The sequence below is a fragment of the Thamnophis elegans genome, chromosome 4, assembly GCF_009769535.1.
Source record: "Thamnophis elegans isolate rThaEle1 chromosome 4, rThaEle1.pri, whole genome shotgun sequence".
NCBI classification, from domain to species: domain Eukaryota; kingdom Metazoa; phylum Chordata; class Lepidosauria; order Squamata; family Colubridae; genus Thamnophis; species Thamnophis elegans.
The window spans coordinates 121744171-121816259 of record NC_045544.1 but is presented as its reverse complement, the minus strand read 5'-3'; the positions used below and the strand labels follow the sequence as shown (position 1 = coordinate 121816259).

The window sequence follows — 72089 nt, the reverse complement described above, 5'->3', positions numbered from 1 at the left end:
ACTTTCTGAGAAGGGATGTTATTATGGCTACACATCTCCCAAGCTCCATACCATCCTCCCTCCCAGTTTCCCATAGTAACGATGTTTAAATATGTGGCAGGGTTGAGGCCATATCCTCCGATGGCTTCCAAGCCTGACATCTTGGTTCTCCCCTGCCCCCCCATCTGAAAAATAAACATCCCCTCAAATTAATAAAAGAGTACTCAGTGACCACATGAAAGGGTTGATGACAAAAAAAGGTTTCAGACATTTATGGATGTTTTCTCGGATAGCATTTCGTGTCCAAGACAATTGAGGGTAAAAAGCAGCAAGCAAGAGTTCCTACCCGCATGCTTGTGAGCATCTTGAAAGCAACTGCTTGCCCATAATGGGAATCAGGAATCAGGAAACTGGATTGGACAGAGCTTTAGTCTGATTCTTTATGACAATGTTTCTCAACCTTGGCAACTTGAAGATCTGTGGACTTCAACTCCCAGAATTCTCCAGTCAGCATATTAAAGTCCACAAATCAGGGGTGTGAAACTCAAGGCCTGGGAGCTAGATCCGGCCCACAGGGTGCTTAGATATGGCCCGCAAAGCCGCCCTGGAAACAGTGAAGGACTGGCCCAGAGTGTCTCTGCCATCAAAAATGGAGCTTGTGAGGGCCGTGTGCGGCCTTCCTCAGTTACATTTTCACTGGTGGAGGGTTGCAGGAGGCCGTCGCAGGTGAAAATGGAGCTCAGGAGCCCATTTTTGCTGACAGAGTGCTCGAGCCATCACAGGTGCCCCCAACACGAATGTTGTTGAGCTGGCCATGCCCACCCTGGCCACACGCATCCTTGAGGTTAAATACAACCCTGATGTGGCCCTCAATGAAATCGAGTTTGACACCCCTGTCATAAATCTTCCAGTTGCCAAGGTTAAGAAACACTGTAGTGATCTCATGAGCTCTGGCACTTAGAATGGAATTGAGCTCCATGATTAAAGGTGATCCATCCTCATTCCAAGATAACTAGTTTTCATTGAAGTTATAATTGCAATTAGGTACTGATTAGAAAGGGATAGAATGATGGCTGGGTGGTTAAGATGCTGGGTTTGTTGGCTGGAAAGCTGACAGCCCAGGTTCAAGACCCAAGCACCACATGAGGGAATGAGCTCCCTTCTTTGACCCAGGTCCTACCAACCTAGCACTTTGAAAGGAGGCAAATGCAAGTAGATAAATAGGTACCACTTTGATGGAAAGCTAACAGCTCTCTGTGGTCATGCTGGCCACATGACTTCAGAAATGTCTTAGCGCCATCCTCTATCATCCGCAATGACTAGTGGAGTAAAATCCACAGGGACTCCTTCACTTTTTTTTTACTTATTAGATACATAAAGATAAAACCAGGACTTCCTGGGAGGAGCCTACTGGTGGGGGCAGCAAAAAATCAGCTGCCTCCGAATTCCTGGCTACGTACCTGTTTAGAGGATCTTCCATCTGACGTCTTATCAGGTTTTCTTATCCTTCAGGCAAGAGGGAAAGAAGAAACTGTTTTGCTGGCAAATGCTCTTCGATTTTTGCAGCTTTTGTGCTTGCAAGGAAAGGGGGGCTAGCCCAAGGCAGAACGGCTGTCCGTGCTGGGAACTTCAAACTGCCTTGTGCAGGACAAAGTAGGTCTCTCCCACTCTGCTCTAAGTTTTGTTTGATTTAATCTTATCACGAGCTGAATCCGTTTACTGCGAGGACAATAATTGCTTATCAACATTTTAGCTTCTTTTCTTTTTCTCCTCCGAAAAATTATTTACTCAGAGGCTTTTAAAATGGCGCCGAGCAGGCTGGTTTCTCCGGTAATAACGAACACTTTTTGCTAATTCTCACAAGAATTCAAAAGAATTCAAAACAAAAGAGATTGCTTATCATATGTTTTGGTTTCACAATAGAAGAATTTTACTCCTTCATTAACCTTGCTTATCTGGAAGTTAAATGGTGATGAATCTGTTGAACGGTCTTGTTACAATGTTTACTCACTGAAAGTTTTGCCAAGCTTAAACTTCAAAATAAAAGCCTCTTTACTTAAAGCTGCATATTTAGGCAATAGAGTTTTATTAACTGCAGGCAGACAAATTTTGAAATGGCCTCAAAACCAAATATTAACTTGAAGTCGTCACCCTCTACTTCCAGGGGCACATCCTCAGTGCCTGGCACAAAGCTGCAGCCTCCGCTTCCTACGCCCCCTGCTGGGGATGTGTTAACGAAAGAATTTTTTCTGAGTAATCTAAGCGAGGCTCTTAATGCACAGACAATTAAAATGGAAGATAAATTTAGAGATAATAGAGAGGAGAGAAAAGAGGAAATAAAAGAAATGAAAGAAGAAATTAAAAGTGAAATAAAAGGACTTAAACAGGAGTTGTATGAGAAATTTGAGGCTAAGGTTGATAAAATTAGAGACGACATGCTGAGTCTTGTAACTGTATTAACAGAACATATTTCTGGAGTGGAAGATACTCTAGAGGTTCTTAATGATGCCAATGCTAACTTGACATTGAAAACAGAGGTGGTGGAACAAAAAGTGGAAAATGCTGAAAAAGAAATTATTATGATACAGTACCGACAAATGGAGTTCGCATTAAGAGTAAGGGGGCTGCGTGAGGAGAAACAGGAGAACCTGAAACAGATCCTATCGGAAGCTTTTGACCGCCTGATGGGAAGACCAGGGACCAACCAAGGCTGGCAAATTGACAAAGCTTACCGCGTTAACTCCTGGCTGGCAAAGCAGAAGCAGCTTCCTCGAGACATTGTTATATATTTTACTACAAGAGAGTTTAGAAATATGGTACTGCAAGCGTCTTATAACACTAAGCTTCAAATTGGCGGTCAAGACCTGGCTGTTTTGAAAGAGATACCACCTCAAATGTTAAGAGCCAGGAGAGACTACGCTTTTTTGGTCGAAGAACTCAGAAATCGTCAGATACAGTATAGATGGGATGCACCATTTGGCATCATATTTACATTTGATAAGCAAAGGTACCGCCTCAACTCTGTATGGAAAGCCCGAGATTTTTATTATAATATATTGAAGGCCGGACACCCTGCACCATCTGGACCTAGAGAAAGACCACAAGAAGGACAGGATAGACAGCAAATTACACAACCACCAGACAAGATGGAGCATCTCTCTTCTCTAGAAGTGCAAGGTGCTATGGAACCAAGACCTAGCCGCATGACTACTAGACGTATGGAGAAACAAGCTAAAAAACAACAGCATCAACAATCATCGGCCATCGATCAAGGAACTACAACAACAAATCTGGAAGCAGTGGGAGGAGCTAGACCTAAGGTTAAACAGGCCGTGCAGGAAGCTCTAAAAATGCTTCAACCAACCAAAGATGACAACTAAGATTTTAACATGGAATGTCAATGGACTGAACTCTCCACAGAAGAGGAAGAAAATATTTCATTATCTCAAACAGTTTAAGAACGATGTAATTTGTTTGCAAGAAACTCATATCAAGTCAACTGATCAAAAATATTTGATCAACTCAAAACTTGGTCAACATTTTGCAGCTTCTGCTATGGAAAAGAAGAATGGTATAGTTGTATACTTAAGAAAAGATATGAAAGCTGAATTAATAGAAGCAGATCCCTTCGGAAGATATATTGCTTTAGACTTAATCTTAGAAGGGAAAAAGACATTACTTTTGGGAATTTATGCTCCCAATCAACAGCAAGATAGATTCTATAGAAATCTTCATGCTAAATTAATACAGTGGGACTATAGTTCCTGTATACTATTGGGTGACTGGAATGGAGTGATAGACACTAAGAGAGATAAGAAGATTTCCCGCCTAAATACCAAGATGCGAGCAAAGTTACCCAAATCTTTCTTTGACATTATGGATGATTTTGAATTGAGAGATATTTGGCGAGAAAGAAATGCAGAGGAATATGACTTCACTTTCTTCTCGGACAGGCATCAATCCCTTTCAAGGATTGATTTTATTCTAACCACTAATGATTTGCTTTCTAGGGTCAAGAAAACAAAGATTGCAGCTAGGGTCCTTTCGGACCATAACCCAGTTTGGATGGAGTTGGGAAGGGTAGTGCAGGCAAGAAGGTCTTGGAGATTGAATGAAAATTTATTTAGATATGAAAAGTATATTAATGATTGTAAAAAATTACTATCTGAATATTTTGTTTTGAATATGAATAAGGGTACATCTATGGAATTTGTATGGGATGCAAGCAAAGCGTATATGAGAGGAGTTTTGATGAATATAAATAAAACACATAGAAATAAGCAAGGGTTAAAACGAACAGAACTGGAAGAGGAAATTAAGAGAAAAGAGCTGGAGTTAACAAGGAAACCAGACGATACAAAGGTTAAGGAAGCTATTAACATATTAAAATCTCAATTTGACATGTTGATCTCTGACCAGGTAGCTACTAATTTATTATATGCAAAACACAATACTTTTTGTAATGCAAACAAACCTGGCAGATGGTTAGCTTATCAGATTAGGAAAAAAAGGAAAACTCGAAATATATCTAAACTGATTTACAGAGGGAAGGAGGTGTTCCAACAGGAAGAGATTCAAAAGGCTTTCTGGGAATTTTTTACAGAACTGTATAAAGGGGATAAAATTAATGGTTTAGACATAGACAAATATTTAGACAAAGAGAAAATACCTTCAGTTAGAGAAGAACACAGGCAAAAATTGAATCAACCAATAACCTCGGGGGAAATCCTGCAGGTAATTAAGCAATTAAAGTCAGGGAAAGCACCAGGTACAGATGGCTTGACAGCGGTTTACTATAAAAACTTACAGTTAGAAATGATAGAACCTCTTAGAGAATTATTTAATATGATTCAAACGGAAGGTAAAGTCCCTCCATCTTGGAAGACAGCGTTTATATCTTTGATACCCAAAGAAGATCAAGATACTACTCAACCCAAAAATTATAGACCTATTTCATTACTGAATGTAGATTATAAAATTTTTACTAAAATATTAGCAAATAGATTAATGTTGGTCATTCAACAATTGATACATACGGACCAAACAGGTTTTATACAAGGGAGACAGATGAAAAGTAATGTCAGATTAATTATTAATGCATTAGAATATTTGGGAAAGAACAACCAGATCCCTGCTGCGTTTATATTTTTGGATGCTGAGAAGGCCTTTGATCGAGTTAACTGGCAATTTCTGCTGAAGATATTGCAAAAAATGCAGATAGGAGATAATTTTTTACAGTCAATTAAAGCAATATACCAACAGCAAACAGCACAAATCATAGTCAATGGAAGTTTAACAGACTCTTTTCAAATTGGAAAAGGTACAAGACAGGGCTGTCCTTTGTCCCCATTATTGTTTATTATAACTTTGGAAGTATTGTTGAATAAAATACGGGGCTTGGATGGTTTAAAAGGGATCAAGATTAGGCAGCAAGAATATAGAGTCCGCGCTTTTGCGGATGATTTGGTCATAATATTGGAACAACCGCAGGAATCCAGTATGGTTTTAATGAATACGATTAATCAATATGGTCAAGTGTCTGGCTTTAAAATAAACTTAGGAAAAACCAAAATATTAGCTATAAATATGAATATTAAACAAAAGGAAGAATTAGGAGTGATGCTAGGATGTGAGGTAGTTAAAAAAGTTAAATATCTTGGAGTTAACATTTTAACTTCAAATGGGAAATTATATAAGCATAATTATGAACCACTTTGGCATAGCATACAGACAGAGATGAAAAAATGGGAGAAATTGCACTTATCTTTGCTGGGCAGGATAGCGGCAGTGAAAATGAACATTTTACCAAAATTTTTATTTCTTTTCCAAATGTTACCTATACTTAAAAAAGATGCGAACCTTTTAGAATGGCAGAAGGGTATCAACAAATTTGTGTGGGCAGGAAAGAAGCCGAGGGTAAAGATGAAAATAATGCAAGATGTACGTGAGAGAGGAGGATTGAAACTACCTAATTTAAAACTATATTATGATGCAGTGGCATTATCTGTAATTAGTGATTGGATTCATTTAACCAATGATAGAATATTGAACATTGAGGGACACGATCTGGTATTTGGATGGCATGCTTACCTGTTATTCAACAAAAAATTGGATAAGAACTTTAAAAGTCATATTTTAAGAAATGCTTTATTGCGGGTTTGGAAGAAATACCAATATAAATTAAATGACAAGATACCCATGTGGGCAATTCCTAGACATGCAATTGAAAATATGAATACAGCACAAAAACAGGACAGAATTACTTACAGACAGCTTCTTACCTCGGAAAGGGGGGTATTACAATTAAAATCTTTAGAGGTATTAAAAGAGGAGAAGGTAGTTCAAACATGGTTCCAGTATGGGCAATTACAGGCTAGGTGGAAAATAGATCAAAAAATTGGTTTTATTCAAGTTGAGGATAATCTGTTTAAACAAATAAGAGATCAAAGCTTAATGCATATAAAGAGGATATATAATGTATTAATACAGATGGATTCGGAAACAGAATTAGTTAAAGATTGTATGATAAAATGGGCTCAAAATATTGAGGAACCAATAATGTTGGATACATGGGAAAGAATCTGGGTAAGAAATGTGAAATTTACACAAGCTCAAAATCTGAGAGAAAATTTTTACAAGATGTTCTATAGATGGCATTTAGATCCTAAAAAGTTGGCTTCTATGTATCCGAATGTACAGCCTAAATGTTGGAGGTGTGGCTCTCTCGATGCTACATATTATCATATATGGTGGACCTGCCAAAAGGTTAAGGCATTTTGGATAAAAATATGGTGGGTCATGCAAAATGTTTTTAAAAGAAGGATAAAGTTTAGTCCTCAGTTATTTTTACTAGGTATATGTACTGACTTTACAGTGGTAGAGACCAATTTGATTCTGCACCTGATAACTGCAGCAAGACTGTTGGTGGCGCAATATTGGAAGAAGGAAGACTTGCCTACAATCCAAGAATGGACATTGAAAGTAACAAACTTAGCTGAAATGGCTAAAATATCGGCATATCTCAAAGATCATTCAAATGAGATATATAAACGAGACTGGAAAAAATGGATTGACTATATACAAAATAAATACGGGACTAAGAAATTCCAGTTAGCCTATGCTTAAGATCAGAAATGATTTAAACTGTTAAAAGTCAGTTCAGTAAGAAGAAGCTAAGGTCAATCTAGAATGTCATTAATTTCTTTATTTCTTTTTTCTCAATAGATTTTAGACTGTGTTAGTTAAAAATCCATACCGTGTACGGGTTCTGGGAAGTCGGGGGGGGGGAAGGAGGAGGGGGGGTGGGGGGGGTGGAGGGAGGGAGGGGTACACACAACAAAAAAAATTGTACTTCAATGTCTTAATGATTGACAAATGATGACATATTTGTGTTTTTTTTTAAAAGAAAAATAAAAAAGTTCTCTTCCGAAAAAAAAAGATAAAACCAGAAACACTCTTATATCTCTCCTTCAAATTCAGATTTAGTTTTCTCCTTAAAGGCTAAATAGGACAAGGATTTGCCAAGGACGAGTTCCTAAATATTTATTTTTCCATTTATTTATAACAATGTTTAGCTTGTTTTCATTAGACTAAATCCCAAAGCGGGATACTGTATAATAAACATAGAACAGAGACCACCCCAGCAGATAAGGACAAGTGGAGCAGATGACCTGGGAACAATATTATAGTAAGGGTAAAGATAGTGGATCGTTAGAAGCTAAGAGTCATGTGCCCACTCTTTGAAGAAATGCTGTATCTCAAGCCCAATTTAAAGGTGAAGCACACTCAGCTAGGAGAGCATTGGGGGCTGGAAAAATAGCCACCTGTAGTTAGCATCTAAATTTGGATCATACTAATCAGATTTGGCAGGGGTTCATTGACTTAAAGGAATACCCCAAGATCATATTTTTGATAGTCCTCTATCAGACTTAGCACATCTATTAATATTAAAAACAACTTCCTCCATCTCATCTAAAAAAATAGGTCAACTATTCCATCCTTGTGAATAACAACATCAAGTCATTATCATACCTTCTGCTGCTTTGGGACATTGTATTTGTCTGTATTATGTGCAGATGGATGCATCCATATGGTTTCTAATTGCAAACAGTTCATCTGTTCATGGCTGGGACAATGATTCCAAATTTTTCCCTTTACATGTCCATTAATATAGAGGGATTTAATGGATATTGGCGGGTTAGGGTTCTCCAAAGAACTGAAAAGAGAAGAAATGTCCATTCCACAGTTGCCAAAATCCAGAGTGCTACTAGATGGCAGCAAAGAACTCCAAGATGTTTGTGGAAAGGGGAGAATGTTGAAAAAAAAATCAGGTTATGCAAATTATGAGGCAGAAGCTCCACCTCTAGTTATAGACTAATAGCAATAGCAGATAGACTTATATACCGCTTCACAGTGCTTTACAGCCCTTTCTAAGTGGTTTACAGAGTCAGCATATGGCCCCAACAATTTGGATCCTCAATTTACTGACCTCAGAAGCGTGGAAGGCTGAGTCAACCTTGAGCCTGGTGAGATGTATTACAATTTTTCTTTTTTTTTCCCCACTCTCTCCCCTTGCAGACTCACATTTTCGGGGAACCGGTTGTTAAATGGCTGAATCCCACCACTGATCTTGTAGTTTAACCTGGGGGATTATGCGAACCCATCCCCTAGTTACTCCATGTATAATATATTCACAGATATGGAAAAGATGTTGAGAGCAATAACTCAAAGGCTGAAGAGTTGGTGTAGATTCTACTGATGAAAGAGAAATATTTTTTTATGGCAAAGTACGTGATAAAACATTGAATTGTAAAAAATTCTGTAAGATAAAACATTTGGAAAAACTGAACCATTTCTTTGATCCTGCACAAATCATTTAATTTATTTAATAGTGTAAGTCAGAACATATATACATACATACATACATACATACCAGAAGTGGGTTGCTACTGGTTCGTACCGGTTTGGGCTAACTGGTAGTGGAAATAGAGACAGGGTCGCCAAACGGTAGGGATGGCAGGCTGGCTACGTCAGAGGTGAGTTACTGCTGGTTTGACCCGGATCAGCTGAACCAGTAGTGATGGCGGTGGGAGGCTCTGCCCCCCACCCCCGGCCAGATACTTCTGTGCAGAAGTGTTGCGTGCATGCGCGAGCATGAGTGGGAGCGCACCCAAACCGGTAGTAAAAATATTGGCAACCCACCTCTGGGTCACATCCCCGAACCGGTTTCCCGGTTGCCCATTTCGTTGCCAGCATGTTTTTTAGTCATTTTACAGGCAACTGCGCATGTGCACACAATGCATGGCATGCATGCGTTCGTATATGTGATGCGAACTGGCAGTAACACCGGTAGCAACCCACCCCGATACATACATACAAACTGTACATACCAGTGGTGGGTTTAAAAAAAAATTATAACCTCTTCTGTAGGTGTGGCCTGCTTTGTGGGAGTGGCTTGCTGGCCATGTGATCGGGTAGGAGTGGCTTGCCGGCCATGTGACCAGGTGGGAGTGGCTTGCCAGCCATGTGACTGAGTGGGAGTGGCTTGGCATTCATGTGACTGGGTGGGCATGGCCAACTTGTAAAATGTGGTGAAACTCACTTAACAACGTTCTTGCTTAGCAACCAAAATGTTGGCTCAGAAACTCTGGCATTTAAAGCATGCAAATCTTAAAGCTGTCAAGTTACAAGACCCTTGCACCCCAACCCATTAGAAAAAACCCCCAGGGGTGTTCAAATTTTAAGACTTGTGGACTTCAACTCCCAGAATTCCTCCTCTCGCTCTTCATCTTGATGATGTGTGGACGGGCGGGGGGAGGCAGCTGGAACTGGTTCTAAACGGCACTGTATATTTGTGGAACCTCTTCTATAGAAGAGGTTAGAACTGGCAGGAACCCACCCCTGGTACGTACGTACATACATACATACATACATACATGCAAACATACATACTGTACATACATGCATGCATGCACACACACACACACACACACACACACACATACTGTTACAGATGGGACAAACTGAATCTGGAAAATATATTTCTTCTTTAAGGTCATACTTAGGAAAATATCCCAAAGATACCTTTCTGATTTGTAGGTCAGACTCTTACAATGTGATTGTATAAATGCTTACTGAAAAGTCAGAACCATTCAATGCATGGGGCTTAAATTTAGTTGCATCAGATTTGATTGCTAGCTGCTAATGCAGTAGCTATACACTCAGCATTTTAGCTAGCTCTCTAATGGAAAATGGCTCCATGAATAGCTTACAGAATAAATAATAAAAACATTTCCTACCTTATGCCCTCAGTCTTAAAGTCAAGCAGGCACCACAACATTAAAAAAAAAGCTGTTGGAATGGAAGAGAGAGAAAATGAGCTCAAGTTCCAGTTTTTGGATATGTTCTGACACCTTACTTGTTGTCGTTGTTTTTTTGTGCACCATTGGATACGGGCAGATCGGGGCCTCTTTAAGAAGAGTCTCTCTTTCTATGGTGTCTACTTTCTTTTCTTATTCTTCTTGAAAGCGTATGTTGGGGTTCACCTGATTTTGCAATGTCAAGCAAATGATTTGTCCATCACTAGCATCACTGCTATTTCACAATGTTCAAGGTGCTCTTATTCCGCTCTGTTTTCCTTATTTCTAAGCTTCCTCCTCCTCCTCCTCCTGCGACTGTTGATGGGAGGCCTGTGAACTTGGAGGATAAAACGGTTCACTGAGTGGGAACACGCTCTTTCATTGTGGCGTGAAAGGACAAACCAATTACCTCCACTAGGCCGATATGATCGCATAGATTAGGCCTCCTCCGAATTCCATCAGCCGGCCAATGTCGGCTGGCAACTACCCGGAGGAGAGCCTTCTCGGTGGCTGCTCTGACACTCTGGAACGAACTCCCCGTGGAGATTCGTACCCTCACCACCCTCCAGACCTTCCGCGTAGCCCTTAAGTCCTGGCTGTCCCAACAGACCTGGGGCTAAAGATATCAACCCCACTCGAATTGTATGACTGTTGTGTTTTTAATGATGTATCGTTTTTATGTCTGTGACTTGTTTGTCCTCCCTCCCCTTGAGTTGTGAGCCGCCCTGAGTCCCCCCAGGGAAAAGGGCGGCATACAAATAAAGCATCTCAATCTCAATCTCAATCTCAAACTATGTCAGGAGGAAACACGGTGTCAAACAGGTCAATCAAGATGGCGATTGACTTGGTGACATGACTCATCAGCTTCCATCAGGAGCAGACCTTGACAGAAAGACCCTGGCATCATCCTCAGCGGCCCATCTGGAAAGGATAGAAGATGTTGTGGTCTTCTAAATCCAGTGAAACTGAAGCTGCCAGTGATCAGAAGTTGAGAGAAGCAGCTAATGATCCTCAGTCATCATTTGATCACTCTCAGTTGTCCCTGGATTTCTCGGGTGCTCTCCCTGCTGTAGGCAGGCTTGACTTATTCACTTGGTTGGCCCCAGGCAATCAATGGACCCAGTAGGATCTAGAGAGCTCAGAATTGGCATGGAAGTTCTGGTGTATGGTCTGACTAAGGACTTGGTCACTGTATGAAACAAGAGAGCAGTGGGAGCTATTTGGATTGTGCCTGTCTTTGCCTGTAGATCCTGAAACTCCCCTTGATTTACCAAGGAGTTGAGGGAGATGAAATGATGGAAGAGATGCCTGGAATTCCACTGGAGGACAATGAGGAATGAACTTGACTGAACAGAAGCTATGGCGGCCATTAAGTGCTACCTTACCATGGTAAGGATGGTGAAAGGCCAGTACTTCTCTACTTTTGTTGCTGCTGCGAATAGGCACCCGGCTGCCCTATTTAAAATAATCTGGCCCCACCTAGGGAGGACTGATTTGTAGGTTTATGTACTTGTGGGGCTGCCATGGGGAATATGCTTGGCATCTGTTGGATACAGTGCTGAGATTCACTTCAGGATTGGACTGTAAACTTGAAGCAGGTTTCCTGCAGGGGACAGTTCAGCCTGGCTTAATTATCTGAGAAGCATTTCCTCTAGCTATTTCTGATGAAGTAGATAGAGATAGAGTTCTATGAAATAGATAGGGTTCTTCTTGTTTGATGAAAAGAAGGACTAGGGGAGACATGATAGCAGTGCTCTGATATCTCAGGGGCTGCCACAAAGAAGAGGGAGTCAAGCTATTCCCCAAAGCACCTGAGGGCAGGACAAGAAGCAATGGGTAGAAACTCATCAAGGAGAGAAGCAACCTAGAACTAAGGAGAAATTTCCTGACAGTTAGAACAATTAACCAGTGGAACAACTTGCCTCCAGAAGTTGTGGGTGCTCCAACACTGGAAGTCTTTAAGAAGATGTTGGATAGCCATTTGTCTGAAATGGTATAAGGTTTCCTGCCTAAGCAGGGGGTTGGACTAGAAGGCCTCTAAGGCCCCTTCCAACTCCATTATTCGATTCTATTCTCTACTACCTTGGCTGCTTGCATATTGGACTCATGTCCCTCCTGGCTGGCTAAATCACACTGGGAAGTGACAGGTGGTTGGATTCTGGCAATGGTCAATTGTTCCTTGAAGGAAAGGGTAGCCCCTCTTTAGGAAGACTTCTCTGGACCCAACCATGCTGGACACGTTTTGTCCAGTATCTAATTTTTCCTTTTTAGGGAACAAAGTTGAGATCGTGGTTATAGAGCAATTCCAAAGAAATCCCAGCCCTGTTGCTTCCCCACCCCTCCTTTGAAACAACAAGCTTCATGATCAGATTGGTTCCAAATTTGATGGCTTTTTACAAGGTGCTGAAGACATGGTTGCGTTCCTGAGCTTGGAGATCAGAGGATCTGTTGGAGTCTCTGTGTTAATTTTGTTGAAATAGTTGTATTGATCGGTATACAGTATCTACAGTGTACTGGCTTTAAAAAAAAATCTCAGCTGTGGATTGTTGTATTTTTGTTGGGTATTTTTTGCTGTTTTTGAAAAAAAAAGTTAATTGCCCAGAATCACTTATTTATAATGGGGAGGAGGGACTATATAAATGTAACAAGTATAAATGAATAAAATTCCTAATACCATCTGAGGGAAGTGCAAGGAACAGACAAAATTACTCTGTCTAGCTTTAGCTGTTCCTGGAACAACCAGATAATATGCTTTGGACCCTAGACCTCTGCTGGAGAGTTGGTACCTTTATGACCCAATGTACAACTTCCTGCAATTACGTACCTGTGACCAAGATTTGAGCCATAGAGCAGTGGTGATAGAAAGAACATTTTAGGGGCTGCCACAGAGAGGAGGGGGTCAAGCTATTTTCCAAGGCACTTCAAGGCCAGACAAGGAATAATGGATGGAAACTGACCAAGGAGAGATTCAACCTAGAAATAAGGCGAAATTTCCTGACAATGAGAACAATCAACCAATGGAACAGAAGTTTCCTTCGGAGGTTCTGGGAGCTTCATTACTGGAGGCTTTCAAGAAGAGATAGGACTGCCATTTGTAGAGTCTCCTGCTTGAGTAGTGGGTTGGACTAGATGACCCATAAGGTCCCTTCCAACTCTGTTAAACTGTTATATGTTAACCTTTAGCCAATAAATGAGGAATCTGTCTTGTTGCATGTCCAGTCTTCTCCCTTCTCCGCAAATGCCCTCCATCTTTTTATTTCAGCTTTGCTTCTGGTGTGGCTCATTGGGCACCTGCTTTCCCACCCTTGGAGACTGGTGCCATGTATTTTTAAAGCCCATTGAGGATGATGAGTGAGTTGGAGTTAATGTCCTGAGGACAGGTGGCTGTCGCTTTCTCAGTATGGTTCCCCACCTGCAATCTTACCACTCAAGCAGCTGCCAGATAGTCCAATTATCCTTATTTTCTCCTCCCCACTTGGGCCCTGCTTTATCAGTGCTCAGTCAACTGCAGAATAATTCCATCCAGTTTAACATGGGATATATATGCATGTGCATTTAAACCTGTAACTAAGCATCTGTGGATGGAATGAGATTATTCACAAGACAAATTGGAAGGGGCCAGGATCTAAGGAAGCTATTTTCAACACCCCTTGTTTGCTCTTCTGTTTGTTTCTGTTGTTTGGTAAACATTCCCATCAGCAAAATTATTAACCACTTATTTTCTCCAGTAAGCAAGCAATTCCTCTGCACATGCATATTTCAACGTGTACTTTTTCCTTTTCCTGGGTGCCTCAGTCTGTTCTGGTTCATGTACAGGTCAGGGAAATGAAAATTGCATAATTTCATTGGAAGCAAATAAACTTTTCAGTACCTGCCCTGCTTGGTAGAAATGTAGGTGAAGCTTTTTTCTTGGACAGGATAACATGGTGGAGCAATTAAACTCCCAAGGGTGGCAAAATCCACACCAGTTGCTAATTTGGAAGAAGGTATGTAAGAAACTCACTCTTGAGGACATTATAGCAGGAGAAGAGCTATCTTAATCTACAGTGGCAAAAAAAAATCAGGATGTATATGATGACATGAGCTGCAGCTCATGGAAAGCTTATGTCTTTTAATAAAATGTGTTGACTGGAAAACATGCCCCCAAATTCCTGATTTCTTCTCCCATGCTGCTGGATTAAACTCCTTAGTCCGATGATGGCAAACCTGTTAGGAATATAATCTAACGGTTGGGTTGGCAATATATAAATCATGTAACAATGCTATACCTGTGTGCCACAGGTGGCATGCAGAGCCCTCTCTGAAGGCACGCGAGCCATCACCCCAGCTCAACTCCATTGCGTGTGTGTGCGTGCCTCCCACTGGCCAACTGGTTTTTGGGTCTCTGATGCACATGCACGGGGGAGCGTGTGCGTGGAAATCGTATGTACATGCACAGGGGGTGGGGGAGCATGGGGGGTCACATGTGCATGCGTGGGGTGGGATGCATGCGGGGGGGTTATGTGTGCATGCGCAGGAATGGGTGGAGCACACGTGCATGCTCCAGGGCAGGACACACATTGGGGGGGTCATGCGTGCATGCACAGGGGGCATGGGGCATGGGAGAGGTCGCATATGCATTGCATTATGGGTGTGAACGCTGGTTCCACCACAAATCCGCGAAGCCCTTATCCGCGGAGACATAAGCGCGAAGACTAATTCGCGCCGTTCTAAGCGCTAAGGAAAAACGCGACCCTACCGCGATGACATAATCGCGGAGGGCAAATTTGCGCATTCCCAAGCACTCAGTACCCTAAACCTAACCCTAAACCTAACCCTAACCCTAACCCTAAACCTAACGCTAAACCTAACCCTAAACCTAACCCTAACCCTAACCCTAAACCTAACCCTAAACCTAACCCTAAACCTAACCCTAAACCTAACCCTAAACCTAATCCTAAAACAAACCCCTAAACCTAATCCTAACCCTTACCTTAATTGAAGTGGGCTTTCTGCCGCGGCGCCCTTCTGTTGCCGTGCTGTTGTCGCGGCGGTGATGACGTGCGGTGATGACGTCGCGGCTTTAGCACTGCGATTTTATCACCGTGATTTTGACGAGCGCGGTTTTGTCGTGCCACGGTGCACGCTCTTTTGGCATGTGATGACAAAAAGATTAGCCATCCCTGTCTTAGTCTTCTATTACTGTTCTTAAGTCTTTAGTTGCCTCTTTCTTTCTCTCTATCCCTGCCAAGGCCAGGAAGAAAGGGCTTCTTCTCATTTCCTCGGAGGAAGCAAGTTAATAGTCACGGACAACAAAGAGCTTTCAGAGATTTAAAACAATTTGGACCTGGCAGGTAACTTCGATGTTAGCATTAAAAGGCAAGGAGACTCTTAAGGCTGGGCAATAGGAAGATGGTGTCTTCTCAGCTTACAGTGTGTTGCTTGTGATTCAGGAGGTAACCCAGAACCACCAAGTAGAATTATCCATGAATTTCTTTGCTCCTCAACAGAAGTGGCTGAGCCACGTACTGGATAACAAAATGCTTGCTTTTATTAGGCCTGAATTTCTAGTCATTCACTTTAATGGGATGAGCCAAATCCCAACATTATTTATTTATGCCATTTATCCTCCACCTCAATCCAGATGGACTTTAGGCAGTTTATGCAAATAATAATAATACATAGAGCATCAATAAAACATTATGAAAAAGTAGGGGGGGGGATTATCCCAATTTTTCCATACCATGCATGGTTTTATCACATTTTCACCTACCGATCTTTCAAGCTAAGCAACTCTAGACAATATACTGTGTTTCCCTGAACAGAGTTGCTGTAACTTATCTAATTTTATGGACCCTGTTTTCCAGATTTCTAGTTCTATGTTTGTGAAGTACAATGATAGAATTACACATTTCTAATGCAGATCAGAGGTGGTATTCAGCAGGTTCTGACCGGTTCTGGAGAACGGTAGTGGAAATGTTGAGTAGTTTGGAGAACTGGTAAATACTATCTCTGACTGGCCCCGCACCCATTTATTCTCGGCCTCCCGAGTCCCAGCTGATCGGGAGGGAATGGGTATATCTTCCCCTGGAGTGGGAGGGAATGGAGATTTTAAAGTATCGTTCTCATAGAGTGGGAGGGAATGGAGATTTTACAATATCCTTCCCCTGGAGTGGGAGGGAATGGAGATTTTACAGTATCCTTCCCCTGAAGTGGGAGGGAATAGAGATTTTACAGAATCCTTCCCCTGGAGTGGGAGGGAATGGAGATTTTACAGAATCCTTCCCCTGGAGTGAGAGGGAATGGAGATTTTACAGAATCCTTCCCCTGGAGTGAGAGGGAATGGAGATTTTACAGTATCCTTCCCCTGAAGTGGGAGGGAATAGAGATTTTACAGAATCCTTCCCCTGGAGTTGGAGGGAATGGAGATTTTACAGTATCCTTCCCCTGAAGTGGGAGCTAGTGGATATTTTACAGAATCCTTCCCCTGGAGTTGGAGGGAATGGAGATTTTACAGTATCCTTCCCCTGAAGTGGTAGCTAATGGATATTTTACAGAATCCTTCCCCTGAAGTGGGAGCTAGTCTAGTGGATATTTTACAGAATCCTTCCCCTGGAGTGGGAGGGAATGGAGATTTTACAGTATCCTTCCCCTGAAGTGGGAGCTAATGGATATTTTACAGAATCCTTCCCCTGGAGTTGGAGGGAATGGAGATTTTACAGTATCCTTCCCCTGAAGTGGGAGCTAGTGGATATTTTACAGAATCCTTCCCCTGGAGTGGGAGGGAATGGAGATTTTACAGTATCCTTCCCCTGAAGTGGGAGCTAATGGATATTTTACAGAATCCTTCCCCTGGAGTGGGAGGGAATGGAGATTTTACAGTATCCTTCCCCTGGAGTGGGAGGGAATGGAGATTTTTACGCCCACCAAGCCAAGCCCACAGAACCGGTAGTAAAATTTTTAAAATCCCACTACTGCTGCAGATGTTGCAAATGGAAGTGGGGGGGGGATATAAAAGGAAGGGACATAAGCAATTATTTGTAAGGGTTGCCTTTTTGGGTGGAGGGGCAGATTTGAGCGAGCAATCCAATTTCTTGGGATTTTTCCTTCATTTTAAAAGCCATTGGCAAATCCGATGTTGAGACTTCTAGAAACAAAGTGTTCCTCTCAGGACCATGTTGGTCGGTAAGAAGGGATGGGCAGGGGAATAGAGAAAGAGGAGATGCATACACTCTTCTTGACCACTCTTCTCTTTGAGCCTCGGTCGGTAGGTTAAAAATAAAGCCTCTCGTGAATCAAGTTCAAGTGCTGGTGAGCTTTGTGGATTCATCCATGTCATTCTTCTGGCATCAGTACAGAAGAGGATTGCCCAGGCCATCTTCACGGATCTTGTTTCAATTTCCCTTCAGTGCTGAGATTTCCTGATAATCTCCCCTTCGAGTGTTAGGCGGATCTGACCTGCCTTTGCTTTTTCAAAATCAGTCAAGGTTGACAGAGGGATAGAATCAACAATGAGGTGTTAATACCACTTTATAATGCGTTGGTAAGGCCACACTTGCATTCAGGTTTGGACACCATGATGTAAAAAAGATGTGGAGACTCTAGAAAGAGTGCAGAGAAGAGCAACAAAGATGATTAAGGGACTAGAGGCTAAAACATATGAAGAACAGTTGCTGGAACTGAGTATGTCTAGTTTAGTGAAAAGAAGGACTAGGGGAGACATGATAGCAGTGTTCCAATATTTCAGAGGCTGCCACAAAGAAGTGGAAGTCAAGCTATTCTCCAAAGCTCCTGAGTGTAGAACAAGAAGCAATGGGTGGAAACTCATCAAGGAGATAAGCAACTTAGAACTAAGGAGAAATTTCCTGACAGTTAGAACAATTAATCAGTGGAACAGCTTGCCTCCAGAAGTTGTGAATGCTCCAACATGGAAGTTTCAGAGAAGATGTTGGATAACCATTTGTCTGAAGTGGTGTAGGGTTTCCTGCCTAAGTAGGGGGTTGGACTAGAAGGCCACCAAGGTCCCTTCCAACTCTGTTATTCTATTCTATTCTATTCTATTCTATTCTATATGCTGCTATTTTGGTAACCCTTCCACAAATGTATCCCCTTCCTGTCACCACAGGTAGTTGTGGAGATCTATCTCTGCAATAAAACCATCTATTAAAGAAGAATAAAACAATGCAAAGCACATGTCATGTGTGGCTGGTAGACTAATGGGTACCCATAGCTTCAGGAACTGAATATTGCAAATAACAACAAGAATAAGCTATAAATATAGAATCAGAATTTTTTCCCCAAAAAGCTGTAATGTTGAGTGTAGACTTAAAATCTTTTTTTTTTAAAAAAGAGCAAAACGATAATTAGATATGTATGGTATTTGCTGTTGTTCACTGATATGCAAGAATAGCAATAATGGCTGCAGTTGAAATATACATAAACTAAACATATTTTAAAAGGGTAATTTATATCCAGGTGATTTATATCATTGCTTGGTTTGCTGAATAATTGGTAATCATTGATGGGCAAAATCAAAATTGTTGTTCTTTCATAGGCGGAGCCAGACAATGATGTTAAAAGTGCTATCCTCCATGCTTTGAGATACAGAAAAGTATGCCAGCAAAACATTTACTGCCCTGATTACCAAGCATTATTCTGCCAACATATTAAAGCCAGAAACCTTTCCTGAAGTTATTGTTTTAAAAGAGAACAGGTCGACAAGGTTTTTCCCCCTGTTTTAAAGTGGAAGAAGAAAGAGATTGATAGATTTCCCCAATTTTGCTTTCCCTCCCATCATTAATTTTACAGTGTGGAGAACAACACTTGGCTTAATGTGGGGTGGACTGCAGTCAAGCAATTGTATGCTTGGGTAGCATGTTTCAGCACCTGTCAAATTGCCTAACAGGTCATAGATACAGAGATAGATCTGTGACTTGTCATTTGGATTATTTCTGAACCTGGGTGTCAGCCTCTGTTTTGCCGCTTGCTTTTCGACTGCCATTGAAATGGGGAGGGGCATGGTAATTGGGTGAGGGAAGTGTTCTGTGCAGGAGTGACTGTAAGAAGGGAGTTGTTCTCACCATCTACTGCGCATGTGGCAGGGAGAGGAGTTCCCGCCAAGGCCAACTGTCTGGCATACCAACCTGATGATGATTTTTGAAGATGTCTCCCACAGGACACCTGTGGAGTGTTTGGATTGGACTATGGGATAGGGTTACCAAGGGGAGGGGAATGGGCCACATATTGATATCTATGATTACGTGCGCTTTTGCCTCAGATCCTGCTTTGCCTAACTACTATCTACTCATGACCAGTAAAAGTACTCTTAATTCTGCAAAATGGAATTGAGTGGTTTCTTTCTTGGTTACTGAGTGAAGCAGCCCTGACACTGGGTTTAGCACATTTCAGAAGAGCCCTGTCTATCTGTCTGAAAGGTTGCAAGAGGAGGTGGAGTGAAGCAGGACATGGGCTCCATCCTAGACCTAGGGAATTGGGTTCCACCACAAATGCGCGCACAACAAAAGCGCGCCTGACTAAACCGTGGTGTCTAAAGCGCGGTGACAAAACCGCGCGACGAATGAGCGACTAATTAGCCCTAAAGCGCGCTGACAAAAGCGCGCCAACAGAAGCGCGCTGTAACGTAACCCTCAACCTAACCCTAACCCTAAACCTAACCCTAAACCTAACTGTAAATCTTACCTTAAATGAAATCGCGCTTCTGTTGGCGCGCTGTAACGTAACCCTCAACCTAACCCTAACCCTAAACCTAACCCTAAACCTAACCCTAAACCTAACCCTAAACCTAACCCTAAACCTAACTGTAAATCTTACCTTAAATGAAATCGCGCTTCTGTCGGCGCGCTGTTGTCGGCGCGCTGTTGTCGGCGCGCTTTTGAAATTGCGGTTTTAGCGCTGCGGTGTTGTCGGCGCGCTTATGACGTTTGCGCTTTTGACGGGTCACGGGGAATTGCAATGCTGATTTCTAGTCTAGTTCTGTCCTTGTAGTTGACAGCATCCAGAAGTAGCGTGTTGATAGCTATGGAAACATAATGAAGCAGACAAAATGCCACACACACACACACACAGACACACACACACACACACACACCACAGGAATAAAAACAGCAAAAAGTACAGCCACGCAAAGCACCTTGTAAGTAGCAGAAAACGTAATGCATCCAATGATGACAGAACCGCAACCCACAGTTGGCAAAACCCACAGTATCTCTCTTTCCCACTTTAAATCCACCATCTGTGCAGCATAGGACTAACACGCTCTCAAGGCTGTTAAACCCATATAAGACTTGATAAGTGCTTCAGAAAGTGCCAGTCCGACATTAGGGGCACTTCACTGCAGATGTCCAGACGCGTTTCTAGCCCTAATCAAAATGGCTATGTGTGGAAGTGTGGGTTGGGGAGTGTCCAGCCACAAGACTAGAGGCCATGTGCCAACTTTAGCCTAAAGTAGCTGAATGGAGCTAAGTAGAACCCAATCTTGACTGTCCTCAGCCACATTATCAATGAAGCATCCGGGATTGTATCTGCAGTAGAAATTGTGTCAGAAGGAGAGGGAAAGCACTGCTAAATTACGGTACTACTGGGACTTTATGCTCTTTTGGCTTTGGGCAGAGGATAAACAAGAGCAACCCCAGGAAGATATATCATATGGCTGTACTGCACTCTTTTTCTTCCTAAGGAACTTCTATATTCAAGCAGAGCTTGTCCGCACAATTAGGTTCGTGATCTGTCTAAGTCTAGAATCACATTTTACATTCAATTATGTTTGGGGTTTATTCATTTTGACTTCGTTTCTCGTATGAAACAAGATACTGTGGTTTGCAATCCATAAGCTTCGTCACAGCAATGTGTGCTCTTAACCACTTGTGCCTATTTTAGAAACCATAATTAAGCGAACTATGGTTTAGAGCAGTGATGGTGAACCTTTTGGGCCCTGAGTGCCCAAACTGGAACATGCATGCATGCGTGTGCATGCGTGCACACTGGAGCACCAGAAACTCGAAGACCAGCTGGCCGGCGCACACATACCTGTTTTCAGGCCAATTTCAGGCCATTTTTCAAGCCAAAAACGCCCCCCAAAATAGTGTAAAAATCCTGTTTTTTGCCCATTTTGGGGCCGTTTTCCAGCACTCGGGCGCCTGCAAAGACCAGCTGACATGCGTGCTGGAAACCAGAAGAGCAGCGGGTGACCGTGTCCGTGTCCACAGAGAGGGCTCTCTGGCAAGTGTGCCATAGGTTTGCCATCACAGATTTAGAGTATAGGTCATTTTCTTGGGATATTTGATCTTATGAGTTGCAGGAGGTTTAGGTTTAGGTTTAGGTTTTGTTTTATTTATATGCCGCCCTATTCCCAACGGGACTCAGGGCGGCTCACAAACCCAAGGGGGGGGAAGGGAAACACAAAAACTACAAATACAAGCATTTAAAAGTAAGCAACAGACACACAAATCGAGAGGGGAAGGGAACTCATCAACCCCAGGCTTGCTGACACAGCCAGATTTTAACGGCTTTTCGGAAGGCCTGGAGAGAGGTGAGGGTCCGAATCTCTGCGGGGAGTTTGTTCCAGAGGGCCGGGGCTGCCACAGAGAAGGCCCTCCCCCGGGTAGTAGCCAGATGGCATTGGCTGGTAGACGGAACCCGGAGGAGGCCAACCCTGTGTGATCTAATGGGTCTTTGGGAGGTAATTGGCAGCAGGCGGTCTCTCAAGTACCCAGGTCCAATACCATGAAGGGCTTTATAAGTGACGACTAACACCTTGAAGCGTATCCGGAGACCAATCGGTAACCAGTGCAGCTCGCGGAGGATAGGTGTAACGTGGGTGTACCGAGGTGCACCCACAATCGCTCGCGCGGCTGCATTCTGGACGAGCTGAAGTCTCCGAATGCTCTTCAAGGGCTGCCCCATGTAGAGCGCATTGCAGTAGTGTAGTCAACAATAGCACAATGTCATCCGAATTGGCAGGACAAACATTTTAGGCTTGGTTTTTGTTTTCGGCCTGCAAATGAGAAAAAAAACATGCCCTATTTTGGTTTATTTGGAGCGGGTGTAGGGAGCGAAATGGCAGTCTTAAACAAGGGCACCTGTGATTTTTTTTTTTTAAATCAAGATAGTAGCCTTGACAGTGTGATCAAAGTGCTAGCTTGATCATTCTGACACCCCCCTCCCCACTTGCAGACAATCCTGACATTAGGTCTGGGTAAGACTCAAAGCCAGTTTGGACCCTTTAAAACATTTTTTTAACAGAAAAAGGATCCCCAAAACATGGGCCTCGCTTACTTCAAGGAAGATCTGGGAAAGGGCAAAATGGATGATAAAAAGCCTAGGGTTGTCTGCCCCTGGGAGAAAAGGTGGCCAATGATGCAGTGCAATTCCATCACTGCATACTTGCTACCATTTTGGCATCAATGTGGTTTATGGGAAACATCACCGATTGCTGGAGACCTAGGAAATGAGGCTCTGAATCATTTTTTTCTCTCTAATTGTGCTCCTTTAAGAGGCAGTGGCTTTTAAGAAGAATGCTTTCTTGGCCCTTTTCGCTGAGAAGCTTTTAGCTGAAGATGCCGGAGATTGAACCAGTGACTTGCAGACAAGGCAGGCATTTTTCAAAGCCCCTGTATAAAAGAATTAAAAAATAGATCCAGTTTGAAGTCCCATAGAATGTGTATGTTTTAGTGTATCTTTGCCAACATTTGTGTCCCAAGATGATTGATTGTTTTAATGCATAATTGTTACAGTCAGGAGACAGTGGGATAAGAAGTAAATTTGGTAAGCCTGGAGTAGCAGGTGGCCACCCCTACTTTGCAGGTACTATAGAAAATATAAATGGTAGCTCCAAACCACCATAGAATTTATGAGATTACATCTGTTCACGGTTACCAAGAGCTGTCAGGCCTGTCAAATTCTAGATATGCCCCAGAACTCTGAAAAGTAAAGCACTGTTGTAGATCCTTCATCACTTTTAGCTGCAATACTAGAGACCATCACATTTTAACATGGAATTTTAATGAAATTTGGGAATCCCTTGCTTCATTACTGAAAGCCATTAACAAGTACAGTTGGCTAGATGAAGCCAGTACTGTCATGAGGGTACCAAGGATCAGAAGACACATCCATTCTTAATCTAGACTAAGTAGAGAGGCAGGAAGGGGCTAATTCCTTGATAATTCTCCTATGAACAGGCTTGAAGCTACCCCTCGTACCAAGTGTGTTTATTGTATATTGGCTTTTTATGACTCTACATCTCTGAGGGCAGTTGGTATATTCAGAGGAGAAGAATTACTTGAGGTTTCCTTGGGATTAATCTTGACCTTCCTGTTTTCCATTTGTACATTTTATCTATAGTCTTTGGATGTTGTTCTAAAGCTCTTAGAAATGTGCTTCTGTAATAGCAGGGTAAACTAGAATATGAGAATGGGACAAAATGGGTATTAGAATACTTAAGACGTATTTTTATATACAAATGAGTGGCAACTCAGAGCTAAACTGGGAGCATGATACAAATGTAGACCATTTTTCTAAAGACATATATGGTGTTTCAGTGGTTGTCATAGCTCTCTTTGTGTTATTTGAACAGTTTAAATAAGTTATTTGTTATTCAGTTATTTGTAAATATTAAAAGCATCAAGAGCTTTTGTAGAGTATATTTCCAAATGACATTGTTCACACCATCATCCATAGCTAATACATGCAAGATTTATGTAGGATTTTGTAAAGAGAGAGGAAAAATGGCCCTGATAGAGACATGCAGGGACTGTTGCCTAGATAAAAAAATCTGAAGCATTTTTTTCCAGAACACCCAAATAACATTCAGAAACAGCTCAGAACTCCTTACTTCACTGAACTATAAAAAGGTGGAGGAAATACAACATACCGGAATCAGATGTGCAAAACTCCAATTGCCAATCTCAATAAAAGTAGTTTTAACTTTCCTGTGGAATTGATTTTCTAATCTGGTCCATCCAGTGGGGCAAACCGATCCCTGTTGAGGGATTCTGATTGAATACAGGTATTTTATTTTTCTATTTATATATTGCCTTCTACAGAAATATTTAAAAGATAACTATCAAAGAGAAGCAGCTAGAAATATATCAAAAGAATAACAATCAACAAAAACAGTATTAACACAGCAAGCTGTCAGGCCTGCAGTTATATTCCTTTTAGAATCTTTAGCCTGCCATACTTTCTCTCTCTTTCTTTACTATGCTGTTTCATTAGTGGGCAATTGGGAGGGGGGAATAGTAAGGAGTAGAATTGTGGAATGTGTTGTTGTCATTCATTTCTAGAAATCAAGGTCATCTTTTGTCTCTGCACCTCTACATCTGACCAGAACTAGACGGGTGAAAATGCCAGCGTGGCCGAAGAAGATTGGACCATGTGATGTATTTGTGGGTGTGGGGATAAGATCATGAACTTTCAACTGGGTGGAATCCCAGGAAGCTTTTAGATTTGGGATTCCAGAGTTTGTGCCAACATGTCTGTCTTATTAAATTGGAACTTTAAGGATAGCTCTGCCTTGGACTCTGATTTAATTCTGCATGATATTTGGAATGCTGACACAAGCATTGTTACAAGCCACAATATTGGGCCTTAGGAATAACAGAGTTGAAAGGGACCTTGGAGGTCTTCTAGTTCAACCCTTTGGCTCAGGCAGGAAACCTTATACCATTTCAGTCAAGTGGTTGTCCAATCTCTTCTTAAAAGCCTCCAATGTTGGAGCATTCACAACTTCTGGAGGCAGCCCGTTCCACTGATTAATTGTTCAGTCAGGAAATGTCACGGTCTAGATTGCTTTTCTCCTTGAATACATGAGCCCATAGTATTTCCTTGAACACATAGCCCACCACTAGCCTGTCAAAGAGATTGCTATCATATATCTTCCTTGAATGAGGGTGCTTCTCTTCCTAGGAGTGAAATCTAAATTTTGCATCTTCATTAAATGAACTTTTATCGGAGGAAAAAATTTGAAAACGTTGTCTTTTATACAAGTAGGCTTCTAATTTTAGATCTTAAGTCAGATTGACATCATGTGTTTTAAGCAAGGGGACAGTGCTGACTCGCATAACTGTGTCTCATGTAGTGCTCACCTCTCATGAATGTCATAAGAAGTCTTAATTGCTTTATTTCAGATGTTTGCTTTGTCATGCTTGCAGTAAGCTGATGGTAATATTTTCCATCAAAACCTCAATACAGTATAGCCCCTACTATTGGGCACAATGGCATCTGAGAACTTCTTACCATATTTCTAGCATTTTTATATCCATAAGTATTAATTAACCTTAGAGCTTAGGAGTAGCAAGGTTTTCAGATTTCTATATGACTTCTGTGTATAAGTTTATTCCCTTCCAGATCATCTTCAGGCCTTAAGAGTAACTTTATCCTTTAAAGATGGTAAATGATGACTTTCACTTCTTGAAACCTTTTTGCTTTGAATATATGGGAAAAAATAGCTAGGATAAAATAAGTACATTCATGGGTTATTCATCCCCTGTCATTATGGCCAACTGTTTTAATGAACATGGAAATGGATTAAATTTCCTGGCCAGTAGACATGAAAGTAAAATTAAGCTTCTTAGTCACTTCTGCAATGCTGAAGTGCCCACTAATGACAACTCCGATAGATGTATGTTTGGTGTTTTTACTCTGAATATTAAATATTGTAGATATGTTTTAAGAAACATCTTCCTATTCAGTGGTGGGTTTCAAAAATTGTTCGAACCTATTCTGTGGGTGTGGCCTCCTTTGTGGGAGTGGCTTGCCACCCATGTGACCGGATGGGAGTGGCTTGCCGCCCATGTGACCAGATATGAAGATGCCGATGACACTTGTCAGAACGACCTTAAATTACCTCACACACAGCACTGGCATGCGTAAGAATATGATGTAAACTTGTTTTTTAAAGGCATCTTTGGTTTGCGTTAAAACAACTTCAACACACACAATGTTCTGATTGCACCACAAACGCAGTAGTCAACCTTACCTTTCACAGAGGCACTGAGTTTTATAAATATGAGCATGATGGTATAGAATAATCATATCCAAGGGCAGGTGGTGGGTTTCAAAAAATTTTGGAACCTCTTCTGTAGGTGTGGCCTGCTTTCTGGGTCCACTGGTGGAAACTCTTCGAACCGGTTCGGTAGATTTGACGAACCGGTTCTACCGAATAGGTGCGAACTGGTAGAAACCCACCTCTGTTCCTATTGCAGGCAAAACAGCAGTGGTCTTAATATATGTGCATTTTTCTGACTGCAGATTAATACTTTGCTCTGTTGTCTGGGTTATCATGCTGTTTTTCCTATTTGCTGATTGGTTTAACTGAACAGTGGATTTCATTGATTTTTGTGGGTCAGATGCCTCATATGGGTAGAACTGTTTGGTGACTTGCAATCACAATAAGTAGCTACAGTATGTAAATCTCAGAGGAAGAACATATTTTCTACTTATCACATTTTCTTAAAGAAATCCTTCCTTCCTTCCTTCCTTCCTTCCTCCTCTATTTTTTATCCGGGCCCTATTCAGTAAGCATACCATATTTGGACTGCACAAATACTGATGGCAGAAAAGAGACAAAGAATAATCTATGCTGCCATATATTGAGCATCTTTTTGCAGCAGATATCTGTTACCCCCTACATTCAGATATCTTTACTGCTAAATGCTGAAATCTGAGATTGAGACAAAATCCAGTGGTTTCAAATCCTTACAGCTTTATTTTATTCTAGTTCACCATAATTAAATAATGGTGACAATAAACTCACATATGATGTAAAGCAGAAGTAATTGCCACTCTTCTCTCATAGCATTATTCCTCTATTACATGGACTAATACAGTTCAAATGAGATCTGAATTAAATATCTAAATTCATTATATAGCAGACTTAAGAACTCTTTTTCAGCAATAGAGTTTCAATTTAGTTCTTTCTTTCTGTGGTTTGTCATTCGGCTTCTTTTTTTAAAAAAAATCTACTTTTAGTTGCTCTATCAAGTGCTGATGCAGCTAGTTTTGGATAGGAGGCCTTTCCTCTGTGCTGAATTGAAATGTTTTCCATCCATCCTTCAAATGGCAAAAAAAACTACCTATTTCACTTGACATTTTGCTACTCTCTTTGCTGATTCCCATTCAATCTCTTTTGCCGCTGTTTCCAGAAACTGACAGTTACCTGAGTTCCCTCCAATATAAGGGATGTCAAATTTTAGTATGTTTTATACACCATTGGACCGCCTTAGAATGGAAGCAGAATAAGGATGAAAGTGCTATTTCAATGGCTCTTCCTCACAGTCAAGTTAACATGCTACCAACCAGTTGCTGGCAGAAAAATACAATGGAATGAAATGGGCTACGTGCCCTACCAAGACTTATCGTACCACAGGCACAATGTTGGTAAAGGATTCTTGTTCTTATTGGCTGAGTGCAGGGCACAAGCAAAAAAATATCAGTTGCCATTATTCACCAATCATTCTCCTTAAAGCCAAGCTAGGACCGGGGCCAGGACTCAAGCTGAGGATGAAGGAATATTGGCTGGTGGCTAAACCAGCAAGCTTGATTATGTTAAAATTGGCTCTGGCTTTCTTGAGTACTTTATTTGGTTGCCTTCAAAATTTGAACTCTTCTTGGATAGAGTTTTAGTGCTATTTCAGAAGAGCACTAAACCTGTGTTCAAAAGCAAAACAAATGATAGGTGCAAGGAAAGTTGCAATGATGGTTGTGTCTCGCTTTTGTGAAGCTTCCATTTTGCTTCCACTGCTTGTTAGCTGCTATTCAAATTGATCCAGGTCTGTGAGCCAGGGGCCATCTAGAGCAGCGGTCACTAGCTGGTTGTCTGTGGACCACTGGTGGTCCATGAGAAAATGTTGGTGGTCCACAGAAAATTTATTTGTATTTTTTTATATTGCAGTAAATCAGAGGTCCTCAAACTATTACCCCTGGGCCGGATATGTGCAATGAACATTTGTATTGCTGCAGAGAGTCTCCCCCTTCGGGGTCTTTATATGTGGGTTGGTGGGGGGGGGGGCAGAAATTCCGACTTGGGCTCTGCTTCAGCATCCTGGTACGGGGCTTTGGGTAAAGCTGGAGGGAAGCGCTGCTGGTGGTGAATAGCCAAATAGTTCCAGTAGGACTGCATCGTGGCCTGGAACTGGCTGACCATCTCAGCCCACTGAGTCTCCAGGTGCTGGTACCTGGCCTTGCACTCCTACAAGTCTTCCCTCTGCTTGGAAATCCTATGCTCATAGTCCTCAGTGAGGTGTTTCTGCTGAGCCTCCTTCTCGGTCAGATCCAATTTGAACTGAGCCAACTCTTCCTCAAGGTGGCTGCTTAGCTCCAACAACTGCTTCCTGTTGGGGCCCTAAGGAGCCCGGGTAGACAGGTGAGGATTGGCTGGGAGGGGAGGGGAAGTAGAGGCCAGTGAGGGAACTCCTCCACTTGAGAGACATCGAGTTGGCCACACACACTCAGTCACATGATCACCTAGCCATGCCCACCGAGCCGGTCATTAGGCAGATCATATTAGTGGTCCGCGAGATTTAAAATTATGAATTTAGTGCCCCCTGAGGTCTGAAAGGTTGGTGACCCCTGATTTACAGAACCAGGGGTTATGCAAGGATAGCTCAGACTGAAAGAAGCAAAGTCTCCTACTGTGCAAAGCAGGATGGTCCTGGAAACCAGGAATTAGTCTGCCCTAAACTACAGAAAGCGAGGAAAGTAAGCGTGATGAAAAGAACCATTACCTAGACAACAAGTCGCAAGAAACAAGGTAATATTTAGAGGTGTCTCAGGCAGACATCTCCCTAGTTTATTGTGCATAAAATGGGTAAGTATGTATAGCATAATCTAATTTGCAAGATATGCAGATATGAAATACAGCCAATCTCCGCCCGGAGTCCTTCGGGATTGGGTGGCATATAAATGTGTTTAATAAAATAAAATAAATAAATAAAATCTCAGCAAAAGTAGCTTTAGCCTTCCTGTAGAGTTGGTCTGGTCTATTTAATAGAAGTACTACAATAATTTACTGTCCACTATCAGTTTGGTCAAATAGTTAAGGTACCAGGATAGAAAGACAGAGACCATGACTTCTAGTTCCACTATAAATCCATGAAAGCCAGCTGGGTGACTTAGGCCAGTCACTCTCCTTCAGCCCAACTCACCTCATAGGGTTGTTGTGGGGAAAATAGGAGGAGAAAGGTATGTTGGATATGGTTGGCATCTTGATTTAATTGTAAAATAATAACGGCAGGATACAAATAAATAAAAATACTGTAATGTCTAAAAGCAATCAATAGATGTAGTTGAATTCCACCTCGTAATGTCATCTGATTACATATTGACAGAATGCTTGGGTGAAGCATATGCAATTGTATTCATGGCATAACCTATGTCAGGATAAAACAGAAACATTACTTTAACTTTAATATATTTAAAGGCAAAATAGGGCTGCCTCATTTACAGGTTTGGGCCAAATAATAGTAATTGTCATGAAGACACAGCAATAAAAAGGTTTCCAAGACAAGTTCTAAGACCGGGACGCTTGAAGCCTATATCTTTCGAGAGCTGGGAATAACTTGAATACAACTGCCATTGCTAAATCATAAAACCCCCCAAAAACATGTCAGTAAGGAATTTTTCTGATTTTTTTTCCTTCCACTTAGTGATTATCCAGATTTGGGCATTTCAGGTCCAGGGGCCCTATCTGAAGGTATCCACAGGGTAGAAGTGAGAGTAAGAAGAGGACTTTCTTGATAATACAATTCAAGTGATGTTTCGTTTTTACAGACATGCAGCTCAAATAATGCACATAAATAGGGGCAGAGTTTTGATCATGCAGTTTTAACTGTTTTGATTTTTGACCTAGTCTCTCCCCAAAAGATGCCCATGGCTCTCTGATATAATTTATCAAGGCATATAGGTAATTCTTGATTTACAACCATTCATTTAGTCACCATTCAAAGTTGCAACAGTACTAAAAAGTGACTTGTGAAATTTGGAGGCTTGGCAAGTGGCTGAGGGTTGCAGTGTCCCAGGATCATGTATTCAGTTTTTGTGACCTTCTGACAAGCATTTATTTATTTAATGTATGGCATTCTGACAAGCAAAGTCAATGGGAAGCAAGATTCACTTAACAACCATGTTACTAACTTAACTGCAGTGATTCACTTAACAACTGTGGCAAGAAAGGTTATAAATGGGGCAAAATGTACTTAACACATGTCCCACCTAGCAATGGAAATTTTGGGCTCAATATTGGATGTATGTCAAGACTACTTGGGCTAGATATTGGAGGAAGTTGATAATTCTCTCAGCTGAAACTACCTTGCAAGATTGTTGTGATCACAGAATAGTTAGTGGGGCAGGTTAGTATGATCTTGACCACTTGGAAGAGAGAAGGAGAACATAGCTTGGACTCCTATATCTAGATTATAAAAAAAATTCAGATGTGTTTGCTTTATCTTTTTAGTATCATCTACCAATCAAGCAGATTTCTGCAACCATCTAGAGAAGCCCTGGTTTAATAAGGTTAGAAATCCTAGTTACTGTAGCACTGCAAGGTCATACTAAAGATCATCCCTGCAAGAAGTTCATACTAATCAGGTCAATCTGACTTAAAACATTCTTACAGTATTATTGTAAAATATTTTCCTGTATTGACTGGATTATATGCTATCAAATCAGCATTAATCTCCTAGCAACCACACACTTTCTATATGACAATTTGTCCCTAACCTCATCCTTCCAAATGTGCATCCGTTGCCACTGTAACTGAGTCCATCCAGTTTACCAATGATGATCCTCTTCTCTTTCCTTCCAACTTTCCCAGCATTAGACTCTTCTCTAGAGAACTGAGTCTTTTCATAATGTGTCTAAAGTAGGATAATTTGACCCTGGTTATTTGTGCCTCCAGTGAGAACTCTGGGTTGATTTGTTTGACAATTCATTATTTTGTTTTCTTGGCTGTCCATAGTATTATCAGGAGTTGTCACCAACACAAAGTTCAAAAATATCAAAACTTTTTCTATCCAACTTTAATTTCCAGTGTCCCAAGGAAAACCGCTGCCTGCATAATTCTGATCTTTGTAGATACAGACACATCACTGCATCAGACTATTTCTTCCAAGGTGTTTAAATTGGTGCCAATTCTTAATCACCATGTGCATTTTCTTCATAGGGATCTATCCCTGACCCAGTCCTTCAGTGAAAAAGCAGGTGGTATTTATCACTTCAGGGAAGCAGTGGCTCAATGACTAAAACACTGAGCTTGTCAATCAGAAAGGTTGGCAAAAATCCCTAGTGTTGTATAACGGAGTAAGCTCCCATTACTTGTCCCAACTTCTGCCAACCTAGCAGTTCTAAAGCATGTAAAAATGCAAGTAGAAAAATAGGCACCACCTTTGGTGGGAAGGTAACAGCGTTCCTTCGGCGTTTAGTCAAGCCGGCCACATGACCACAGAGATGTCTTTGGACAACGCTGGCTCTTTTGCTTTGAAACGGAGATAAGCATCGTCCCCTAGAGTCAGGAACGACTAGCACACATATGCGAGGGGAACCTTTATTATCTTCATTATCAATGAACTGAGTTGGAAGGGACCTTGGAGGTCTTCTAGTCCAACCCTCTGCTCAAGCAGGAGACACTGACTATCCCATTCCAAACAAATGGCTGCCCAATCCCTTCTTGAAAATCTCCAGTGATGGAGCAGCCACCACTTCTGAAAGCAAATTAATTAGAATTTTAATGTGCTGCATTATTTTTTTCTTCTTCATCTAAGAGACTGCAAAATACGAGGCACGCATATTGCCATCTGGAAAACGGATGCTTCTCATGTGAGGCAACCTTCACTCTGATCCCCTCCGCCCTCAAACTACAGCTCCCATGGTGCTTTTCATGGCTGCGTCATCTTGGAGTAGCCCCGGCCCTTGTGTGCAGTTTTGGCTTCCTTAGCTAAGGAGGCGGGGCTCTAAAAAGGGGCGGGGGCAGGAGGAAAAAGGAGGGCCTTGGCGGGGCGAGAGGATCCCCGCGAGGCAAAGAAGCGCATGCGTATATCTCCTGGGTGCAGCCGCCACTGCTACTACAGCTGCCGCCTTCTCCGTCGCCGCTGCCGTAAGAGCAGTAGCGGCGTGAGCGTGAAGGGGGAAAGAGACGAGTTGTCTCGCGCTCTGGGAAGCAAAGCCGTTGAACCGCCTATCTCGCACGCGACCCCGCTTCGGCCGGCCGGCCGATCAACCAATCGCCTGCTCTCTGACTTCTTTTTTTTTTTTTGGGTTTTGTTTCTGTGTTTCTCTCTCTTTCCTCTTCAGTCTCTCTCTCTCTCTCTAGCCTCGGTCGGGAGCAGAACAAAAACATTTAAAGAAGCAACACCTCCCAGCCTCTGAACCCGTAAAAATGGTCGACCGCGAGCAGCTGGTGCAGAAAGCCCGGCTGGCAGAGCAAGCCGAGAGATACGACGACATGGCGGCTGCCATGAAGAACGTAAGTCGCCTTTTTCTGCCCCCCGTTTCCCGCCGTAGCGCAATAAAGGGGCCCTCCCGCTGCCTATTTCTGAAGGAAAATTATCCTTTGGGGGCTTTTGTCTGGAGATTCTTTTTTGAAGTAGGAAGGAAAATAATTTCCACTTTTCTTTCCCAACATAGATGAGGAGAAATAATTTTGAAAAAGTGGCAGTAGGTTTTCCCTCCCCCTCTTTCATTTGTGTGAGGAAATTCGGCTGAGGCTCTGATGAAATAAACGTTAAAGAAGGGGAAATAATTACAATATGCAGAAATAAAGTAACATTGTTCTTTTGCTCTTCCTTGGTCCCATTAATAACTTGGGTAGCTTTTTTTTCCTTTTTGCGGGAAACGCTTTTTCTGATGAGGATGGGGAGAAAATGCACTCTATTGAAAGGAAAAGGAGGCATTGATGAGAAAAGCCTTGTATTTTATCATCTGTCTTCTCCCCAAAAGGAATAGGATAAAACGATTCTTCAAAATGCTGTTAATACAATACTCTCTTCCTTCCCTCTAATTTTTCAATGTGTTTCACTTTGAAGCCCCCTCCTTATAGTGGCTGTAGAAAATGTCCTTCTCATGATGAATCATCGTTTTTGTGGAGGGCGGAGGGGGGGGGGATTGGCAGCTATTTGGAAGAAATGAATGATAGGGATACTATATTTAAGGTTTCCTACACTCAACTTTCTATGCAGTCTTTGTGTATCTGTGTGCATATCTACACACACACACACACACACGTATATACACACATTCTTGTCCCATACATACATAATGTTCCCATACATAAAATACTTTGGGGCTGAGGTGCTGTAATTTCTTATCTCACTTTTAAATAATGGAAATGGCTTCAAGGAGCAAAGAGTGCTTTCTTCTCTTCCTGACTCTGCCACGCCTAGAGAAAAAGAGCTCCTTTCTTCCTGCACGTGTCTAAAGGAGATTATTCCACCTTGGGTCAGATCTCATTATTAACATCCCCGCTGCATCTAAATGTCTTCTGGCATGCAACCTGACTTTCTCCTGGATGCCTGCTTTGTGTGTCTTTATAAAGTACTTGAAATAGCGCATTACAGATACTGATTCAGTAAGGGGGAGAATCTTATTTCTTACAAACTTCCAGAGCCAATGCCCCACCCTGCTTAGTGGGAAAGAGAGAAACCATGTTCCTTTCTGTGCTGGAAAGGGAGCATACTCTTGCTGTCTCTCGGACTGAAATTTCCCATTATTTCTTGTTCCCATACAAAGAGAGGATTTTTTTTCCTAGAGGGAATACCTCTCCCAAGTATTGTCTCCTCCATGCTGAAGAAATATCTCTTCCCTTTAAGAAAAAAAATGGAGTACTTTGCCTTTACTGTTGTCATGCAATATAATCTTTGGAAGTTCAAAGAAATGTGACCCTCTTTGAAATAATTAAATAGTATTTGGTTCCTCTAAACAGGCATTTTCAAGTGCTGTTCTGAACTGAAGTTAGGGGTTATTTTTCCTTGTTGGTGTGTCACTGTCGGCATTTGCAGTGAACCTTTATATTTAATGGAGTTACATTATAATATTAGTTGTAATCACCTTCCTTTACAATTTTTGCTTGTTCTGGGTGGACTGATGAAATTATTCTGTTTTGCCTTATCATTGGGCCTAGTTAAAGTAGTCTTTTTCTGCATTGGGGAGGGGAGAAGGGGGGATTTTATGCTACTTATGTTTCAGTACTTTGAGGATAGGCTATACTACTGCTTGCCCCTCCCTTTGTATCACCATATTGCAGAAATATGAGTAATCCTATGTTCTGTTGAGAGGGCATACCTAGTGGCATGGATGTTCTGTCTTTTGCCCCCCCCTTTTGCTCCCCCTCTCTAGTGCTTGGGCGGTGCCACTCCCTAGTAGTCTTTCCCAGTAATTCAGCTAGTATACCCACCCCCTAACTCCCACAAGCAGCCCCACCCACAATTGGAAACCAACCCATCCCTTAATCTGCTTCATGATAGACAGTGAGCTAAGATTATGATTTTAATCAGTAAAAGCAAATTCTTCTTTTGAACTGCAAATCTTTAAATACCTCCATTTTCTACTCATTACTCTTTGGGGGGGGATTTGGATAACATAGGGAGAATTGCTAATTGAAAATTATTTTTGTACACTGATTAGTTCTTAATTTCTTTCTTAGGGTATTTTTTATCCATTACAATGCATCATTTCCTTAAGTTTCTGATGAGAGTGTTCTTTTCTTTTGTGGAATAATCTTCATATTTATATAGGCTGTCTTCAGAAGTGTTTATTTGAAGATTTGTTCAGAATTAATTTAAGATTAATTTTAGTACTGTTAATAGGTCATTGTAGAACAGAACTCTTAAATACTACAAACTGGATTTGTTTATTTCATTATTTTACAATCCAATAAATAAAAAAGAAAATTTTTATCTGATCTTGCAAACAAAGCAATCGTGGGAGGCAGTATCAAGTCATTCCAGAAGATTCTGCATTTGTCATATTGCAGAGAGGCTAGACTGGGTGGAGAGAGGGAGGGAGGGGTTGCTTTAAAGGGGAGAACAGTTCTTTATATTTGCCTTGTTAGTCAGGTCTGAGCCTTTAAGAAAAGCCAGCATGGCCTCTCACTGATGAATAGCGAATACTGATCTAGACTAGAATTGTCGCAGTCTGCCTAGGATGCTGCTCTTTATCTTATTGCACCATTTTGTCCTAACCTTGCGTTTGTCAAGGAAATAGAACTGCCACAGATTTTCTGAGAACAGAGGAAGATTCAGCTAGCAATATAAATGAGATGGAGATCCATATGTAGCATAGCAATTTTCTGTTAATTTTTGGGCAGACCATTTCTGCAATGTGGCTTGATGCCAATCATTGCATACAGAGTAATCTCACTTAGAGCAGCTGAATCTGAGTCTTCAGTCCTGGGTTTTGTAACATATGCTTTATATTTTCTGACTTGATGCCTGATTTCTCCAATAGCTTTTCAAATTTCTTTTATATTTCCTGTGATTTTCTTAAGTATCAGCAATTTTGTATGAAGTCTATTCTGTGTGAAATAATGAAAATATAATCTTATAGCATCCCACTGTTACAGAATTTCTTCAACTGTTAGCGTCTAAATCTTTGACAGTGTCTGCTTGTTGCCCTCTATTAAGGCTAAGACAAAAGAATTGAGCTATTATACTCAGAAATGACATTACAGACCTAATAGCCATATCTCACATCATCCTATCTCATTCCAGCTGTGTGCAAGACTTATGACCTCTCACTGATTTCCCATTGTAAGGCAATGGTGTCACATAACAATAGAGGCTGCAGTGCACCCAGGTGGTGACTGTCTGCATATATAGCATTTTGTTTCAGATAATGCAGAATTGCAATTTAACTGATATCTACAACCAAATACAATGTTCTAGATTGCATCCTAAATGTGACTTGTGGTTTATCTTTTAACCTAATGAACTTAGATATACCTATAGTAGAGTACAGTTGAAGACTTGCAAAAGAGAATCTTGGCAATGGAGACATGTCATTAAAATATTAAGTGTAAAAAGAAGTCTGCTGCATCAGATCAATGGTTAGCATTTAAGTTCTCATGAAGGATAGCCGGACTAAGCAGGATTTGAAGACAATAATGCATTATTCCTCTTTCAAAGCATGTGGCATTCAGAGGTATACTGATTCTAATTTTGAGATTAAATTTTACCCTAACTCTTACATATTTAACAGTATTCCTTTTCTGGTTGTTCTGTATGTAGCATGCACATAAGAACACATTGTCCTACAGAGTCTTGGGTGAACTTTGAAAGCTATTTGTAAAATAACTTGCTGAAATTAGGGGACTCCATGCAAGTAAAGTCCAACAGGATGTGCTGACAGCATCTCTGAAATGGATGCTTCAACATGGAACTTGTGGATCAACTTCATAGCTGTCATCCAACAACTTATTGTAGGATGCCTACATCAGTAACCATTATTTATAACAAAGGTGGAACCCTTTAACAATCTGTTGGAAGATAAAATTGCTTGCCAATTCTCAGTTCATAGGAACTGCATAGTGCCTGGATTTTATTATGCAATCCCTTTGGACCTCTGATTTATCAACTTCATCTTTATTATTTTGAATTAATTCAGATTTCATAAAGAAGGACATGGTAAGTTAAATAGTATGATTTTATTTTTAGCATCTATCTTTAATTATTGGGCCTTCTGGAACTTGAAAATGTATATCTTAAATCAACATTAAATGTTCTTAGTTAACAAAACTTAAATCACCCAATATGTGTTTACACAATTATCTTGAACATTTATGGAAAAGCTGCTAACAAATAATTTTCTGTTTCTCTTTAGAATGGGAAGTATCTTGTAAACCTTTTTGTATGTTTCTCTGTATCTAAGGGTCCAAAACTTAATAATAGCATTAGGGCACAGTGTGATATTACAGGTGACCTTTCATGCACTATTTACTGAAAAGGCTATCACTGTACAAAGATAGATTAGAAACCTGCCCTTTGCAACTACAGTGTTTCTGTTAACTCGGGAACCAGCACATAGTAAATGGTAAGCTCTGTTTGATTAGTATTTAGATACTGTCATAATTAGATAGTGAGATACTTTCTAACTGTTAATTGTTAAATTAATTTAAGGGACATGGAGGTAGCTGTTACAGAACTTGAAGATAGCAGGAGCAAGATATGTTGTTGTTCTTCCATCATTTTTACCTGCCCCTAAATCCATCAGATAGTGTGTATGTATAGTTGGCTGTCTACTTGGCCAGATAATGTCTCCATATGAAAAAAAGCAAATAGTGATGGACTTTGAGATTTACCTCTGAGATTGTCTATTACTGAGTCAATGCACAATTGATAATGTTAGAAGAAAGATGTAAACTCTGATAAAAATGCACATTGCAAAATCAAATGGACTTTTACATGGTTTTTAAAAGGGCATAAGATTAATTATTGAGCTCTCTTTTTAGAAGCTAAGCAAGGACACATAGCTGAGAAGGTTTGGATCTAAGGAATTATACACAATGTGTGGGTTATTCTGCTTTTTAGTGTTGCATGATACTTTGCATTTGAGTATTTTCTTAGAATAATTATATTGTGTGCTGCATGCTATTAAACCATTAATTAGTGTTAGTTGCCATAAACAGTTCTTAATCAAGGTATAATATAGTGCTGTGTATTTTTCTCAGAACTAACCTTTATTGAGCTAGGATCTTTACTTCCAATTTCAGGTAAGTATATCGGATTAAATCCTTAATTTTCTAATTGCTTCCTTGTTTGTAAAGATTATCATACTGTTTTTTCCCCCTATAGTAGGGACAGGTGTTCCATTTAGTGGGAGAAATAGCTTTAAATTATACTGTACAAGATCAGTTGAAATTGGCATTTTCAGCCAATATGATGCTGTGGCTATATAATTGTATCTAATTTATTGCTGGCACTTGGTGTAGATAATCCTGTTTGTGGTAGTCAATGGTAAATAAGATCAGATGTTTTTTTCATACTTGTTCCTCTCAGGCATCTGGACCTGTGTTGCAGATGTATAGATTATCTTTCATCTTTAAGATAATAAGCCATCTACATTTCAGGTAACATGTGAAGTTAGGGAAACTCAGCTTTTGCCTACATTTATATCTTGTGACATGTAATTTTCTGCTGTTTTGCCATCTAAAAATTTCAAGAGGAAGAAGAAAAGTCGTCTGCTAGTATGCTAACCTAGAATTTCCAAGGTGAATAAGTTGGCTTCTCCATAATTGCTATATGCTTGCTAGAAAATGAAAGATGTCAGTGTAGAAGCTTTACATGCTCACTAGAACCTGTATGGTTTAGGGATTTTTTTAGTGGAAGAAAATATTTACTTCAATTTACACCTTTTCCTTTTTTTCCTGATGACACTGCAGCAATGTAAGAGTAGTTTTTCAGCTTATGATAAATAATGTGCAATAGGGATGTGAACAAAATGGAAACCATATCTTGTTACAAAATCTGAACAAATCATTGCTCTCTAGAAGTTATGCTCAACCATTTTAGATCAGCAGAAATAAAATAGAAAAATAACAATTTGCTTGTTTTAGACTGCAACTAAAACAATATCCCTGAATTATGGAGTAGTAGGCAAGGCTAATATGAGTTGCCTCATCTCTTTTCCCTTCCCTGCCCATTAGTTGCCACCAAAGTCTCTGTTTCTCTGGCCTTCCCACCCTAATTTTCTTAATGTCTGTTCAGCTGCTCATCTTAACTAACTGCTGCCGTTGTTGCACACACCATCACCTGGAAAACCTCTCAGCCTTGGCTTTTTTCCATTTTGACTTCCTCCTCCACTTATACTTGTAAAAACTGAATTTTGTACAGTATCTGGAATAAAATGTTCTGTTTCATTCCATATGTAAACTAAAACATACTTGTTTCAGTTTAAGCATATGTCACCAAATCCCGCTGTTACATGCAATGGACATTTTGCACTTATGTATTGCAACAAGTCAATCTTCCCAGTTCCCCAAATGAGAATTGGTGAGACTTCATGATACTATCAAACAGACATTTATGCTCATGTGACTGGTAGTGGAATATTTATATAACATGGTTACATTTTTTTTTAAAATTTATAATTCATTAATTGTTTACTGGTGCATAGTGATATAAATAATTGATAGAAGCAGCTATCAAAACAAATGGCTTTCAGAATTGGCTTGTATTCTGGGAGTGATATTTCTTCAAATTTGGCCATGTCAATTAAGGTAATGACCATCTTTTTGAACAGCTGACTGAGGCAGCTGCAGTAATATTGAATTAAGTGCAGATATCTGAAATTTGCCTAGTTATGGAGATACAGATTACTTTTCAATTAAGGCTCAGATTTGCGCTCAGCTAGTCAATTACTGGGCCAATATTCATCAGTTGCAAATATTTTAGGTCACTAAATGTGAGAACTTTGATGGGGAATATTCTCCTTTCGTCTCCATAGCAACTGTACTGCATAGGTTACAGCTTGAACCAAATATGTTGCTGCATTTCGTCTTTACCTCTTTTCTATCACAGCACATCTTTTTCTTTAGTGCTTGCTAAAGATGTGTTTTCCAGCAAATGTTCCTATGCAAACAATTCAGATTAGAATGTTCATCTCAGTATTCATCATCTATACTAGTATCTGGGGTGCATTGCAAGATACACAAAAATTAAATTGGTCTATTTTAGAGTTTTGCTTTTAAAGAAACTAACCATTTTTATATGGGGAAATATATATTTTATGGAATATTGGAAATGGTGTTTTCTATTTAGAAATACTTTTAATGTATAATTTTTTACACAGTCTGAAAAGCAAATGTTAATACAATTCTAAAATCAGCAGCCTTGTTTAGAGATGAAAAATAATCCATAGAATTTTTTGGACTTTATAGAAATTTCTGGCCCACCTTTCTAGGTGCTCATGTGTTTTGATTTTTTTTTAATTCAGAAACTTTATGACTTTTTGTCTAATGGATAGATTAAAGTGAGAAAAGTGATGGTTAGTTGTTTATATTTTTACTAAAGCTGGTAAGAATTTATAAATATATGGATAAATTTTTTGTGCAACATGGTGCCCAGATTCTTTGCTAATAACTGTTCCACTTTAATAATAATTAATTCCTTAGAGCTTTTGCAAAATCCTTTTCTCTTGGAGAATTAGTTTTCTATTTCTTGTGATTTCAGTATAGCTAAAATAGATTATAAAAAGTAGCTATTTAAGCAGGGTCAAAAATGCATCTGCTTTGTCCCATGGCATTGCAGAGATGATTCTATCTATTGGCAAAGAGAAACCATGTAGACCTTTGTATGGATTGTGCATTATTATTATTATATTCTTCTTGCATCCACCATACACTGTAAGGAATATGAGGCATCACCTCCATTATTAGAGGAATAATGTACACTATATGTTTCTGGTGAAGAAAAGATTCTGGAAAGATAATGTCATAATATTAAAAAGCCATAGCTAATTCTACCTATTAGGGGAGTAGAGATTTTGTATGAATAAAATTTGCCTTTAGCTGGTAGTGCTTGAATGATAGGAATATTGCACAGTTTGCTTCCATTGCATTGGATAGACATTCCATATTGGATGCCTTAAAAAAACTTTTCAAATTAAAGTTTTGGAAATTTTCCAATTGTATTAAAGTTGATGTTACACTGACTTCTAATATTTGAAATAATTATATCCACCTTTTAGTTAAAACTTGGGATCTTAAGGTTAATTATAAAACCTGTATTGTACAACTAAAGATGTTATACTGTAATGATGCAACCCCTAGAAATGGTTGCTGAATTTCCTATAACAAGGAAGCAGAAATGCCAGACTCCATCCCTATAATAGATGGGAAGGCACAATTGAGGATATTTGTTTTAAAAAACAATGTTTTTTCATAAATTAGATAATTGCCTACTTGTGGAATGGTTGGTTCTGACTTACCATGTTCAGAGTATATATAATTAACATAGAGCACATGTTGATGAGTAAATAATTAGTGAAATTTCTACACACTCTACCTTTAGGGGGAAAATTATTATTATTTGGGAAAACTTTTTTATTAGCACATTTTTTTCAAATATCTACATTAATTTAGTACTTTTATGAAACTAAGAAATGAAAGGCTTTCTGCATAAAAAGAATGAGAATGAAAATGCTCTTCTACTTTATTAGGTCTAGGCGAGGAACATGGCTAACTGGTCAAGTATCTCGCGCCTATGTATATATTTTAAGTTACCCAGAGTCATTTACTAAGATGGGCAGCTATTGAAAATGAATGAATGAATAAACCTGCAGAATATTGAATAGGCAACTGCCTATAGAAGCAGGTTAAGATATGAAAAAGGAACAGTGGTGATGGAATAGATTAGAGAGAATTGGAGAAAGTTGAGTGTATGGAAAACATTCAGAAAAGGGTAATTGCACAGTTTAAAATACTAGAAACCTGAATATTGCATGACAATTGGCTACATATTGGACTATAGTTCTTTAGTGTACATAAATGTACATCATTATACCCCACTTGATTGCTCTGCATAATAATAATAATGATGATAATGATAATAATAATAAATAAAGATGATTAAAAGAAAGTATTGAAGAACAGTTATGAAACTGGTTAAAAATGGAAAAAATAAGAGTTATTGCTGTATTTTAAAAAAAAAACTTATTTTTTCTATTTGTTCAGGAAGTGATGAGTTCATACTGAAGAGCATGAGCTCAAATGCTTGCTGTTTAGTGGCATATTGAAATTGTATTCCAAATGAGACAAAACCCTACTTTTAAATATATAACTATTTCTGTGTTCAGGGCTCTGAGCTTCTGTATCTTAAACAAGCTTCAGACACATGAATTTCATGTACATTATACCCTCATGAGTGGAAATTGGGAGAAAAACAGCATATTGTGAAACTGGTAGACCAGATAGCTGTTTCTTTAATAATGATGAGGAATTTAGTAGGCCCAATTAATTTTTCAGCTAATAGCAAATTTCTTGCCAAGCTATTGCCATTTACTTTGTTTAAATATTTTATCTTTCACATTATTCAACATTTCATAAATCTGATAAATATTCTTGCTATCATTTTTCTGGAAAATGATAATTCACCATAAATGAACACTTAAAGCTTTCCATGAAGTCATGTAACAATCTGAAGAGATTGGTAGTGAGATACTATCAAATGCCAAGTATTGTTTTGTATGGCAGTAAGTTTAGATAACTAACTGACTTCATAATGGAGCCTTGCTAGATGGGGACTTGATAAATGTTGTAGAATTGGTATGTACTGTCATAATACAATGTAAGAGCCAAGTCATCTCACAAAATGACTCAGCTTCCAAAATATGTATATCAGGCTCCACTAATAGCCTGGTCCTAATGCCTGAGGGGAAAGCCAGGATTTCATGGCCTTCCAGAAGGCTAGCATGATTGATCCTATCTAAATCTCGGGGAGGAGGCTATTTCATATAGCAAGTGTAGAGATAGAAAACTTCTCAAAAACCATTCAGTTGCCTTGAATTGTGAGATGGGCAGCATATACATTTAATAAATAATATCTCCTGGCTCCTGCAAGATGGCTCTGTTTCATAGAAAGGCTTTAGAGCAGCCAGTCCTCCTATGAGATCTAGTGGGTTGGTCAGAAACTCTTGGAGAGTCCTTTATAAATGGTGTAGATTTTAAAAATGTTGCTATTCTCAGCAATGTATTGTTTAACTATTCTGTTACATTACTTCTGTTGGCTTTCAATACTTTGTGTAACACAAATAATCCTTGACTTACAACAGTTCATTTAGTGACCAAAGTTACAACGGCACTAAAAAAGTGACATGACTGTTTTTCAAAGTTATGACTTTTTCAAAGTTGCAGCATCCCCATGATCAAAATTCAGATGCTTGGCAACTGGTTCATACTGTTTCCCAAGGTCATGTCAGCACCTTTTGTGACCATCTGACAAGCAAAATCATGAGGAAGCCAGATTCACTTAACAACCAGGTTACTAATTTATCACCACAGTGATTTCACTTAACCAATGTGACAAGAAAGGTTGTAAAATGGGGCAAAATTCACTTAACAAATATCTCAATAACAGAAATTTTGGACTCAGTTGTAGAGGATTACCTGTATATTTTAACATTGAAATGGAACCATTTTCTCTCAAGGGCCAGTAACCCAGATAGAAAAAATAATTGGCTGTGTTCTGTGGGAAATAAAATCATCTGAATTTGGTGATAGTGAGACTAAGGTAGAAACTACAATTCAGGGAAGATATTTTCCTGCAGGAAGAAGTTTCAAGTTTTCACTAAGGGAAGAGAGATTTCAATCTAGATCTCTTGTTGTCAGAGTAATTGTAATTGTAATTTAATAAATTTATATGCCGCCCAATCCCGTAGGACTCCCGGAGGCTTACAAAGTACAAGAGTAAAAATGAAAGTTAAAATATAGGGAAAGAGAAAACAAATTTAAAAGCAACACACCATACACTCAACCTAGGTGGGGCTGGACCTCGTTCATGGGGTCAACAGCCCCAGGCCTGCCGGAACAGCCAGGTTTTAGTGGCTTTTCGGAAGGCCGAGAGAGTGGGAAGGGTCCGGATCTCTGCGGGTAGATCGTTCCACAGGGCCGGAGCAGCTACAGAGAAGGCCCTCCCCTGAGGGGTTGTCAGCTGGCATTGTCCGGTCGATGGCACCCGGAGAAGGCCCAGCTTGTGAGATCTTATCAGCCGTTGGGAGGTATGTGGCAGGAGGCGGTCTCGCAGATATCCAGGTCCTAGGAAGAATAGATACTGCAAGGTTAGAAGGGTTGCAAGATGACAATTATTGAGAGGAAGCTACTGGGCCATTGAATCTCAAATCAGCTGATCTTCAGTCCAATTGTTACAGAATGTGTTCACAGTAGTTTGTTTATTAGTATTTATAATGTGTATGGGGATGAAGTACAAGTTCCTGTGAGACAGAATTGTAATTAACCAATACATTCAGGAGTCAACAGGTTTGGGAAGGCTGGATGTGCTAGGATAGTATGAAAATAATTTATTCGGGGATTGTTGCTTGATAAGGTCATATTTATCTGACTAAGGAAGAAAGCTTAGTAATATCATTTATAGTGAAATTTCTGATCCTTAAAAGTTCAATTAAAAGTGATGACTGATCCTTAAAGGTATGCTTTGTGCAAAAATAAGATATGATCTCTTCAAATGCTTATATGTGCTAACCTATGAAGACAAATTTTAGATTAAGGTAAGATTGGAATTATGAAATACATGAAATAACCATACCAGGATTGTAACTTCAAATCTATTAATATCTAAGCCAGGGATATCAAACTGGATTTTTTCTAGGAGCAGATCAGCATTGTAGTTCTCCTGAAGCTTCTGTGTGGCCCGTTTTTGGCCCTCAGAGTGCTGCAGAAGGCCAGGGAGGCTGAAAATGGACCGCAGGAGGCCACATAGAGCCCACTTTGTCTGGCAGAGGCATTACAGACTGGTCCTTTGATATTTCCGGGCTGGATTTAAACCAGATCTAGACCCCGGGCCTTGTGTTTGATACCCCTGGTCTAAGCCATTTTGCTAGAACTTAAAAAAAAATAGAGCAGGGAATGGAATTTAAATAAATTTAGCAGTGATTTGTATAGCTGTACATCACTGATTTATATTAGTTGTATTTTGGAATGAAATAATTTCCTATTTTTAAACCATTTCTTTGCCCCAGTCATGCTAATTACAATAGCAATTCTGCAGATTGAAAACTTGTATTAAGAAGCAAGCCAGTCTTTAACAGTTTCCCACCTGAAAGGTCTCAAATACACATTCTTATATGTTGGGGGCGGGGACGGCCCATTTTTTTTGCTAATTTCTGCCCTCCCCAGCCCCTAGGAGCTCTCTGAAAACCTCCATAAGGTTATGCACTGCTATTTTGGTGAAGGGGCGGGGCTTCAGGAGGCAAAAAAATGTATTCGGTATAAAAGACTCACTCTGCATTCCTCACAAAAATGGCCAGTTCCCCCCCCAAAAAAGACATGAATAGCCTTTAGGGGGCTTGCAGAGTGCTCTTGGGGGTGGGGGTGGGGCCAAAAACGAGCAAAAAGCAGCCTGATTTTCATTTTTAAAATGGCACGGATAGCCTTTAGGAAGCTTATAGAGTGCTCTTGGGGGCTGGGGGGGTACAACTGAACAAAACATGGCCCTTTTTTGCTCATTTCTGCCCTCCCCAGCTCCCAGGAGCTCTCTCAAAGCTTCCAAGAGGCTCTGCACAGCCATTTTGGTGAAGGGGGAGAGGTTTCGGGAGGCAAAAAATGCTGTATTCAGTGATAAGATGCACCCAGATTTTCAGCCTCTTTTTTGAGGGAAAAAGGTGCGTCTTATACTCTGAAAAATACGGTATATGTTAAGTTGTATGTTAGTTTAGTAATTTCTAGCACTTAATAGCAATAGTTGGGATAAATGTAATGTGGTGATACTTGCAGGTTTGTTTTTACAAATAGAATACTAGTATCTATAATTGATTTACAACCTTAAATAAATGGTAATTGTGTACCTATTGATCATATTGGCTAAGGCTGATACATTTCAAGACATTTGGAGCTTTCTGGGAAAAGACTGGTTTAGAGCAAAGTTAAGGTTATATAGATTTATAAGATTATAAATATAGAGTTTATGTCATATTTTTCATCACAGAACTTTGCACAAACTTACCAATATATTATGCTTCATTCGTGTTTTACCTAAATTACTAACATTCTGCAGGTAAGTAACACTAGTTGAGGATACTGGTTGTTTCTTTTTTAAACAAAGGAACAGATCTTGTTTGTGGGTAAGCTTATCACTTGTAATATATACAATATTATAGGTCAGTGATGGCAAACCTTTTTCTTACGGCATGCCAAAATCGTGCGTATGTGCCCACTCAATCTCCCCGCCCTACTGCGCATGCATGTGCGACACTCTCCACCCCCCGCCCATGCGCACATGACCCCTCCCCAGGCTCTGGAGCCTTTCTGGGAGCCTGGGTGGGGAGGGCAGAAACAGCCTGGGGAGAGTGAAAACGGCCTGCGCCGGAGCTGACGGCTGGCATGCCACCAAATATGGCTCCGTGTACCACATGTGGCATGTGTGCCATAGGTTTGCCATCACGGTTATTGGTGTATAACTGCAGCAGATGCCTCAGGAGTGCTTCTCTGCTAGGAGATGTTTCAGGACTGCTTTGGTCTTTTGTATGTTTCAGAATATCAGCAGTCCGTGGATCTGTCATAAATTAGAAGAATCACTTACTATACTCTACAACGCTGTCCATCTAACTTCTCAGCAGATACCAGACCTTAGGAAAATAGTTAAGAGACAGTGTCTTCTTTTAAAGAACGATTAAATGTAGCTAAAATAAGCCTGCCAAGCTTTAAATAGCTTTCTAGAATATTTTATAAATCAAAATTAAAAGAAAATAAATATTCTGTGTCCTAAAATAGAAAAATGCTGTGTAGGTTGAAGAGTGGCATTCTTAAATATGATACCCATATGCCTTGCTGTCACTAAAATCCCATCCCTTTGGAACGAGCTCCCCGTGGAGATCCGGACCCTCGCCACCCTTCAGGCTTTCCGGACAGCCGTTAAGGCCTGGCTGTCCCAGCAAGCCTGGGGTTGAGTTCCCCCCTCCCCACTCGAATTTGCTGTGCTTGCTGTGCCTTTTTAAATTGTTGTATCACTGTCCTGTTTGTCTTACTTTCTGTATTTGTTTTCCCCTTCCCCTGGTTTTTGTTCAGCCGCCCTGAGTCCCTTCGGGGAATAGGGCGGCTTACAAATCGAATAAATACCAAATACCAAATATCTTGATGCTCTTGCTGAGGACTGCTACATGCCTGCTTTTGCTGAGTCTGTCCTTCATTTGAAAAAGTATATGCAACTTTGGAATTCTGGTACCAAGTTAATAGATGTTGCTGATTAAATACTTCCTCCATCAGCAATCTGAAATTATTTAATGTATTAGAAAACAACAGCACTATTTGTGCAGATAGTTTCTTTTCTTAGTTTGGTGTATTTCTGTAAGAGGTATAACCAAGGTTTATTTTTTTTATTATTGCCAGTGTGCCAAATACAGATATTCTCACTTGGTGAGCTTTGGTAGATGTTGAGTTCCTGTATTGGCAAGATACAGGCATTTTTGTGGTAATTCTGACACCATTGCTTAGGACTGCAAACGACTAACTTTGGGTACTTGCTTGCCAAAATTAAGCATAGTGGTCATGCTAAATTTAGCATAAAATGTCATTAGAGCATACAAGAAGATTTTGACTTCTAGGATCAGATTCTTTTTTTAGGAATACTTTCCAAGTCTTGTAGACCATGAAAAGTAACATGAAAATCAGGGGACTAAGGACCTCAATAGCATTCTGAGTTTCAAATTTCTCAATTTGTCTTATATGTATAGTACATTTGTATCTCTCATTAGCATATTATTTTCAATCTTGCTGCCTAGCTTGCTTCCTATGTACTTTTTTCCTGATCACTCTGTGACTTTCATTTCAGGCTTGACTTCTACACTTCTGTGATTTTAGTTTATTTTTAAAGAACCCCCTTTTAAAATAGCGTTCATCAAATCTTTATAACCTAATAAATCTTTATAATCTAATTTTGGAATTACCTTTCTTTATTGCCAAAAAAATGTAAAACAAAATTTGCTTCGAGTGGTGATGTTCCTAGTAGTAGTCCTCGAGTACCACTGTAATGGGGTCTGCTTATCACAGTTGTAATTTATAATGATAATGTGTGTTGGTCACATGACTGACTCCATTTCATGATAGTTTTTGTGACTGGTGTTAAATCTATGATTGTTAACGGCTATAGTCATTAAGTGAACCAATGGTTTGCTATGACAATAGTACTAAGACTTATATACCATTTCATAGGGCTTTATAGTCCTTTGTAAGCTGTTTACGGAGTCAGCATATTGCCCCCAACAATTTAGGTCCTCATTTTACCCACCTAGAAAGGATGGAAGGCTGAGTCAACCTTGAGCTAGTCAGGATCGAATTCCTGATAGTATATAGAGTTAGCCTACAGTGCTGCATTTTAACCACTGCACCACCATGGCACCATTTGCTGTGAGAGAGTTTTGCTGAAAAATGGAAGTAAATGTCAGTTTTTTATTAAAAGTTCATAAAACACAGGTAATAATGGGATGATGCAAATGGCAGGGGAGGGCATTGTAACTTTGAATTTGGGACATAAATACACCCCCACCCCCCGAAGGTGGAACTTGAATGGACTGGTTGTAAGTCCAGGACTAACTGTATTAACTTTAATTACTGCTAGTAACTTTCTTTGGTCTGGACCATACTTTTTAACGTTCATAACTCAAACTGCCCAATTTTTGCATGACATATTATTTTAAGTCAGTAATGGTGTGAAAATGTTATGGTGTTGTATTTAAATAAACGTCATGAAGTTGTATTTAAGTAGTGGGTTGGTGAGAAAGATTTCACTAAATTCAATTTAAAAGTGGCATGGTTTTGAGTGAAAAAGCAGAACTATTAATTAAATATATTTTGTCATACTTTGTCTCATACAGGTGACAGAGCTGAATGAGCCACTCTCTAATGAAGAAAGAAACCTCTTATCTGTCGCTTACAAGAATGTAGTTGGGGCCCGACGCTCCTCTTGGCGAGTAATTAGTAGCATTGAGCAGAAGACCTCTGCTGATGGCAATGAGAAGAAAATTGAGATGGTACGGGCTTATCGTGAGAAGATTGAGAAGGAATTGGAAGCTGTGTGCCAGGATGTACTCAGTCTCCTAGACAACTACCTGATCAAGAACTGCAGCGAGACCCAATATGAGAGCAAAGTCTTCTACTTGAAGATGAAAGGGGACTATTATCGCTATCTTGCTGAGGTGGCCACAGGGGAGAAGAGAGCAACTGTGGTGGAATCCTCTGAGAAGGCATACAATGAAGCTCATGAGATTAGCAAGGAACACATGCAGCCAACTCATCCCATCCGACTTGGCCTGGCCCTTAACTACTCTGTTTTCTACTATGAGATCCAGAATGCCCCTGAACAGGCATGCCACCTGGCCAAGACGGCTTTTGATGATGCCATTGCTGAGCTGGACACCCTCAACGAGGATTCCTACAAGGACTCAACGCTCATCATGCAGCTGCTCCGTGATAACCTAACACTCTGGACAAGCGACCAGCAAGATGATGACGGTGGTGAAGGCAACAACTAGAACCTTTGGATGGACTGGCAGCCGCACGCCGATGCTACTACTGCAGTCTTTATTTTTTTTCCCACAAGTGAAAAGTGGGGGGGAGGGGGTCAGGGGTGGGGTAGGGGAAAAAAGGAGGTGTGATCTTCCAGGGAGGCTCCCCGCAACCTGTCTCTGGGACACTTTTGCCAAAACACCACTAGTGGAAAATCAGGCTGGCTGTGGTGGTATGGAGTAGAATAGCAGCCTCACAATGGCATATGGACTGTTCAGTTGATTATTAATTCAAGGGGAGCTGTCTTTTAAGTTATCTTAATTGCTAGGCATACATGAAGTTAATGATGACTAACGTGAATGGAATGGCCCTCTCTCTTTTTTTCCCTTGGTTTGATTTCTTTTTTTGTTTGTTTGAGAAGCTGTTCTGTGGTTCCAGTAAGGTTTCCCAGTCATTCTCTTCTCAATGAAATGTCACACTATGTTAAGATGAAGTTTTTGTCTTGTCACTATTGTCCACCTCAAATTTTGTAAGATTTGAGTTCCCATTTATTATGGCATAATTTTAAAAAGATCCCAAGATTCTAAGATCATAAGCACTGGAATTGAGACACTGAAGGTTGCCTGCAGTATTAACATTACATTACAGTTTACAGTATTTCTACACAACAGCCATATTTTACACCAAGCTTTTTGAGTTTAAATTTGCTTCTTTCTGGCTTAATGTTCTGTAGCTTGCGTTTGAGAATCAGTTTTCCAGATGTCTGAATACTACATGAAAATGATCCATCTTGTTTTGATTTCTTTGCCATATTTTAATAGATGCTTGACTATATGAAGTACAACAATTCACAGCAAAGGATTCAGAACTTAAATTGGACAAGATAAGTTCTTAAAACATAATGCCATTTGACAATTGTTAATTCAGACCTGTATTTTTCTCATCCAGTTTCTGGAATTTTCCAAGGCCATTTCTTCTTTTTCAAAGGAGGAAAGGTGTTATAGTCCATCCTCAGGGATCCTGCTGCCAGTTTGCTTATAATCTTATGTTTCTTCTAGTATAATTAAAAGATTTTCAGCAGATCTCCCTCTGCCTTTTCCCCCCATGCCTCTGACCTTTCCTTTGTTGCCCATATTGAAGGCAGGGCCTTTCTGTATTGCAAGCCTGTGGTTATAAGTGAATCTATCAGGGTAGAAACATTCACAAAGAAAAGTATCTGATGCCAGTGTCCTATTTAACAAATAACAAGATTTAACAAATCTTGGCCTATTTCAAACATGTACAGAAAATTCTGTTCATTTGTGATACTTAATATGCTTGGAAGTGGGGGGAAACTACAGCTGATCATGATTTTTTTGTCATCCACCTTTGGAAATAAATCATAGTGATTGGAAAATCATTGCTTTTTTCCTTCATAAATTACAGGGTTTTTATTTTAAATATAGCTTTTGTTAATCAAAAGCACCTTAGAAGGAAACAGGGCTCTAATGACTCCCATTGTATAAATAGATTTATTTCCCTCATTGGAAAAGGAATATCTTGTTTCTCATGGTGATCTAGACCTTTTTCCTGTTTAATTTGCTACAAAGCACTTGGACAGTAGGGTGAGTCTTCTTGACGGTCTGCAATTCCAAAGAAAGTAAAAGTTTAAGATGGGTTGATATTGCAAAAATCTGGCAAATCAGCATCAATGCATCCAGTGCAGATACATTTCTTTAAAAAAAACCAAACATAAATTGTATTTTGTTGCTGTGTGGTAAGATAACATTCAGTGACTTTCCCTTCAGGGCCACTTCAGTAAAGTGCCACGCCAGTAGCCTATTTTGTGCATCCCATTGGCTCTACCAAGGAGGAGAGGCTTGCAACTTGAGTGACTGAGTGAAATATTGTGGACTGGAAGAACGTTTTAAGGCTTCTCTTTAATTTGCAGTCATGTGTGAGCAGTGCGTATCCCTGGCTTTGATTTGGAAGTGATTTACTGGAATTACAAAACCTTTCTTGATTTTTTTCCAGCTTCTAGCTCTGGCTGCTTTAGGAAAACTTTATGCAGGGGAAAAAGATCGCACAAGAGGGCTAAATATGGAGTGGGGGGCAGGGGGTTGGGGGATCCGAGCAGCTTGAATGGTTTCTTTCAATTTTTTGTTAAAGAAATGCACTTGCCTATGATAACTGTTTCTCCAGTGAAATGAATAACTGCTCCATTATTCTATTGATACAATATTGTGCATGCTGGTGTTGTATTTCTATAAAGTAGCTTGAAATTTATTAACTTATACTGTAGATGTTATGTATTCCTATGACAATAGTCTTCAACAATTTTTTAAAATTTTTTAATTTATTTTATTTTTCCTTTTTCGGGGATAAAGTTTGCTCTACCAAATAGTGATCGTAACAAAACTGATCTGTTATGGATGTTGCTATAGTGACATGCAATTATATATGATTTTTTTTAAAAAAGGAAAGCAAAGAAAACACCAGTGTTAGCTTAATCTTAATGTCTGGTGTTTGTCATGGTGAAATTATAACTATTACAGTGTAGGAGAAAAATGACTATGTTCTTTGAATGAGCCTTTGTTTGTGCTTTTCTGTCATGTTATGCAGTGAACTCTTTTTAAGGTCTAATCAGTGATTATTTTTCCAACTCCGTGTTTCTGTAAGGAATTATTTCACACACGGACCATTCTTAGCAGTTTTCCTCAGTGATGGAATATCATGAATGTGAGTCATTATGTAGCCGTCGTACATTGAGCAAATAAACTTACAGATCTGATGTCCATGCTACTCCACTATGGTCTTGTGTTGGACTCTGCTTTATTCTTGGTAGCTATGAGCAAGGGGGTTGGGGAATGTGCCTGGCTGCCATTGTGTCCTCTGGTACAAGTTTTGCTAATGCTGGCATCCTGGAGTTCTGGCTGAAGTACTTCAGGAAAGGGGAGAAGGGGTGTTATATGAAGATGATGACTAACAATTTCTGTAGTTAATGCCATTCCCCAAGGGTTTGGGAGGGGATTGGTTATTGAACCCTACTTAGGGATAATTCGTACCACGTCTGTTTTCTCACGAGGTTGTACAGCCTTATTCCACTGACATTCTCTCAAGGAAAACTTTGAAGGGGAAACTTAAAAATGGTTTTAGTAAGGTTTAAAAGCATTTCAATCGGTGCATGATGCACACTTGGTATGTGTAAGCATGTTATAGTTCATCATCAGTTGCCTCTTTCTGAAGCCTTGTGAAATTTCAGCTCTTGCCAGAAGGCTAGATGAAAAATACAGTTTGTCAAATAGGAGTCTCATTTTGATTCACTGTTAACTGCCATTTAAATTTACAAGACAAAGAGACCCTAGGAAAATTAACAGATGACTCTAATCTCGTTACTTAGATATATTGTCTCTAATCCTAAGAATTCTCAACACACAAGGCGGTGACTGGGAATTGTAGTCTTAACATCTTGAAAACATCAGTTTGAAGAAGTTGGTACAGTTATTTTTGTCACATGTTGTGAACCTTGCATTGCTTCTTCTACGATGATCACCAAGAGCCCAGCTCATAACTCAACTTTTTAATTGTGGCTGAAGATTTTATATTCTTGACTCCTGCCTGAATTCAGTGGTCAGTAACCCCCATGCCTTCCAGACCCTACCATCATGGCCTGTCTATTATGCATAAACGTATTGAGAGCTTAGGCCTGTTTGACGTAAAGTTGTAAGAGATTAACATTATTTTTAGATATTTACTGAATCCCATGCTTTTCTGAAGTATTTTCTGAGTTGAATTGTAGGGACTAGTATCTCCTTAAACTGTTTTCCTTGTAACGTTGTAAATTTCCCCACTGACTTTAGCTTTCAGCTTTTGGGGTGAAAAACAAAAATGCTTTTTTCTTGTGCTGTGTTCTCTGATGTTGGCTTAGAGTTTTATATAAAAAAAGAAATTTAATCGCTTCTTGCATAATCAGCATAGAGCTCCATCTGAGTGGAAATGGATAGTAGACCAAAGTACCAGATGAGCACACCTAAAATTGTGCATAATTGGTCTCCATTCATTCTTCTGATGTGCTAGCAAAACCTATGAAGTCATGGAAGATGGTAGCATTTAGGTCACCTTAATTGGTCTGTAAATGGCTAAAGAGGGTGAGTTGTGGTTGGTACTTGGGTGAGAGACCACAAGGAAATTCCCAGATTAAATTGGCAGTTTATAGTGCTTAAAGGCACAGGACTAGAGTAGGAGATAGTGAGTTCTAATTCTGCCTTGGTATGGAGGAGCCAGCTGGATCATTTTGGACCAGTCTGTTTCAGTCCTAGGAAGAAAGCAAAGGCAAACCACATTGCAAGGAGATGAAGGACTTTCCCAGGTAGATCCAAGACTGCCTTGAAGGCACAGGATAAATCTTTAAGTAAACAAACTATAAGATAATGAAAAACCAACTTGTTGCCAAGCAATCAATAGAGACACCTACATAGTCAGAAGGAATTAAGCCAAGGAACTTCCTTCAACCAATGATTAGCTTGTGTTGAATGATTCTACATTCTATTTCTACCATTATTGCTTGCTCTGTATCAAGCTCAAAGAATGAAAATCTGATTTTTCTATACTACACACACCAATCTCTGCCATCCCAAAACTGGGAGGTGTCAGAATGTCCCTTGCGCTTTATCCTTTCCAAGATTATAATTCTGTAGTGACTCTTCTAAAACATGGATGATGCAGGGGTGGAAATATGGGAGTAACTTAAAAGGATTTCAGAATAACAGAGCTTTCAAGTTTGTAGGAACATAACACCTGGATGATTAAAATTCTTGGAAAAATTGGGAAGAATGAAAGTAGGTTACAACTTTAAAAAATGCTAAGCAGTTTTCAAACATGTAAATTGGTTCCTATCAGACACAGCTGTATTAAATTGTAGGAGGGATTTGCTAGGAAGAAGCCAGCAAGCAAAGGTTGGATTCTGCTTTCTAGGAGTGAAAAAACTTGGTTAAATTCAAAACTAGGCATGTATCTAACTACTGTAGGTTAAAAAGTTAAGAGCTAAAATCAGACTGATCTGGTCATGGATGGGCATGAAACCTCAATCCAGATGAATGTATTTCTAGTGTAAAGTGACTTTAACTGTCCCTCTTTCCTTATGATTTAAATGCAGAGAAGGTGCCTCTTAAAAGTATCCTCTCAATCAAAGTGACCCATCTCTTGTGCCCTGCTTTTGGAAAGAGAGTTATGTGATTGGGGCAAGACAGGTCATCAGAATTTGTGAAGGTACTTCACAAAATTTCTGTATTTCTGCTTTTGGTTTGGAAGAGGTTTGGGAATTGTAATGGAATGTAGGAGGCAAGATTCTAACGCATCCATTTTGATTCTGAAGCCTGGTTTTTGGAGGGAGGCTTTAAGCATGTGATGAATCTTGGAACCATCTGAAAAACTTAAAATGCCAATGTTAAAATCCCATAGAGCCAAGAACAAACTAAAATGCTCTTTTTACGACCCAGTAAACCAGGAAGCCCCAATCCCTGGGCTGTGGCTCACTACTGGGTTGTGACATATTTGGAATTGGGCCACATGAGTAGCTGGCTGGAGTGTGTGCACTCACAGCTCAACTGGCATGAGCAGCGGGTCAGCAGACACTCGTGCTCCAGCCTGCCACATGCAAGTTGACTTGCACACATGTATGCCAGCCCACCACACAGTCTAATTCCCCGCTCCCTCCCCAGGCTGTCAAGCCTCAAAGGTTGGGGACTGCTGCTATAAACCCTTAATTCGTGGTAGAGTCGGGGCAACTGGATGGAAGTGAACATTTACTAGCCAGATCCTTTTCCTGATGCCTTGCGGAGTTCACAGCAGATATTTTTCTCTTTGCACCTTAGGAGAGAGATATCTGCTGCTCCTAGGATTGAACTCTCAACCTTCTGAATGGGAAGTGAGCCAAAATGTTTGATGTCACTCCCAGTAGACTCTGGACTCTGCAAATGAGGTCTGGTGGTTTATGACATCAACCTTGCTGTAAGTACAACAGAGAGGGCAAAGGCTAATAGAGCATGAAGTTATCTGCTTGTCATCATGTGATTTAGAAGGCTTGATCTACGTGTTTTTAGGAATATAATAATCCCAAAAGTGAGAACTATGGAGTCCCCTTTGGGGAGAGATGGGCAGCTGTGGAACTTTGATTAATAAGTAAATATAATTCATGTGGGCAATCTCAACCTGGCATTTATTTCAAGTTCTATGCTGCGCAGGTAGTCTTTGACTTATATACTAATTGCTTAGCAACTGTTGAAATTACAACAAAATTCCCAAAATGAGTTTATGACCTGGTTTCGAAGTTCTGGCGTTATCCTTCCTGTCATGCGATCACATTTTGGGTGCTTGCCAACTGGCTCACAAATATGGCCATTTATTTCTGTTTTCCTGTGGAAGGGCTGCCAGAAATGGGCCAAAAAGGTTGGAAACAGGCAAAAAAGTCTTGCAAATTATGGTCATGTGACTGGGCAACACTGCAATTATTGTTCAGGTGAGCTGGTTGCCAAGTGTCCAAAATGGTCTGGTGTAGTCATCGGAAATCTGGAACAGGTCATAAGTAGCTATTGGGGGGAGAAATGCATTGTAATTTCAAACCAGTTGTTAAGTGGACACTACCTGTACACCAAACTGACACTCAGTTTGCAATAGAGTTGTAAACAGTTGCAAAGGGGAAATCTCTTCCTCTACCATGAGCCATGAAATGCAAAGCAAAAGTTTTAACCTTCTGCCCAGCATCCTTTTATGTATCCGATGGTGTCTGCTGTCAGGCTTAAACATTTCCAGGTTTCTCTGTCTCACTTCATAGAAGTTAGTGTCTCATTCTGAAACCATCTCCATTGCCCTTCTGTTCTGACCTAGGCTTTCCCAGCAGCACGAAGCAAAGTCCTGGTCCCGATAAACCGCTTTTATTTAATTTACAGTGAATTCCTCTCCAGCAAAGTCTGGCCCCACAGTCTTTCAAGATAGTTCACAATATATCAGGCTTGGAGAGTGTCCAGCTGATATCTTTCGCCGCAATACTGGGCAAGAATGAAGGAACGAACTAATAAGAGTAAGGTTAATAAGAGTAAGGTTCTACATTTAGGCAACAAAAACGAAATGCACAGGTACAGTATAGGTGGTACCTTGCTCAATAGTAGTAACTGTGAGAGGGATCTTGGAATCCTAGTGGGCAACCATTTAAATATGAGCCAGCAGTGTGCAGCAGCTGCCAAAAAAGCCAACACAGTTCTAGGCTTCATAAACAGAGGGATAGAATCAAGATCACGTGAAGTGTTAATACCACTTTATAATGCCTTGGTAAGGCCACACTTGGAATACTGCATTCAGTTTTGGTCACCGCGATGTGGAGACTCTAGAAAGAGTGCAGAGAAGAGCAACAAAGATGATTAGGAGACTGGAGATTAAAACATATGAAAAACTGTTGCAGGAACTGGGTATGTCTAGTTTAATAGAAAGAAGGACTAGGGGAGGACATGATAGCAGTGTTCCAATATCTCAGGGGTTGCCACAAAGAAGAGGGAGTCAAACTATTTTCCAAGGCACCTGAGGGTAGAACAAGAAGCATTGGGTAGAAACTAATCAAGGAGAGAAGCAACTTAGAACTGAGGAGAAATATCCTGACAGAACAATTAACAGCTTGCCTCCAGAAGTTTTGAATGCCCCAACACTGGAAGTCTTTAAGAAGATGTTGGATAGCCATTTGTCTGAAGTGGTATGGGGTTTCCTGCCTAGGCAGGGGGTTGGACTAGAAGACCTCCAAGGTCCCTTCCAACTCTGCTATTGTATTGTATTGTAATTGTCTCCTGCAAACACCCCTCCCCTTTCGCTCCTCTTTTATTCCCTATGGGAGGGGCCATTCACCATCCACCTGTGGCCTTACTCCCAATTCAACCCTTGTTCCTTAGCTGTTCCCTTTGTCTGGCAACTCTTCATGTACATCCTGGGAACAGGCTCCAGCTGTTCATCTGCCTCACTGATGTCTGACTCCAAGGGTAGCTCATAACTATCAGACGGCCTTGGCCCCATCTCTGTTTTTGATGCAGAACACTCATCAGAGCCTTCCCCAGACTCCGGGACTGGCCCATGTTCCTCCCTAACCTAACTGTCCGAATCTGCTGCTAGCTCTGCTGGCCGCTGACGGGCCACAACACTCTCTGAATGTTCATATGTGATACTCATGTTCTGTCCTATGTTGGCATTAATCTGATATCTGTAAAAAAAATTACCACAGTGGTACCTTGGTACTCATGGTTAATTGGTTCCGGGATGAGCAATGGGTACCAAAAATGATAAGTATGCACACATTTTTCCTATAAGGAATAATGTGAATCACGAGACAGCCAACATCAACAAGTTCTAGATTGTACGTTGAGCATCAAACAAATTTACCAGGACAAAATGTTCATATCAAAATTCATTGGTACTGTATTTGAATTTAAATATCTGGTTCTGGTGTTTTCTTCCAAGTTATCACCTTACTTTCTAAATTGGGGGTCTTCAACCTTGGCAACTTTAAGACTTGTGGGCTGCAACTCCCAGAATTCCTCAGCCAGCATGCTCTGGTTGAGGAATTCTGCGAGTTGAAGTCCACAAATCTTAAAGTTGCCAAGGTTGGAGAACCCTATTCTAAATGACATGTATTCTAAATTTGTCCTAAAATAGTAGGCATATCCTATACTTGTAACAGACTCTGCTTTCTTGCTCTGGAAGAATTCAGATTAAAGCATCCCAGAGATGACTGCCTAGTATCCTCAAACATACCCAGAAAGGGAATGTGACTAATTAGCTCCACTGCTGAACTGAACTTATTTTTAAGAGAATTTTCCCCCTTTACATTCAACTGGAATCTCCCTTGCTATTGCTTAAATTCATTCTTCCATGTCTGGCATTCAGACTATAGGAAAACAGGGCTTGCTTTCAGCTTTTTGAAGGTAGCTAGACGTTTATCTTAAGGTGAGAATCCCAGCCCTTATCTTAGCACAGAGTTTATCAAACTTGCAACTTTTTAAAGATGTATGGACTCCCAGAATTCCCCAGCCAGCATGACATTCTATATCTCTGGGTGTTACTTTATCTGTGATAGTAACAATATATGATACCCAGCTCAATTAAGATTTAATGGACTACGTTGACTGAATTCAGGCAATTGTGTTTATTTTGAAAATCACAGCTCTTATTAAACCATAAGCCTTACCCTCATATTGTTAAGGTGGTTTGCAAAAAACAACTGTGCTGCAATGCCAAAAGGCTTTCTGGAGTCCTGCAGGCATTCACTACCCTCACCCCTGCTCTTCCTCCTTTGTTCAGGTAGATGAAGTTTCCATTGCATATTCTCATCACAGGTGCCACCTTCAGGTCGCTGCTGGTATTGCATCCAAGAAGGCACCCTCCAACTTTTCTCAACTTTCCCTCTCCTATGCAAACTTCACCACTGGCTGTTAAAAGAACAAAGCACTTGTGCCTTTCCTGCTTTGCACAGGGACTGAAATTAATTCAAACAATCCTAGAAGTACAAGTGGAGCTTGCGGGGACTTTTGGAATTTATTACAAATATTTTTTGCAAATGTCCAGAAAAACCCACTTCAATTAAAATCTAGATCTTTGAAAAGTTAGTGAAGAATGACATTTAAAATAAAAATACAATTCCAAATGGCTCTCAAAAGGACATGTAGCTGAAACCTGCCTCAGCATCAGAGTAAGCTTCGAGGTTAGTATGGAAAGATGTTCTCTCAGCTAAGCTTGGAGAGAAGCTGGGTAGGACTTTAAAGAGAACATTCAGTACCTTGAATTTTACTTCGAAATGAACTGACGACCATGTAATGTTTTATTCTCATGAATGTATTTGCTGCCTCAGTCACAGACCAAGGGAAGCAAACCACAATGGGAATGAAAGCGTAATACCATTTGATCATATAAGGCCTGTATAAAATCAGTTAGATTGAAATTCTACCACAAGATCTTAGCTCCAGTGCAGAGTTCTGCACAAATTAGTATTTCTAGAACAACATTATTAATGCATGCTCTGCAGTTTTGAAGTCATAATCTTGCGGTTGGCATCTCAGCCAAGGCTGATAATATGCATTCCTGATTATTGCCTTAATCTGGAAAATAGAAGCAATCCAAAACTGCTTACCTGTTTCTTCTGCGAGATTCTCATCTTATTGTGCCTGGTACATCTATCTCTGTCTGGAATTAGGTCCCCTCACAATGAGCACCACTGCCTTGTCAGTCTTCAATTTCAGTTTATCGTTCTTCATCCAGGCTATTACTGACTGCAGGCAGAGATTCGGGAGAGTCCCACCATTTCTTGAAGATGTCACAGAAAAATAGATCTGGGTGTCAACAGCATAGCAATGGTCCCTTGTTCCAAATCTCCTGATAGCATCCCAGTGGTTTCAAGTAGATTTTGAAAAACAAAACCACTGTAAAAAAAAAAAAAGACAATTTATTCCTAAATCTCTCTAGCAATCCAGAGAATGCCATATTTGATTGTACCAAAAGCTAATGAGATGTCAGGAACAAACAATTATCTATTGGGTCACCAAAAGTCATAATTTATTTACTTATTTATTAAATTTATTTGCTGCCCATCATTTCAAGATGACTGGGTGTCTTGCAAACCTTAAAAGCAGTGGTGGAATTCAAAATACTTTACATCCAGTTCTGTGGCTGTGGCTTGTTGGGCGATACTGTAAAATCTCCATTCCCTTCCCACTCCAGCGGAAGGTTACTGCAAAATCCCTATTTCCTCCTGATCAATTGGGACTTGGGAGGCAGAGAATACATGGGGTGGAGCCAGTCAGGGGTGGTATTTGCCGGTACTCCGAACTACGCAAAATCTCTGCTACTGGTTCCCCAGAACTGCTAAATGCCACCTCTGATTAAAAGCCAACAAAATCTTTCACAATAAATGTTCCTAATAACAATAGTACATTACAATTACAAAGATGGGGAGGAGGTGAGCAGGATGCGCACCTGTAGGTAATGCATCAATCACCTACAATGTGCTATATCTCCATTTGGGTCCCAAGCCAACTGGCAGAGATCCAGGTCTTCAGCGCTTATGGAAAGGTCAGCAGGCTGGGAGTACATGTTCCAAAGGGCAGAGTCCACAGCAGGAAAGGATCTTCTTCTGGGACAGGTGGGGCAGGCCAGCCCCATTTGGGTGAGACGGTTCCTCAGATAGCCTTGCAAGGCTTTAAAGGTGATGATCACTTCCTTCAATTGCTCCTGGAAGCAAACCGGCAGCCAGTGTAGCTTGTGAACCAGTGGTGTAACATGTGCCACCCTAGGGGGCCCAGGACCTACCTGGGTCATCACCCTCTGCACCAGTTATAGCCTCCAAATGCCCCCCCCCCCATGTAGAGTACATTGCAACAATCGAAGCCTTATAGTCCGAAAAATACGGTAATTGTCTCCTGCAAACACCACTCCCCTTTCGCTCCTCTTTTATTCCCTATGGGAGGAACCATTCATCATCCACCTGTGGCCTTACTCCCAAGTCAACCTTTGTTCCTTAGCTGTTCCCTTCGTCCGGCAGCTCTGTGCATGCGCACACTGGGAACAGGCTCCAGCTGTTCATCTGCCTCACTGATGTCTGACTCCAAAGGCAGCTGATAACTGTCAGACGGCCCTGGCCCCCTCTCTGCCTCCAACACAGAGACCTTGTCAGAGCCTTCCCCAGGCTCTAGGACTGGCCCATATTCCTCCCTAACCTCCTCATTGTCCGAATCTGCTGCCAGCTCCACTGGCAGGCCACAACAGTTAGTCTGGAGTGAGTCATGATACTCTGCTTTTTTCAAGGTTGCTTACCATTATGAAGCCACCACTTTCCCAACCATTTTATCCATTCTGGGAGACTGTATGCCCTAGTGCCTCCTTGGACATGAAATCAGCGAGGTGACCTTGGACCAGTCACTCTCTCAGGCCTAGAAAGGAGGCCATGGCAAACTACTACTGAAAAAGTTTGCCAAGAAAACTGCAGGGACAGTCTAGGTAAGGGAGGTGAAAATCTAGGCCCGTGAATTGGATCAAGCCCTTGGGGTGCTTAAATCTGGGCCGTGGGGCCAGTCTGGAAGTAGCAAAGGACTGCACATGGCCCCCAAGTGCCCCATTTACAGCCTGGACAACCTCCTGCAGCACTCTTGGCCATTTTGGCTCGCAAAGTGCTGCAGGAAGCTGTCCAGGCTGAAAATAGGGTGGTGGGTGGTGGTGACAGTGTATGGCCCCTTGCCCTGTTTTGCCTTCCAGGGGCACCATGGGCTGGTCCTTTGCTATTTTGCAGCCCCCCATACCACCACTCTGGCTGGCCCGTGGTGGAGAACTACAATGCTGATCTGGCCTTTGAAGAAATCCAATTTGACACCCCTGGTCTAGGTAATCCCCAAGAGTTAACACTGACTTGAAGGCAACCCCCTCCCCCCAAATCCTTGAAAGCTTAATTAAAAATCCTACCTGAAATTAATGAATAATTGCAGCATTAAAATTATTCTCAACCCTTCCCAAACATTATCGAGCTTCTCTCAGGATGAAGGCTACATCCTGTGTGAAGTCACACGTTTTGGGCAGCAGGAAGCAAATGAAATATCACCTTGGAAAGCTAGAGAACAGCTAATAATTGGCATAGGCAGCTAACAAACCCTTTACCAAAAGAAAGAGAATTAGGATGATTTGACAATATTCTTCATTTTGCTTCCTTCTCTTCCCCTTGTCAAAAGTGCAGGCATTCTCTAAATTTGCAGTTAATAAATATAAATGTATGTTGATCCTTTGCTTTTTAAGAAGGATAAATAATAACACGAGCAAAATCATCTTTTCTGAATATATTTGGCAAGTACATGTGTATTTCAATAATTAAGTCACTGTCCTCTTGCTCTGAGCTGTCCAATTGATATTGGAATGGAAGCAATGAGAGTCTGCCTCACATACAGTGCAGTGGTGGGATTCAATTTTTTTTACTACCGGTTCTGTGGGCGTCGCGTGGCTTGGTGGGTGTGGCAGGGGAAGGATACTGCAAAATCCCCATTCCCCCCCCACCCCACTAATCTGCTTTCCAGCTCCGTTCTCCTATGCAGGGCAACAGAAGACTCAGCCAATCAGCAAATAGATGGGGGCAGAGCTAGAATTTGCCGGTTCTCCAAACTACTCAAAATTTTTGCTACCTGTTTGCTAGAACCGGTCAGAACTGGCTGACTACCATCTGATACAGTGATTATCCCCTGCATGTCTTTTAGGATTGATAAAACTCTGCTAAATATTGATTATAACAAATCATCCAGAGCTTTACTGAAAAGCGAATTCACTATAAGCGCAAGCAAAGCCAGGAATATATTATGGAACAAATTATCAGAAGACTAATACAGAATATAGTAATTATCAGCACATTTAGAAGCTCAACTTTCTTTTTCCTCTAACAAAAGTAACAACAATAATGCTGGAAACCGAGAGGAAAGAATTGCAAACTGATGAATTCACATACACAGGGACTAGGAACCAAATTACATTGGCAATCCTGAAATTTATAATAATTCTCCTTCTTGTGCCATATCCGTCATCGTACATCAGCAATCATGTTGGGGAACCTATTTTTATCGATAGCTGCACGAAAAAGTGCTGCTAAGTTTTGTCCAAACCAGTCCCTTAGATTTTGAAGCCATGATGTTCTTCTGCCTGGACTGCCTTCAATCTTTCCCTGGAGGATTAAGTTTGTATGGCTTATTTTTCCGGGTGTCGCATCACAGGTCTGAAATATTCCAACTTTCGCTTTTTAATGGTTTTTTATCATGGGTCCTCAAACTATGGCCTGCGGGCCACATTTGGCCCACTGAAGCCATTAATCTGGCCCACGCAGGACAAGGCTGCCCCACCCACATCACCCTGCTCTCCGTTCAGCTGAATGCGGGACTTACCTTCGGGAGCCCTGTGGGCTGGAACTGAAAGGTAAGGCCAATAATTTTGGCCTGAAGACACATTCTGGAAGCGGGGGAGGTTGAAAACAGGGTGCACAGAAACTCCAGGAGGCAAAAAATCGGGCAAAAATGGCCTGTATGGGGGCAAAAAAATGAGCCATTTTTGCCTGGTTTTGGCCTGCCGAATGCTTCTGGAGGCGGGGGGGGGGGGGAATGGGACATACAGACACCCCAGGAGGCCAAAAAACTGTTGCCTGTTTTTCACCTCCCCCGTTCCCGAAGATAAGGGGAGAGCGAGAAAGAAAAAGAAAGAGAGACACAGAGAGGGATTTCTTAAGCTCCTTGGGGCTGAGAAGAATTGCTGCAAAACTGAGTTTCCTGACGTGGACCGAAAGACTCCTAAACAACTGAAAAAATGATTTAGTAAAAAGGAAAGGCAACCAAAAGAGCAACATGCAAACAAAAGCAAATAAAACACCCCCAGAAGCAAAACAAATTAAAGTTTGTGTGCCTTTTTTCAATGGACTGTTAAACTGGCCACGACCACCTAATCACATGACCTAGCCAAGCCCACCCAGTCACATGACCACCTAGCCACGTCCACCCAGCTGGTCCGGCCTCCTAACAGTCTGAAGGTCAGTGAGGGTCCCTGTTTAAAAAGTTTGAGGACCCCTGGTTTTGACTTGGCTTTCCCAGGCGGCTTATCACTTCATTTCTGATTTTGTCAATCTAGCTTGTACGTAACAGCCATCTGTAATATAATCATGCAGTGGTTGTGAAAATTATGTAGTGATTTCCTTTTATTTTTGTTGCCCAAATTTGGGATAATTTGCTAGAACAAATCAGAGAAACAGTGTTAGGATAGCCTAGGGCCTTCATTCGAACAGAAAAGGCATTTTGCAATTAAAGTATATCCTGCAAATGAAAATGAGAAACTTCTGGTTTCTACATACTGTACAGTACTCACTGACAACACAAGTTCACACTTTTCTCATTAAGAGAAGAGAGTGATGAAGCCTCCATTACATACTAAAAAAAAATGGAAAATTCTGTTATATTGATTTCAATATAACATTTCCTGTCATGTTAATTGCTGAAACCACAAAAGTTCTTAGATTATTATCATCACATCAGATTTCACTGATTACTGACATTATTTCTAGTACATCTTAATTATAATGTAAACCTTCAGGTGATCCTTGAGTTATGACTGTTGTGACCCGCCAGTGGCCAGCAGAGCTGGCAGCAGACTTGGACAGTGAGGTTAGGGAGGAACATGGGCCAGACCTCCCATGGAGCTCTGCATTGGAGGCAGAGGGGGCCAGAGCCGTTTTGACAGTTATCAGCTGCCTTTGGAGTCAGACATCAGTGAGGCAGACGAACAGCTGGAGCCTGTTCCCAGTGTGCCCATGCACAGAGTTGCCAGACGAAGGGAACAGCTAAGGAACAAGGGTAGACTTGGGAGTAAGGCCACAGGTGGATGGTGAATGGCCCCTCCCATAGGGAATAATAGAGGAGTGGAGTTTGCAGGAGACAATTAGTTCATTCTTGCCAAGTATTGTAGCGTCTGAAAAATATCGGCCTGGCCACTCTCCAAACCTGATAAAGGTAAGTAATTGTGTACTATCTTGAAAGACTGAAGGCCGGGATTTTGCTGGAGAGGAATTCACTGTAATAAAAGGGGTTTATATCGGGATGAGGACTCGCCTTCATGCTGCTGGGGAAGCCTAGGTCAGAACAATGACCATAATAGATCCTGCCCATCATACTTGTAACTTGCAGTTGGTCATGTGACTGATCCAATTTTAAGATGTGTTTGCTGTGGTGGTAAAGTGATTGCCATGTCAATTAGCTTTGAACTAGTTCTGATGAAAAATGAAAATAAATACCTTTTTTTTTTTTTTTTTGCAGAATCATTGTAAAATGCAGTAACATGACTGAGGGACATTGCAAATGGCCATAAATGTGGCCCAGTGGCTGAGTGCCCCAAGTACGTTCATGTCAGTGAGGGGAGGGTGACTGTTGGACCTTTGCATCTGCATCATAAGCACTCCCTGGTAGGACCAGTGGAACTTTGAACTGTTGCTAAATGATCAGTCACAAGTCGAGGACTACCTATAGAACATTCATGAAGATGGTCACAAAGTGCTTAGAGGAAGCAGAAGAATGTGCCAAAAACGGAATTATGGAGAAATGGTTTTTCAGTTTGCAACTGAAAATCATTTCAGACTGACAGGAACTAGAGCTAGTAGGAACACGGAGATCTCTAGGAGAAAGATGTGTGGTTTGCAGTGTAAAGAATTTACTAAAAGTTGCCAAAGATTTATGATATAAGCAGCTGCTATATGAATCTCAAGGAGGAGGAAACCAAGTAAAACCAAAGAAGAGTTTGAAGACCTTATGTGCCCTGTCATAGCTCCAACTTCTAAAGCAGCGTTTTTCAAACTAAGATGTGAGGAGTTCAACTCTCACAATTCCCCAGCTAGCACATCATAAAGTTGCCAGGTCTAAAGACATCCACTGTGAAGTACCCATGGTTCGCCCATGAGGCCAATGTTGAGAAAAGACACGGACACGAGCTTTCTCGGGATGAGGCGACTCAGATTGGGTTTTTATTGAGATAGGACAAAGGCAGGAGGAGCAATCAGCATGTGATTTAAGACAGCCTGTCAAACTACAATTGCTAATCTACTGCTCAGGGAAGTTCTGTCTATATATGGTCAAATCCTGGGCGTCGTTGGGCAAGGCACATCTAGATTGAACTATCAGGATGTTATGTCTTTTAGGAGTTTGTTTTTTCCTGTGTGGTTCAGCGTGGCTGTGCATGCCCTGTTATGCACTGGGCCATGGGTGACCGCCACACCTACACAAGGAGTTATATGACAACAATCCACCTTATAGTATTCTCAAGGAAGATATTGTGAACGTGTCTTGTGACAGTTTCAGCAGAAATATGAACAGATATCTTTAAGAACAAATTGCTGAAGTTTAGGTTTCTTCAGAAGTGTCTCCGGCTTTGCCCTTTTTGTACTTGAGTTGCAGTGTTACAGAGGGCAGTACATAAGGGATGGAGTCTGCATTGTAATGTTGCAACCCATATTTTGTCACTTATTTTTTTTTATTTATCATTAAATTTATATTGCTGCCTATTCACCCATAGCAACTCAAGGCGGTTTACAGGATATAAAAACCATGTCTAAATAGAGTAAATCAAATTTTAAAAAATCAAATAAATTAATGTAATAAAATCACCCCCACCTTACACCTCCCACCCAGCGACAGCCGATCACATGAGCCATTTAATGGGTTCCATCCCGCTCTGGGTTCCCCAGGTCCACTGGCAGAACCAGGTCTTCAGTGCCAAACCGGAAGAGTCTTAGAGTAAGGGCCATTGTAATCTCTGTGGGAATGATGGTCCAGAGAGAGGGAGCCACCACGGAGAAGGCCCTTCTTCTGGATCCTGCCAGGTGTATCTCCCTCGGGAATGGAACCCGCAGCATTCCTCTGCTGTGATGGGTAGACGTGACCGGCAAGAGACAGTCCCTCAGATAACCTGCTTATCTGAGGGACTTGATCCCCCTTCCCCAGTTATCCATGAATCTCATGCTCATCATCAGTTAATATTCCTCTACGAATCGAGTCTCCTCAGAGTATGGTCAAAAAAGTCAACGTGATGCCAATACGGTGTGATCGGCGCTCCATCTGTTTGTCATATCTATTGCACATCCAGTACACACACAAAAACAAGTAGTATATATTGCATTGTGCCATCTGCCATCTTTTTGTTTTTGCCACACCCTGGCAAAAAAAGGAGACTAAGATCTGCGAAACAAAGTTGTGATTTAACGCACAAAGGCAATAGGCGATAACACCATCACCACAAAAGTCAAGAGCTGCTAATCGGGATCATTGGAAATGGACTCTACAAAACTCCCAATGGGTAAACGTCTAGCCACATCCACACAAGAAGTTCACATCTGGTCTTTGATACCCTTAGGGGTGCAAATCTAATGGCTCTTGAGTTTTCTGCACCTCATGACATACTGACCACCAGGAGGCAGCAGGGTGTAGTTAGAGAGTTAAGGATTGACTTCCCTCTCTCAGGTTGCTAAACTGAGGTTCTGCCTTTCTTCTCTTGCATTAGTGTAGAGCAGATGCTTTTGGGATTCTCCTGGTGGAATGCAGTCCCTTGGGCACTAGGCCTCTTAACTATATATAAATGTTTCTGCTTTACAGTAGTTGTAAGACCTGCTTTAGTGTGGATCAGATTAGGAACTGTTTACAAACCCTTTGCATCTTGGACATAAATTGTTTCAATTCCTACCCTCAAAACAACACTATAGAGCACTGCGCATCAAGACAACTAGACACAAGAATAGTTTTTTTCCTGAACGCCATCACTCTGCTAAACAAATAATTCCCTCACCACTGTCAAACCATTCACTAAGGCTGCATTAGTACTACTATTAGCCTTCTCATTGTTTCTATCACCCATCTCCTCCCACTTATAACTGCTGGACTTTAATTTTGTTGCTTGACTTTTGATTTATATGCATTGTTTCTTAATATGATTTGATTGCTTATTTGTACCCTATGACTATCATTAAGTGTTGTACCTTATGATTCTTGACAACTCTTGTTTTTTTATGTGCACTGGGAGTATATGCACCAAAAACAAATTCCTTGTGGGTCCAATCACACTTGACCAATAAAGAATTCTATTCTATTCTATTCTCAGGACGCTCACAAAAAATGCAATGTTTCAACCTCCAACCTAACAGATACATGAAACCAAGTGGCTGAATGGGGATTGCATTACAGATGGGAAGAAGTCTTTTTGTTTTGGGCCTTGCCTAAAAGAAAAAGGTGCTGTGGCTAGGCCAGGTAAGGGGTTTTACCCCCTGGTTTGTCCCATGTCCGTCTTCACTCCTGATCAGTTTGCAAACACCAAGAGTTGTTATCATCATCATCATTGTTCTAACTTGACTTTGAAGAAAAAAACAATAATCTTAGAGCTCTGAAGCCAGCTCTGACCTGATTAAAATGCATTGGGTGGACAAGCCACTGGACTTACACCAGGCCATCTCTCTTTCCTGGAGCTTGTGTGTGTGTGTGCAAGCTGCATCCTGCTTATTCATCTCAATGTGCAATAATGGACAAAGAGCGGGCTCTCCTTCCGTAGGATATTGTACTACCCAGTTCAACATCACCGCAACACGCTGCCTTCCCTCCCACACACCCTTTGTCCCCGACCTGATGCAACTCCCAGGGTGTGTGTGTGTGCCTGTCTGTCTTTGTGTGCCCACGCGGGGAGGGGAGCGCGCGCCCACACGCTCACCCACCCACCAAACGCTCGGCCAATCCCTGCCCAGCCTTCGCAGCCAATGAGGCAGAGGGAAATGCAGCGGGCTGCCAAATCCCCGGCCTGTTACTAAGGCCAAAAGCAAAGGGAGGGGGCGGATCTTCTCCCAGCTGGGAGGGGAGGGGGAGGGGGGGAGAGGGAAGCGTTTCCTGCGTGCACCGCGCTTCCCCTGGGCGCTCTTTGCAAAGCCCGGCGGCAGAGCCGTTGCGCGCGCGTCGTGCATTGAAGCGCGATGCGGAATCCGCTTCCTTTAAGCACCGTGAAGCTCGGCTTGTGCTGTTCGTAGCCTCTGGGGAAAGTAATAATAATAGTAATAATATTTTTTTTTAAAAAAACGGGATGTTTGTATCGGGAAGTTGCGGGTTTGGAAGAAACCTGCGTTCAATTCCCGAGCATTTGCAATGCTGCTGCGTCATGGCTCGAGCATGAGCCTCTGAGCATGAGCCAAGGGCCGTCTTGCGGCTCAGATGAGAAGACAACGTGTGAGGTGCTTGCAGGGTGACGGGTTTGGCATAAGCTTGCAATGCAACGCCTAAGATTATAGCATCCAGCCTATGCTCAGCGTAATAAGGTGCTATAAAAGGGGGTGGGGTAGAGGAAAGATTCCATTATACGTTTAAGCCACAATGTGCCCAAAAAGACGACTTAAACGGAGGCTTGAATAACAATTGGTGTTTAATCTTTGATCAAAGTTAAAGGCATGATTGTTCAAGCCTCCGTCGAAGTCTTTTTTGGGGCTCATTGTGGCTTAAACGTATCATGAAACCTTACAGCATCAACCACGTAGGTGTAAGAAACTCGCTAGCTAAGGCCAGAATGACCCCTCAGGAGCCGTGTGCAACAAAAATTTCAATGTATGCCGATTAGTGTACATTCATTCTAGGTCTAATGGAGAAGGAGAAGAACATTTCTGCACCAGTAGGTGACCCACTGGAGGTTGGGAGACTGCCAGCACCAGCCCAGAATAGTTAGTTCCCCCAAGGGCCCATCAACAGCGCTTCTGTTCCAAAGTGTGTCATCCTTGGCATATGTGGGAACTGTCATATGATGCAGCTGACTTAAGGGGGGGAATCATTCACTACAGGAACAACTAAGGACAACCTAAGCCTGTTTTTAAAGAAGGCCTGTGGAGGAGTTGGAAGGCATGGGAACTCATCAAAAGAAATATGGAATGGAATTCTTATTGGCCAAGTGTGATTAGACACACAAGGAATTTATCTTTGGAGCATATGCTCTCAAGTGTACATAAAAAGACAAGATACATTCGTCAAGAATCATAAGGTGCAACACTTAATGATGAGCAGCATGAGGAAGAAGATCCTATCCAGGTAAAGAGGGCGGAAAACAAAAGCTGGAGAGGGAGGGGGGAAAGGGGGGGGCTGGCAGAAGAGAGAAAGAAGGAAAACAACCTTAGAACCTAAGAAGAAAATCTAGAAGGGACCCAAGGTTACCACTTGATATTAGGTTTTTTTAGACAGGGTTGGGCAACTATGGCAACTTTATGATCCGTAGACTTCAATTCCCAGAATTGCTGATCCAATTCCAAGGAATTCTGGGAGTTGAATTCCGTAGATCATAGAGTTATCATAGAGGCCACCTTTGCTCTTAGGACTGCTTTTTAGCATTTCCTCAGTAGCAAGCATCCATCAGAGCTTTTGGATAGTTGTAAGAAACACACCTTTGACTCAGACTTATTGATTCTCGCCCCGTTTTGGTTTGAGTGAGGATTTAGAAGCAGTCGCAAAACCAGGGGAATCTGCATGGTACCGTCAAAAGGTTAAAAATCCAGACTGTCTGCATCGTTACAAGCACCATTTTGACTTTTTTGACCACATCCTGCAGATTTCCCTGCAGCAACCCCTGAAGCATGAGGAACGTGGACCAAGGGTAAAGTTTAAAGGTAGGGAGAAAGGTGATTGATAGGATAAATATTTGTGTAATTGTTTTTGCTGAATGTAAAAACGGATATCTTCATTTGAGCATGAACTCCATATGAATTTTTACAAAATGTGTTATTAAGTAGAGCACCAAACTGGGATAATAAAGGTTTAGATTTCATTAGAGCCACAGCAAAGAAGCACAATGTAATTTCTGTGCTATCTTTGTTACTCATCAGATTTCAGCTGTTTCTATTTTTGATAGAAAGCTACCGGTACTATGCTGCAAAGCCAAAGCACTATATTTGGGGTACCAGATATACTCCCATAATATAGGTAGTGCTCGATTTAACAATAGTTCATTTAGTGATCGTTCAAAGTTACAACGGCATTGAAAAATGTGACCATTTTTCACAGTTACGACCTTTGCAGCATCCTCATGATCATGTGATCAAAATTCAGATGCTTGACAATTGGTTTGTGATCCCCTTTTGCAATCTCTTAACAGGCAAAATGAATAAGGAAGCCAGATTCACTTAGAAACCAGGTTACTAACATATTAACTACAGTGATTCATTTAACAACTCTGGCAAGAAAGGGCATAAAATGGGGCAAAACTCACTTAATAAATGTCTCACTTAACAGAAATTTTGGGCTCAATTGTGGTTGTAAGTCGAGAACTACCTGTATGCAAAAGATAGTTACGTTTTTGAACTTTTGTGCTGTTGATTATTTCACATTAATTATTGCTTGGCGTTGTAGAAAGCAAGGTATGTTATATGTGTAGGAAGTAAGGTAAAGGATTGGGAACAAAAATGGAAACTTGACATTGGTTCAGGCTTCAGCTATTACACAGAGAGGCTATAGGCCTTCGTTGCACTTAGTTTATTTGCTCAATTTAGCAAGAGTAATCTGCATTTATGCAATTCTAAGTTGAAAAATAACTTCAAAAGTGGGAGGCAAAGTCAAAAATAACAATTCATCACAATCTGAGAGGAACCAGAAGTGATGGATTGGAATAATTGTGACCAAGAAGATGGATCTAGAACTTTTATCAGGATGGACATGAATACTACAAGTGGATTGAAGAATGACCAATCACAAGCTAGAGTCATGACAACAGATCATGTATGCTATAGGCCTTGACCAGTCAGAAGTGGAAGTACATAGTACTTTAACTTTAACCTGATGGGATATTTGTGGCTCAGGGTTGAACTATGGAGTCCCTGATGCTCTTTGACACTTGGTTGTTTTCTTGCAGAAGTTTCATTACCAAAAAGGAACCACCAAGACCATTCCCACCAACATAGGGCAAGCCACTAGTATATAAAATGAAAGTAAACCCCACTCCCTACCAGCACTGAAGATATCACCTAGTTTGGTAATGAAACATCTACAAGAAAACATCCAAGGTCAGAGAGCACCCAGGACCCCTGAAGTACTTTA

At 40.9% G+C, this 72089-nt stretch overlaps 1 protein-coding gene across 1 annotated transcript; it reads left to right on the top strand.

Annotated features, from left to right (window-relative positions):
* Window positions 1–32345: 32345 nt before the first annotated feature.
* YWHAG (tyrosine 3-monooxygenase/tryptophan 5-monooxygenase activation protein gamma) lies at window positions 32346–52275 on the top strand. Its single transcript, XM_032215709.1, has 2 exons — window positions 32346–32790; window positions 48858–52275. The coding sequence occupies exons 1-2, from the start codon at window positions 32704–32706 to the stop codon at window positions 49512–49514; spliced, it is 744 nt and encodes a 247-aa protein (XP_032071600.1). The 5' UTR covers window positions 32346–32703; the 3' UTR covers window positions 49515–52275.
* Window positions 52276–72089: the final 19814 nt, after the last annotated feature.

Coding starts and splice junctions, on each gene's coding strand:
- YWHAG (XM_032215709.1), top strand. CDS start 32,704: ATGGTCGACCGCGAGCAGCTGGTGCAGAAAGCCCGGCTGGCAGAGCAA. Junction 32,791..48,857: donor TGGCGGCTGCCATGAAGAAC/GTAAGTCGCCTT, acceptor TGTCTCATACAG/GTGACAGAGCTGAATGAGCC.